The sequence below is a fragment of the Camelina sativa genome, chromosome 11 (genome assembly GCF_030686135.1).
Source record: "Camelina sativa cultivar CO46 ecotype springtype chromosome 11, ASM3068613v1".
Classification (NCBI taxonomy): Eukaryota; Viridiplantae; Streptophyta; class Magnoliopsida; order Brassicales; family Brassicaceae; genus Camelina; species Camelina sativa.
The window spans coordinates 16412790-16468861 of NC_141890.1; the positions used below are offsets into that span (position 1 = coordinate 16412790).

A 56072-nucleotide genomic window follows, 5' to 3' on the forward strand; every position below is an offset into this window, starting at 1 on the left:
ACCATGACCTGCAGACCACATGTGTTAGAACAATCTATACCGATAAAATTCTCCAGCAAACATCTCCAAAACCAGAACCATAATTGGCAATCAAACACAGAAAAAGATCACTTTCCAGACAAAGACTCTTTACATTCAATTAAAATTGGCGTGAGCTTCTCATTAAGGGCATTAAGCTAGTGAAATCGAGGCTTGGTAGATAAAAGGCTGTTTTAATGGTGGAGCTATAGAGTGTTTAGGAGTTACCATTACTTCGAAAGAGATGCAGGATATCGCACAAAATGGTAAGGGAGAGTGGACTCATTGATGTCCACAACCTCTAATCACTCTCCTCTTCTTATCTTCTCAAACTCAGCCTCTCTTTTCTCCTCAGGGTACAACGCATGCTCGGGGGTGTGTAACACTAGCTCTGGTCCCTTTCCATCATCCTTAAACGTTTTTTTTTTTTTTTTTTTTTTTTTTTTTCATTTTTTTTTTGTTTTAGACATATGAAGGATGATGGGGGATCTTCTTCTGATATTGCCCCAGGAGCATGCGGACCGTATCCTAGACTCTCTCTCTGCTCAAAACAACTCGCGGACTCGGATTTATACAATTTCGGAGCAGGTGCTCGCTGGGTTGGAGCACGTGCTCTGTCCGTCCGGCTTTTTCCTCTTTGGTTCTCCAGCAAGAGCGAGTTAGAGATTGTGTCAGTCCTGCTCTCCCCGACCGTTTTGCACATAGCTGCACAGAATGAGAAAACAAAAATACAAGTGCAAGTGGTTTGAAAGGAGGTTAGGCTCGGGGTGGTACTAACTTAAAATGAGCTAGCTATTCAGGATCAGCAAGATTGGCAAAATGAATAAGAAGTCATGAATATGTGACACGTTCCCTATCCTAATGCCCAAAACGAGAAGAATTTAAATCCGGTTAGGTTCCAATAAAGTAGAGTCTAAGTCTTTCCGGTGAAACCTTAATGGGATGAAGCTTTTCTGGCCAGGAGAAGGGTCCGAATGTGAAGAGGTATTAGCTCGTCTCTGTACTCTTAGTTCTGCAACAATGGTCACTAGGAAAAACGGTCAAACTCACAAATGGTTAAAAACATCACAGATTTCGGTCCTAATTCCCACAAGTTTTGGTTCGACTCACATGACAAACTGACTCAATAAAAAGAAAAATAAAGAAAACAAATGTCATAGGTGACCCTCCCCCGGACTTACTTCACACCGTCTCCGGTGTGAAAATAAGCCAAAGAGAGACCTAGACAAGAAGAAGAAGGAGAAGAAGAAACGAGGAGGGTTTTGCGAGTTGGTAGGCTAGTGGGCCTGGTGGGCCTGAGCCAAAGAATTGCATTGAACTTACCTGGCCCAATCGCTCCTCTCGTTTTTTTTTTCTTTTGTTCTCAGTTCGCCGAGCATGTGCATTGGGTTGCTCGCGTCCTGCGAGCATGTGCTCCGCATCTTTTTTCTTTTTTTTCAGTTCGCCGAGCATGTGCTCCGCATCTCCTTCCTTGTTGTGTTCACTGTTTTTTGCAAAATGCTCTTGATCTCCCGGTTAGAGATCTCAACTTGGCCGCTTGTTTGTGGGTGGTAGGGGGTGGCGACCTTGTGCCTCACTCCATTCTTCTTGAGAAGACTCTCAAAGACCTTGTTAATGAAATGCGATCCACCATCGCTAATGACTACCCGTGGGACACCAAACCGTGGGAAAATAACCGACTTGAACATCTTGAGCACGGTCTTTGCATCATTATTGGGGCTGGCCAAAGCTTCTACCCACTTGGACACGTAATCTACAGCCACCAATATGTACTCATTGCCGAATGAGTTCAGGAAAGGTCCCATGAAGTCAATTCCCCAAACATCAAATACTTCAACCTCCAAGATGAAATTCTGAGGCATCTCATTCCTCCTGCTGATGTTCCCTTGTCTCTGACATGTGTCGCAAGTAGGCACAAACCGCTGCGCATCTCTGAACATGGTAGGCCACCAATAACCCGCTTGAAGAGCTTTGGACACGGTTTTGAAAGTAGCAAAGTGTCCAGCATAGGGTGAGCTATGGCAATGAAACAAGACTCCAGGAACCTCCTCCTCAGTCACACACCTCCTGAAAACACCATCCGAGCAATGCCTATAGAGGTAAGGCTCATCCCAAAAATACCGCCTTATGTCTTTTAGGAACTTCTTCTTCTTGTTCCCCACAAACTCAGTAGGTTCTTTCTCTGCTGCTAGGTAGTTTGCATACTCTCCAAACCAAGGAAAACTCGGCTGTTTGTTGGTATCGATTGCCTTGCACGGGGTTTTCGGAGCATTTGCTCCCAGGCGGAGCATGTGCTCGGCGGGATCAAAGATGCCAATCGAGTAAACATGTTCTTCAGGAAGGCTATCATCCAAGGGTAGCTCTTCTTCTATCCTCATTCTTGACAAGTGATCTGCAACTCCGTTCTCAATACCCTTCTTGTCTTTAATCTCCAAGTCAAACTCTTGAAGCAACAAAATCCAACGGAGTAGCCTTGGTTTTGCATCCTTCTTGGTCAGTAGATACCTCAATGCTGCATGATCAGTGTGAACAACCACTTTGGAACCAACAAGGTATGATCAGAACTTCTCAAAAGCAAACACAACCGCTAAAAGTTCTTTCTCGGTTGTAGCGTACTTGCACTGAGCCTCATCCAAGGTGCGGCTGGCATAGTATATCACGTGCAGCTTCTTGTCTTTTCTCTGTCCCAGGACTGCTCCCACGGCATAATCACTCGCATCAGTCATGACCTCAAAGGGAAGGTCCCAATTTGGCGGTTGTACAATCGGAGCGCTAACCAAAGCTCCTTTGATCGTGTGAAAGGCCTCCAAGCAAGCAGAATCGAAATCAAACTTCACTTCCTTACACAACAGCTGGGTAAGTGGTCTTGCTATCTTGGAGAAATCCTTAATGAACCGTCTGTAGAAACCGGCGTGGCCAAGGAAACTGCGGATCCCTTTTACCGAATTAGGCGGTTGTAAACTCATCATCACCTCAACCTTGGCTTTGTCAACCTCAATCCCCTTTTCAGAAATCTTGTGTCCCAGCACTATCCCATCTCTGACCATGAAGTGGTATTTCTCCCAACTCAGCACCAGATGTTTGTCTTCACACCGCTGCAACGCCCTGCACAAATTAGACAAACAAACGGAAAAGGAGCTCCCATAGACGGAGAAATCGTCCATGAAAACTTCCATTATATCCTCAATCAGGTCAGTGAAAATGGACATCATGCATCGTTGGAAGGTCGCTGGTGCATTGCACAAGCCAAACGGTATTCTGCGGTAAGCAAAGGTGCCGTAAGGACATGTGAATGTGGTCTTCTCTTGATCGTCGGGATGGATTGGGATCTGAAAGAAACCTGAATAGCCATCTAAGAAACAGTAGTAAGGATGGTTAGCCAATCTCTCAAGCATTTGATCAATAAACGGCAAAGGAAAATGATCCTTACGGGTCGCAGCATTAAGTTTTCTATAGTCTATGCACATGCGATGTCCCGTAACTGTCCTAGTAGGAATCAACTCATCCTTATCATTCTTAACCACTGTAATTCCACCTTTCTTAGGGACTACATGAACTGGACTAATCCAGGAACTATCAGAAATAGCATAAATTACACCCGCATCTAGAAGTTTCATTATCTCTTTCTTAACAACATCCTTTAGATTCGGGTTCAACCTCCTCTGATGTTCTACCGAAGTCATTGATTCATCTTCTAGATGTATCCTATGCATGCAAAGATCTGGTGAGATTCCTGGGATGTCATCTAGTGAATACCCTAGAGCATTTCTATACTTCCTAAGTTCACAAAGGAGCAAAGCGGTCTCTACATTGTTTAGTTCAGAGTTCACTATCACGGGGTATGTAGAGTTAGGACCTAGCAACGCGTACCTTAGTCCGGCTGGAAGTGGTTTTAGCTCTACCTTTGGAGCTCTTAACTCGCTCCAAGGACCGTCCACTGACTTTACCGGAGCATGTGCTCCAGAATCCGGTGCAGGTGCTCCCTCGGCGGATTCCTCCCCTGATTGGTTCTCATCGTCTAGGCTGGCGTAAGCTACCAGTTGCTAGAACCGTGTACCTGCATCCAAAATGCGTGTAAAACCACCAGCTTCCTCATTCAAGAATCCATACTTACCCTCTGCCTTTGTCAAGGCAACCTCCAACGGGTCGAGAGTGAGAACTTCATCGGTAACCTCATGTGCAACCTCTGAACCATCATCAACCACAAAAGTCTGACCATCTATCATAGGTTTCTTGAGCAGCTTGTTCATCTCAAACCTTGCAATCATATCTCCCAGCTGGAGATCGATCGCTCCCCCTTGCACATCTATAATCGCACCAGCTGTGCATAAGAATGATCTACCTAAGATTAGGGGGTCACGTGGTTCTTCTTCAAGTTCCAGAACCACAAAGTCTGCTGGTATAAGCATGTCCCCTATCTGGACATGTAAATCCTCCAACACTCCTATGGGGCGTTTGGTGGATCTATCCGCGAATACTAACGAAATCCGTGTAGACTTGAACTTCGTGTATCCCAGCCTTTTAGTCACTGAATATGGCATAAGGTTCACACTGGAACCTAGATCACAGAGGGAGTTTGCAAAAATCGTTTTACCGATTCTCACGGATAAGACAAATCGCCCTGGATCATCTCTCTTCTTGAGCACTTTGTTTTGCAGCACAGCACTGCACTCTCTTGAAACCATCATCACGTTCTCTTCCTCTGACACTCGCCCAGAAACTAACCCTTTCACATATCTCTTCAAAGCAGGTATCATCTGAACAGCATCAGCTAGGGGTAGTTTTACCGTCAATTCTCTCAACATCTCCTTGCACTTTGCATCCTCCAAATCCTTGCGAGATTTCTTAGGAGGAAAAGGGTAAGGAACCCTAGGGGTGTACACGCGTGCATGAGGTACCTCAGTAGGAACTGCCTGATCGGGAGTCGGGAGCACGTGCTCACTGGATGGGAGCACATGCTCGCCGGATGCTTCGGCTTCTTTTTGACTCAACGGTGGAGTCTCAGCAGCATGTTGAGGAAGGTATTCTTCAGCAATACCCTTGCCCTTGTCAATCCTAGCGGATGGTGCTTCTCTAGGGGGTAACTTCTTTCCTCCCCTTAGCTCAATCGCATTGACATACTCGTTCCGCGGGTTTGCTTCCCCTTTTCCGGGCAGAGTCCCAGGAGTTCTTTTCACGACTTCAGCAGTCTGTGCAACCTGAACATCAAGCTTCTTCACATGTGACATTACTGCCTCATACTTTCCATTAAGGTCATTGTACATGGTATCGACCTTAGCGTTGATTTCCACTGAAGCTTTTTGTTGATTTACCAAGAGTTGTTGCATCATGTTTTTCAGCTCATCCTGAGAGCTGCTAGCAGATGAAGGTCCCAACTGTTGGTTGGTGAAAGGCAGTGCTTGTTGAGCGCTTGTATATGCCTGCTGGTTCCCCCCTTGGAAGCGGTTTTGAGTGGGTAAAAACTGTTTGCCTTGGAAGTTGTTTGAGAAGGTTTTCTGATAACCCATCTGATTCTGAGCTCCTTGTTGCGGATACACCTGATCCTGAGGGTTCTCCACGTTGGTGCTTCTATAGGACAAATTCGGATGGCTTCTGTAGTTCGGGTTGAAACCCCTGTTCTGCACAAAACCTTGCCCACTCACATAATTAACCTCCATTGTTTCATCATCTCCATCACAAATCTCCTGAGCTAGCGCATGTCTCCGGTCTCATCGACAAAATGGACAGTTTTCTGGCTCCCCTTCAGAAGAAGGTTCACCTTGGCTGTCAACTCGTCAATCTTTTGCGTATCGACACTGTTGACCTTCACGGACCTGTCATACTCAGGAGCCTTGTTGCTGGAGCTTGCAGCTAGGTTCTCAATCAACTGATATGCTCCTTCCTTAGACTTTGTCATAAAATCCCCATTGCTGGCCGAGTTGAGAATGTTTCTGTAGTCCCAGTTAACTCCATCATAGAAAATGCCCAGAATCTGTTCATCACTGAATCCATGGTGCGGACACTCTCTACGGTACTCTTTGTACCTCTCCCAAGCCTCGCAGAAGGCTTCTCCAGTGTGCTGTTGGAACAATGAAATCTTGTTCCTCAGGGCAGCGATCTTAGCCTTGGTGTAGAAATGGTCCAGAAACGCAGACCTACACTGTTCCCATGATGTCAGAGACCCAGGTGGCAATGACTTCAGCCAACGTGAAGCTCTATCCGCAAGAGAGAAGGGAAAGAGCTTGCACTTCAGAAAGTCTGGCGGTATCCCATTTGAACCAGTGGTGCTACATATCTCCTCAAAATTCTCGATGTGGTCCATCGGAATCTCAGCTGGGAGACCGTAAAATAGGTGCTGCTTCACTAGAGAGATCATATGTGGCTTGATCTCAAAATCTTGGCTCGGGATGGTGGGAGGAACAATCGCCGCTCGGTTGGTGTAGGACACATGCGGGTTGTCCTTGTCCCCAATGGACGGTTGCGGCGGCGCGGCTCTTTCGTGTTGAGCACGGAGCAACTGCCCCAACTGTTGTCGAAGTTGTTGCAACTCGGCAGCCATATCCTCATTGTTTCTGTTGTCACCCATGTTGACGGATTGAAACTTTCTGTTCTTGCGGTTTGTTCTTTCTGCCAAGGAGAGCTCTGCGGCTGACAAAGCGACTAGTTCTTCGGTGTTGTTTCTTCTTGTAGATCTTCTTGACATGCACCTGAAACACATGCAAAGAAGAAGCAGAAAGACAAATCAGTAAGGTCTTAGTCTAGTAATTTCGCCAAAAACCAAAGGTAAAAATTTGGTCCCCGGCAACGGCGCCAAAAACTTGATACACAGAGTTTTAAACCCTATTTTCCTACTGCAAGTGCACAGCAAAGAAGTAGTACTTAGGGGTCGAATCCCACGAAGACCAAGTTTTACTCTATGGTTCTATTGGTTCAATTTCAAGCTAAGACAATTCAAAGTTGGGTTTGTTTGGTAACAGTAACGCGATTAAAACGGTATAAAAAGGCAATAAGCAAAACACTAGATCAGGGGTAATTCTCGGGAATTTCAGAGACAGCAACTAAACAACTATTCAGGGCATAGATTAAGTACCAGTCTAGAACTCAAACATAAATATAAACTGATCCACTGTCGTGGCATCAATAACTCTATCTGATCGATTCTGTGCGGAAACGCGGAGCACGTGCTCAGACATCCGGAGCACATGCTCGGCGGTCCATAAACCCTAAACTGTCGTTTGAGCCCAGAATCGTAGACAAGCATTCAAGAACAGGAATGATAAGTTCACAAATCACCTACACATCAACTTTCGCAGGTCTAGAACAATTTGCCCACTAATGTCTTTTCTAGCAACCTATTACACTTTTGATGAATAGATAAACCTAGAATCATAGATTGAGTGATCAAATCAACCTAAGCATTAAGTCTAACAATAGTGAAGACAATCGATTATATAAAGCCCTATTTGTGTTTTGTTGCTAACCCATGAAACCCCTTTTGAAACCCCTAATCTAGCAAAGAAAACTACTCAGACATAGAGAAATGAATCATAGCAAAAGATGAGAAATTCAATGACATAAAAATAAAAAGGGTTCAGAGAATGCTTCACAAGGTGGCCGTTCTTCTTCCTCTCACAAAAACGTCGCTCAAAAACAAAAGAAAAGGTATATTTTCTCTTTCCTAAAACCCTAGGTTAAATAGCATACAAGTAGAGAAAAATAAGGAAAGAATCCAAATTCAAATCTCCCTATTAAAAAGCGATCTCAGCCCTCTTTCTCTCACAAAGGATCGCCTAAAATAAGGGGAATTAGGCAGGGAATCGGCGCCTAGATGTTTGCCACGTGTCGTCATGAAACCGTAGAGTTGGGAGCATGTGCTCGGAAATCGGGAGCATGTGCTCCTGGGTCTAAAATCAGCTTTTTTGCTCCAATTCAACTCCTTTCTGCTCCGATTGCTCCTGCTGTTCCAATCCTTGCTTTTAGCTTCCTAGCCTCTTATTATAACCTGAAAAGGACTCAAACAACTACAAAACTATCAAATAAACGGGGTCAAAGTGAGTCAAAACCGTAACATATCAGACCACTAGTTGTAGTTTATTATTATATTATATTTATTATTTATTATTTAAAAAAAAAACGGGTCGGGTTGTTTCACTAATGTTCCAAAACGTTTGTGGAGTGATGTTGTTCTTGCGGCATGTTATCTAATCAACCGTATTCCCACAAAGATTTTGCAAGATGTCTCTCCATTCAAGGTACTAAACAAAGAACAACCTACATTTGATCACTTACGAGTGTTTTGGTTGTGTTTGTTTTGTTTTAAGCCCAGGAGAATTACGTGACAAACTTGATGCCAAAAGTACCAAAAGGATGCTTATCGGCTACTCTACTACACAAAAGGGCTACAAATGTTATGATCCTGAAGCTAGGCGGGTTCTAGTTTCTCGTGATGTGAAGTTTGTTGAAACTCAAGGATACTATGGCCAGAGAAACTGGGATGATCTTCGCAACTTGTCTACCTTAACCTCCGATCGGGACAAACAAAATCTAACTGAGCCAAACTCACTAGAAGGGCCTATTCCACCAGTGGACGCCGACTTAAGTCCATCAACGGCAACTGACCATGGCCCCAACCCGATAGACACGACACATGCCGATAGAGAAGACTTACAAACTGATGAAACAGATGTACACTCTGAGGTAGAAACCACACCAAATGCAGTTGAAGATGAAGAAAATGATCATGAGGAAATCACTCCCCTACGACGAATTCAAAGGCTAAAATTCGACCCATCAAACAGGAAGAACACTCGCGTGTACTTCAACAATGTTGTTGTTTCCCATCCGATTCAAGCCGTCTGTACCCTTGCTCATTTTCCCCTGGAACACCAGATTTTCCTTGGTCAAGTTGACAAGCATTGGGTACCCCAAACCTATGATGAAGCAAAGGAACATAAGGTGTGGCGTGATGCCGTTAGTGCCGAGAAAACGGCCATGGAGCAAAACCACACATGGGACGAGGCAGATTTACCAAAAGATAAGAAGGCTGTCACCTCTCACTGGATCTTTACTATTAAATACAAGAGTGATGGGGAGATTGAACGCTACAAAGCAAGACTTGTTGCACGAGGATTCACACAAACGTAAGGGGAGGACTATCAGGATACGTTTGCTTCGGTCGCCAAACTTCACACAGTCCAAGTTGTTCTTTCATTAGCTACTAATTTGGATTGGGAACTTTGGCAAATGGATGTCAAGAATGCATTCTTACAAGGCGAACTTGAAGATGAAGTATACATGCGACCCCCACTGGACCTAGAAGATACTATTGGTCCGGGCAAGGTATTCAAACTCAAAAAGGCTATTTATGGCTTGAAACAGTCACCAAGAGCATGGTACCACAAACTGAGCACTACCTTACTTGGGAGAGGCTTTCGCAAATCTGAGGCTGATCACACCCTCTTCACATTACCAAGCGCCAAAGGTATTGTAGTCATTCTAGCATATGTTGATGATATCATCATATCTGGAAGTGACAAGGTAGGCATTAAGGATACTAAAGATTTTCTTAAATCAGTCTTTGACATTAAAGATCTAGGAGAGCTTAAATATTTTCTTGGGATAGAAGTATATAGATCTAATGAGGGTTTATTTCTATCACAAAGAAAAAATGCTCATGATCTTTTGAGTGAAGCAGGAAAACTCGGATCAAAGGCAGTGACAACACCACTTGAAGAAAACTATAAGACATGAGGAAAGGGGGAGCTTGAAGCTCCATTTGAAAATGTTACAAGATATCGGCGATTAGTAGGTAAGCTCATATACCTTACCATTACTCGACCTGATATTTGTTTTGCTGTGAACCAGGTAAGCCAACACATGAAAAACCCAACCATACATCACTGAAACATGGTGAATCGGATCCTCAAGTACATCAAGGGTTCACCGGGACAAGGCATTTGGATGGGAAGAAATGAAAACACTGAATTGGTGGGATATTGCGATGCTGACTATGCTGGAGATCGTGAGGATCATCAATCTACCACTCGATATTGCACATTCCTAGGAGGCAACCTAGTAACATGTAAAAGCAAGAAACAAAAGGTGGTGTCACTATCTAGTGTTGAAGCTGAATATAGAGCCATGAGGAAACTAACTACCGAATTGATGTGGTTGAAAGCATTACTAAAGGATCTTGGAGTTGAGTCTTCAAAGCCTACCACAATGCACTGTGACAATGAAGCAGCTATTCACATAGCCACAAACTCGGTGTTTCACGAGAGGACAAAACACATCAAAGTCGATTGTCATAAGGTGCGAGAATCAGCTTGGTGTCACTCTTCCATCCCACACCAACAGCAAAGAACAACTAGCTGACATTCTTACCAAGGCAGCCAGTCCACAAGTGTGTGAGTATATTCACTCTAAGCTCGGTCTTAAAGACCTTACTCGGCCATGAGCTTTCCTAACACGACACCTACACTCTTTTTCCCTTATGTATAGTTTTTTCCAAGTGGTTTTCTATACTAAGGTTTTTAATGAGGTGGGTGTTCGTTAGTCCAAGTTTAATCAATAAATTTATATGATTAAGCTTGAGGGGGAGTATGAGAACTCACACACCATGTCTGTACAACCATCACGTCCGTACGTTCGTACAATGTGCGACATGGGTCGTCCGTACCATTTGGAGAATCCACACGTCCAGCCTATGAAGATATGTCTCCAAAGGTAAAGGAACATCTAGATCCTTCCTACAAAGAGCCGTTAGCGAGTTTGAAGCAAGTGGGAGAGTTCAAGTCAACCAAAGATCACATGTCTAGCTTAAGGAAGGATGTCACTATCATTATGTGTAATTGTGCATAGTATCTTCTAGGAATATTCCCTTTGTAAATTGTCTATATTTAGTTTGTATCTAGGATCTAAATCAAATAAGAAGAGAGAATTCTCTTTCTCCAATTTTACACTTTTCCGATTCACTCTTTCACTCATACACTTTCACACTCGCTTACACTTCGTTACACTCGCTCATACTTCGTCACTGTGTTCTTTCTAAACTTACACTCCTTGGGTTCCTTATCTTTTTTAGATCTCTCCTGTAAACCTAGAGAATTTCTTGCATTTTGCTCGTCTCTTCCTAAATATCTTAGATTTTCGCTACCCAAATAATTTTTTCGATATAGATTCGCCTCTCCTCCAAGGTCCGTGAAATGTTTTCGCTAGAGATGAACATTGAGTGAAAGATGAACAGATTTTGACACGGCGACCTTAGTTCTCGAGATCGATTAGCTTCTCACTTCCCCTCAAGATTACATGACACATTTTCATGAAAAGGTCATCATGATCCGAATCGATTCCACCAGAGATAGAAAACTAATACAGTAAAACATCTATAAATTAATAATGTTGGGACCAAGACATTTTATTAATTTATAGTGATATTAATTTATCTATAAATTAATAATTATTAATTTATAGATATATTTTTAATAGTTTAACTTTTAAAAATTAAGAATTGAAACAATTTTAACAATAATTTCAGATATTCAAAATATTATGGTATTGGAATTGAATTTGTAATATTTAGAAAACATTATTAACAATAAATTACAAATACAATAACAAATTCACTTATACACATGTTATACATAAAACTAAATTTATGAATAATAATATAAATTGTTGTATTTTAATAGTCAATCAAACTATCAAAATGTAAATTATGGATATCGAGAAATTAAAAACTTAAAAAAAATGTAGCTATCTTTATGACATATTATAAAATATTTTATATCATTTTATTTTGAAAATACTACATAAGAATTGTTTTATAGATATGAGCTTCATGAGAAACATACATTCTTATATCAGCACATATAAATATATATATATATATATATATGTAAATTTACATGATTATTAATTTATGATATTATTAGGACCATATTTTACATGGGGATTTCAGAAAAGTTATTATCGTATTATCTTATCGAATTTTGTTATTTTTTACACTGGTCCGACTTGGGACTGTCAAAATTTATTAATTTATAGTGTTTATTAATTTATAGTGTTTATTAATTTATAGAGTATTAATTTATAGAGGTTTTACTGTATATATATATTCTTGCGTCATTGTCGTTGTTTTCAATGAATAACTTTAAGCCCACTTATTTTAAAACTAATCCCAACAAAATAAGATCAAGTTTAAGAGAAAAAATGACATGGAAAAAAGAGACTTATTATAGGTTGAGACATGTTGAGTTGTATTATTTGAAATGTTTTTATTGGCTAACAATTTTAATGAGATTTCAAGCTGAGAAGAGTCTGAAATGCTAAGTTGTTAGATAAGGAGAGCAACACATTCTAGTTTTATTGTATTGATTACCAATTGACAATAAAAGAAAAATAATTAAAGAACCTTAATTCTCTAAGATGAGTTTTCTCTGTTTTTATATGGCTTTTCGTCTTCTTCAATTCCATAGGATCATTCTCTCTTTTTCGTGTATGTTTGCTGTAGTTGATTGGGTTTTAGGGTTTACTAGAAGAGGATTGTGATGTTTTAATTGGTGTGGAAGGTGGGTATGTTTTCTTGGTGACACTTCTTGCTGCCAACAAAAAAAAAAAGAAAAAAAGTTAAAGAATGAGACAAAAGTTTTATCTAGAAGACTTCGATGCCCCTCTGTATTGATTCACAATATAATATATACACGATTACAAAATGTTTTCCCAGCAATATATTGACAAGTATGGTAAGTGAATATCTTAGTTTATCACTCCCCCATAGTCCTAGCGGCATTTCGGATGATGCTAAGGCTGGATCGAAAATTGGTGAAGAGAGGAGTGGGGAGACCTTTGTTGAAGATATAATGCGTATTAATGAGAGGATGGGATGGGTAGGACGCGAACTTGGCCGAGAGCTATACGTTCTCTTACGAAGTGAATGTCTATCTCAATATGTTTAGTTCGTTGGTGCTGGACTGGATTGTTGGACAAATCCATGAACTTGTGATTATGTTTCTAGGGTCCTCAGAAAGCGAGTGTGTAGCTCTAAATCATAATTTTTTTTTTATTGATTAATAAGTGTGAAAAGAAGAAGATTCATGAACATAATTTGCTATAAAGAAAACGAAACTTAGATTGACCCTATTTGGGAAAAATCAATGAACATGAAAGAGAGAAGTAAACAGATATAAATTTGGTCTAACGTCTTACAAGCTTTGTTTCGTCCGCAAATGCTCTGTATTTATCTGAAAACAGAGAAAAAAGGAAGAGAAAGACTTACAGAGTTAGACAAGATACTTCTAACTCTGTAGAGATTTGTATAAGGAAATGGGAACGATGGGACCATCCAATGGATGGCTACCTACTTTGAAGGACGGCGTGTTGCGTCTCCGAGAAGTAAATATAAACAGTGTCACAGATCCAAAACGCATTTTGCTGCCTCCTCTTGTAACTCTGCCTTATTGCCAAACCCAATATATCACCAACGTGGCCATGTCTTCGTCTTTCCCTGAAGAAGAGGACTGTGTTGTGGCTGTCAAGTTCTTGGGTCCTCAGCTCAGCTTTTGCAGACCGGCTCAAAGCAACTCCGAGTGGGTCAACGTCCGAATGACAGACCCCTGCTTCTTCTCCTCCCTTGTCATGTATTCTAAGAAAGATGACATGTTTCGCATAGCCGGCTCTGGAGGCCACCTCATCGGATCATGGGATCTCCACAACCCTAGCAACAACCCAAAGTTGCAGAGCTTGCGGTTTCAAAACCTTCCCAAGATGTCCGAGACAAAACGAGAGCTTTTGGATTCGTGTAACACAAGGGAACATTTGGTGGAGTCGGTAACCACCAGTGAAACTTTGATGGTTAAGTTGTACAGGAAGTCCGCAGAGATCGTCGAAGGTGTTCCGAGAAGGAAAACAGAAGCAATAATGGTGTTCAGGCTAGACGAAGAAGGAAACGCTGTTTACACTCAAAACATCGGAGATCAAAACATTTTCCTCACAAATTCTGAAGCTTTCTGTGTCCCTTCGAGCAACACTTTCTGCATGCGTCAATCTAACACAGCCGAATTCTTCAATGTCGACGAACATGTCAGATTTTTCAGGCTGGCTAAGCAAAAGTGGGATTGCTAGAGTCACAACTCCATCTCAAAATAAAAAAATAGTTTGGAATTAAGTTCAGAGTCTACAGTCTCTTCTCTTTTAAACCTTTCAAACATCAAAATCTATTTTTTATATAATCTCCATGAGACTGATATATAATCTTGCAGAAACGTACTTTGCTATATAATCTCTCATCAGTCGCCCAACTAATCTTATGTTTAAACAATATCAAAACTATCTTCTTTGAAACAGGAGTAATGCAAAGATCGTACTTCAAACTGATTGATATACAGAAGAAGTTGTACATTTGTATTCATATGAAACATATACAGTAGTATGATTTAAGTAAATGTGTATGAGTATAAAACAGAAAACCTTGATTATACCGTTTTTATTGCCGTCACAGACATATCGCAAATCGTATAGCCAAGAGTTGATCACAGTACGGACACATGGTATCTTCACCAACCCACTCCATAAACTACGCAACATTGAAGCAGAGTTTCTCTGCTTTATGCTACTTGGTAATATATACATATATATATGCATAATCAAATCGGGGTTGTTTTGATTAACTCACTTGCGGTTAAATGTTTGGTTCACCAGTTCCATTGCATTCTACACCAGTTCAAAATAATCGTATTTTTTTGAAATGACATCAGTTTCTTGTTACATATGCAGGTCCGTGCTATATATTTGAAGGTCTAAAACAATGTGGATAAAGTATGGCATTTCGATATATATTTTCCATACATTTTAAACTTTATACATTTTGATACAATATATTTATTATATATATATAATACTATAGAGTAAATGAAAAGGGTTCAAACTTAGTGAAACCAAGACACCAAGAACTCTTCGCTAAACTCATAATAATTTTTATAAGTTATAACTAGCGGTTTAACAAACTTTACTCCTCTAGTGTCAATAGACATATTATGTATGACTTGAGCATCAACTTTTTTCCCGAAAATACTACATTAATATTTTTTTTTTTTTTTTTTTTTTTTTTTAAAAAAAACCTTTTCATTCATCTTATGGAAGAGATGCAGATTACATCAGTGCTCCAATATTTGATAACCTACGACAAGAACAACAAGGAAAGAGATACAATTATTGGAACACTCGAACATTAGTATCTTACAACTGACCGTATTTTTTGTGATGTTATGATTCCAACGATCTCCAAAAACAACCTCAAGATGACAACACTAATAATTCAACACGAACAAATATGATTTTAAATTCATAGAAAATACTACAAACTAATACTTACTATATAAAGATTTAAGAAAGGTTTGATAAATAAAAATGCTTAATTTGGAAAAATGAGCCTACATACTAATCCTTCAAACACGGGAGATAGATAAAAAAATTACGGGAGTTAGATAAAAGATTTCCATTACCATCGAATTAATGTACGTAGAATCATCACTATCGCTAAAATGTTACATATATAGTGCTCACTTATTGTTTTTTTTCTTGTTGTTGTTTGAATGAGAAAGAGAGATCAATTTTGGATTTGGGATCCAGGAGAATATGATCGCGATACTATCGTTTACGGAAAGAAATTATGGTCTCCATTCATTCCTCTGCACATAGGCGTAATTGTTCGTGCGATGAAGACGTGGTTCATCGTGAAGATCTTCAATGGCGTCTTTGGTGTGAGATGTATAATTGGATGGAATTACACTAGTAGCAAGCCAAATTTTATGATGAAAACAAGGACAACGATACGGACTAATTGGTATTGGATTGTCAAGATTTCAAAACTTTTTCCAAAAGCAGTGGGTTTTTTCTATGTGATGTGGAGTTACAACCAAAAAATGCCAGTACGGCATACATATCACATTCGAGTAGGATGGTTTATGAAGAAGGAACATAAGAGTAAGACTTATCTGAAGGAAGCATCGTCAATTTCACTCTTTTCATGCTTGTTATCTTCACTATATGGCACATATTTCTGCTTATGTAATAAATTGTTTTTGAAGTTTTGTATTGGTTTGGTACATGTTGTAATACCCAATTGATTAATAAAAGTTCTTGGAAGGAAAAAAAAAAAAGCATTTTTATTTATCATTGACTTTGATATTATGCAGAAATTGTAAATAAATTTTTATTTATCATTATGATTTTATTGTGTACGTAAATAACTTTGATATTATGCATCCATATATAAAGATGGGATGGAACTATATATAATTAACGTAGCATGTAAGTATAAATGTCATATAGTTAATTTCTGCATAATATCAAAGTCAAATATATAGTCGTAGATTATTTACAATTTCACACATATCAACATTATCTACGTGTTATAAGTTATGATACAGGTTAAGGGTCATTATGATTTTATTGTGTACGTAATTTTTTCTTCCAACATGTCCTCCTGATTCGTTCAAAATATAAAAGACTGACCATAAAAAAAAAATTGCTTCTCTGACTAGTTTTTTTTAGTAATGTTTGACTTTTTTGCATTTGTTTTTCGTTTATGGGTTTGTTCTCTTTCCAGATTTGAATTTTTCTGCTTTGTTGTTTATTTTCTTGGTTTCATTTTGATTTTCGGAGATTTCTAATCGTTGGCCGATCTTGTCAACCTCTTATCCCCTAGATAAATACTTTTGAAAAAATGCTGATGTGTCGTCACTAGAGAGTTTAAAACACATTTTAGCAAATAAACTTTATTAATTAATCCTAATTACATCTATGCCATTATAGACTTAAATAAAAATACATTAAATAAATTAAACTATTTGTAGTCATTTAATCTGAAACTATATTATATTTCTTTAAAAAACAACAAATTAATTTATTTTTTAAAAAATTAAATAATTATTCATGTTTTATTAAAATAAATTTCATACAAATATTTTCACCGCGTTAAAATTATTATTTACTTTCAAATATTTCACGGGTGAAACATATTTTTATATAAAATAAACGTAAATTTGAATAAAACAAAAAAATATATTTACACAAACAAATATCAAATTCCAAATAATAAATTTATTTGAATTGATTTATCCGCACTATGTGCGGGTTGTTACCTAGTAAACTTTAGACTCCGTTTTTTTTGTTTTCTACCGGCTTATATTATATTTTACAATATATACTATTTAATTATATCAGTATTAACTGTATTATCAATTGACAAAAAAATAAAAATAAAATTTAGTGAAATTTGGTGTCTTAAAATTAGATATCCCGTGAATAGCCATGTGTCTCTAGAGAAGAACTAAAATACTTCTTTTTCTTATATACTTTTGTTGATAGCGCGGCTAAACTAAAACATAATGGTAGATTTTGTTATTATACATAATGGCTTTGCAAAGCCGCATAATTTTGGATTTTGTTCTTCAGAGTTTAGGTTCTTCTAATCATTTGCTGCTCTGTCATATTGACTGTCACGTAGCGCCATTGTCATCGCAGGATTCAAGAACAGCAAATCGATTTTTGGTTGTCATTGCCATACTGTCTGCAGATGATTCTTTCCGCTTTTCTTTGTCGTGTATTGCAGGTAACCGTTGAGCAGCTATGGGCTTTGGAAGTGTATTGGGTCGTGGTCCTAATAGGCCTTTTTGCAAACCACATCGTTTTGGACTCTGTTCTTCACATTAATGACTGTTAATTTCAGATAATGTACAATACGTGCATGTTTATTTGTTTTCTTTAAAACACAACTTTATTTCATACTCAATATTTTATATAATATAATGGTTTACAAACATTTGGATCAATATCATATAAAGATTTCATATTTATAATTGTCCCACGATTCCAAGGACAGTCTTAATTTCTACGTGTTTTGAAAATGAAATTCAGTGACAAAAATGATTGGTACATTTGATTAGAAAAAAAAAAAGAGAAAAAACGAAAAGATATTTTACACTACGTAGCTCTTCTTAGTGTCAATTAGCATATTCGTTAGGTTATATTTTCGATCACAATAGAAAAAAAGGATAAAACTCCTAACTGAGTGATGGGGATGTGTTTTGAGGAAATAGGATTAGTCAACGATGTGATCGATACGTAGCACCAAATAATCACCATTCACCAATGCATATATGAAGTGAACACACATTCATTTGCCAGATCTTGTTGAGACACAAAAAAGGTTAGGTGTAAAAATAATGAAGTTGTATGTTGGGTCGAGTAATAGGGACCATGTAGACTAACTGGGCTAAGAGTTAAAACGGCAGCCGCTGTGTTTTATATGGCTTTACGTCTTCTTCATTTCCATTGGATCTTTCTCTCTTTTCGTGTATGTTTGTTGTAGTTGATTGATTTTTAGGGTTTACTACAAGAGGATTGTCATGTTTTAATGGGTGTGGAAGGTGGGTATGTTTTCTTGGTGACACTTCTTGCTGCCAACAAAAAGAAAAGAAAAGAAAAGAAACAAAAGTTTAAGAATGAGACAAAAGTAGAATGAAGAAGAGATGATGACAAATCCATGAACTTGTTATTATGTTTCTAGGGTCCCCAGAAAGCGAGTGTGTAGCTCTAAATCATAACTTTTTTTTTGATAAGAGAAGAAGAAGATTCATGAACATAATTTGCTAAAAAAAACGAAACTTTGATTGACCCTATTTGGGAAAAATCAATGAACATGAAAGAGAGAAAGTAAACAGATATAAAATTTGTCTAACGTCTTACAAGCTTTGTTTGTCCGCAAATGCTCTGTTTTTATCTGAAAACAGAGAAAAAGGAAGAGAAAGACTTACGGACTGAGTGAGTGAGACAAGATACGATCCATGACCTTTTGAGAAGTTTCTAAACAAGCGATTTGACGAGAATGGGTTTCCGTTGAGGCCAACATTGGATTTGCCAAAATGGTTAGTTTCTACTTTCGATTAGCAGCAGTCTCAGTTTCCTAATAAAAAGCCACAAGGTTTATTTCTTAACTTTTAAAGAAGCGATGATTACTGGTTCGTTCCTGCCAATGATGAGCCTCGAGGGATCTTCCCCATCCGTTTATTTCTCCTAGACGAAAAATTCGATTGTTTGTTATTATTACTAGCAGCCACGAGTTGGTCAGACTGGTTTTCATATGATTTTTTTCCCATTAGTCAAGTAGTATCCAAAAGAGGGAATTTTGGGTGAAGAGAAAAATATAAAAAAGATGGGAAACTTGGTGAGCAAGTCATATTCTTCTGTATTAATGGAGACTTGGTGACCAAGTCATATCCTTCTGTCTTAATGGATAGGGTTTTAGGAGGAGAAGATCACCAATTGTTTTTTTTTGTCTTTTCTTAATTCTCTTCCTTTCCGTTAAGAACATAATTCATGTCTTTGCTTCTCAATCAGCCCTCGAAGTTCTGCTTTCGAAGACCTGTGTTGGTGAGATCCTCTCCTCATCTCTCTAATGCCCTCCCATCGTTGATGTTGCAAAGTCACTGTCATGCTCTTGTCTTGATCTGCGCTGATCCATGTAAAGTTCCCGGAAAAATCATCATTAGGAGGTCAGGTCTACGTTTTCACAAAGGCATTTCTTTTGAAGAGTTGGTTAGAAAGTTGGATGAGGAAGATGAGAAGGATAACAAGTTACGTAGAGATTTGTATAAGGAAATGGGAACGATGGGACCATCCAATGGATGGCTACCTACTTTGAAGGACGGCGTGTTGAGTCTGCGAGAAGTAAATATAAACAGTGTCACAGATCCAAAAAGCATTTTGCTGCCTCCTCTTGTAACTCTGCCTTATTGCCAAACCCAATATATCACCAACGTCGCCATGTCTTCGTCTTTCCCTGAAGAAGAGGACTGTGTTGTGGCTGTCAAGTTCTTGGGTCCTCAGCTCAGACCGGCTCAAAGCAACTCCGAGTGGGTCAACGTCCGAATGACAGACCCCTGCTTCTTCTCCTCCCCTGTCATGTATTCTAAGAAAGATTACATGTTTCGCATAGCCGGCTCTGGAGGCCACCTCATCGGATCATGGGATCTCCACAACCCTAGCAACAACCCAAAGTTGCAGAGCTTGCGGTTTCAAAACCTTCTCAAGTTGTCCGAGACAAAACGAGACCTTTTGGATTCGTGCTCCACAAGCGAACACTTGGTGGAGTCAGTAACCACCAGTGAAACTTTCATGGTTAAGTTGTACAGGAAGACCGCAGAGATCGTCGAAGGTATTCCGAGAAGGAAAACAGAAGCAATAATGGTGTTCAGGCTAGAGGAAGAAGGAAACGCTGTTTACACTCAAGACATCGGAGATCAAAGCATTTTCCTCACGAATTCTGAAGCTTTCTGTGTCCCTTCTTCGAGCTCCAATTCCTGCATTTGTCGATCTAACACGGTCGAATTCTTCTATGTCGACGAACATGTCAGACTATTCAGGCTGGCTAAGCAAAAGTCAATACTCCATCTCAAACTGATATATATAATCTTGCAGAAACGAACTTTTGCTATATAATCTCTCATCATTAAACATATAGTATGATTTAAGTAAATGTGTCTGTGTATAAACCATAAAACCTTGATTACACCGTTTATAATTGCCGTATCGCAAATCGTATAGGCAAGAGTTGATTCAATCACAGGACGGACACATGGTATCTTCACCAACCCACTCCTCCATAAACTACACAACATTAAAGGAGAGCTTCTCTGCTTAAGGCTACTTGGTAATATAATATATACATTTGCGGCTAAATATTTGGTCCACCAGTTCCATCGCATTCTACACAACAAACAAAGTCCACATCAGGATTTACTTTTTTTATTTCACTTTGGTCTCTAATGATTGATTGCTTCTTCTCCAGGGACTTGTGTCACTGACGCAAATATCATTTTACGTCAACAAAAACATCATTTTAAGGACAAATGCTAAAGCCAAGAAGGTGTATAAATATATAAAAAAACTGTCAGTTAACAATTAAGCCTGTGCGGTCTATTCGGTTATAAGAATTAGAGTGCAAAAACTACTCAGGAAAGCTTGTTACAGAGCTACTATAAGTATCCCTTAGATAAGTGTTTTGTAGAAAAGAAACGAGCCATGAACAAGAACAAGTAAGAAGACAAGTTCTCCAAAAATCGCAGTGGTTTCAGTTTTTTTACCTCTTCCTTCACTGTATCTGTCTCTGTGTCTGAAATACCTCTGCTGTCGTTACAAAAAAAAAAAAAGAAACGTAAACATTCTCCAAACACTTTCAAGTCAAAATCAATCACAAATCGTCGCTAAACTATTCCAAATCATCAGCCTTATCTCTCAATTCAGGCTAATTCGAGTGATGGATAGAACCTAGTTTAACAGATTTACTCGCCTTCGTTCTAAAAAACACATCACATATTGATTGGGCCAGGTAATATGGCCCATGTAGTTTAATTGGGCTACAAACAAAACAAAAAAAAAACCTAAAAATAACTTGCAGCCGCCGGGGGAAACCTTAATTCTCAGATGAGTTTGTGTGTTTATAATGATGGTTTCGTCGTCTGCAAAATCGTAGCATCTTTCTCTCTCTCTTTGTATGAAATCTGAATTTGTGTTTAGGGTTTTGTAATGTTTTTGAATGGGTGTTGAAGGAAGGGGGTGATGAATGATGATGATATGGTGATGACAAAAGTGTATTTTATGGACTAGAGTTTCAGATATGGGATTCTTCTCCCAGTAGTTGAAGATTAACCCCTTGGCTGTCTGAATATTATTATTAGCCCCTCTTCCTTTCATATCAAATCTTGTCTTTTTTTTTTTTTTTTTAAATCCATTATTGAATAAAGTTTTGTTTTTGAAGGCTTTTTGTTTGGATTGGATGTGTTTATTCATGTTTTTGTTTGGGGTATGAAAAAGCTTATGATGATAAAAAAAAACAATTATCTTAGCGGATTTCAGTGAGGTTCTCTTTGAATCTATGATCTGAATTTGTTACACACACTGAGGCTTTTTCTTTTATTGCCCTATTTTGGTTTGGTTGAATTGGTATTATGTTTTGGTTTGATGCTGATGCAATGATGAGAGAAAAGCACGAAGAGTGTGAGAAGAGCAGTGGGTTATACCGTGAGCTCTCCTTAATTAAACGACTTCTCCTTCCACTGAGCATTTTCCTTTATTTTGTTTTTTTTCCTAATTGATGAAAGTTTTTTTGTTTGTTGCCTTTTTGTTTTAAGGCGTCCATTACCAATTCTGAGGGATAAATACAATTCCTTCAGGTATATTTGTTGTGGTATATCCTGATCATCTTGCTTTTTTCTATGCCTTTTGATCCTGGAAATGCCTCGTATATTTATCTTGGAAATTGGAAGGTGTTACATTTAATAATTCACATGACATGTGTAACTTGGTTGAGGGCTGATGGTGGTGTAAGTTTTTCCTCTGTAAAACTTTTGAACTAATTTCAATTGACAGTTAATTGTTATATGTAAGTGCAACCATTGTGCTTGTACACGACTTCAAAAGTGGTGAACCTGTGTAACCTGTTGTTGGTTGGAGTCGAGGACTATAACAATGCATAGTGACCAACGAGGCTGCAATATGCTTTCAATTGGTCGAAGGTGTTGGCAATGTAAAATAATTAATCACATTTTTACTCCGCCGAAGGGTCGGAAATTTTTTCCAAACACTACATTCAAAACTCAAACACCTAATACATCGAAGGAATAAAGCACGTAATGGAAATGATTTTCATAATGGAAATGATTTTCATAATGAAAATGAAGTTGTGAAAGAAATCTAAACAAAGATCTTGCGCTTGAACGATTTATCTTTACTCCAATCGAGAGACATCTTGATCCAGACCTAATTCATTTAAAATTGCAAGTACGGTAGCAACCATGCAATGAAAAGAGCAATGATGTGTTGTATCTGGTGTTCCAAGCCTCTTCAAGATGAGAGGGTACATGCAACGCGACTTACAATTTATGCAAAATGGCCGTGACATACTATTTGGTATGCCAGAAACCGCTATTGTGCTTCTTGGCATGAGCCCTGACAAGTCTCCTATCACACACTTTATATGCAAACTAGCTTGCTGATCTTTACAAGTGTAAAACCATATATTTGGATCGGTTTCTTTTTCACAAATGTCACACCAACATTTCCCACTTGCCTTGTCGCGATAGCAGAGTGAGAGATGATGACTGTCAACTCTATGCTTTACAACTTGTGGTAAAGTGGCGCAGTCAAAGCCCAATGAAAATCCACAACCCTTTTCAATGCAAGAGAGCGCAGGGTATGTCAACTTGTTGCAAGCATTGCATTGTATCCTTTCTTTTGCTCCAGTGTGATATAGAGGATGATTAGGATGACTTGGATGGAAAAATGGCTCAGAAATTGAACCGCAATGAGCATCTAACATCTTCTCCCCATACTGATATTTGAAACCATTAGATGGTTTATTACAAGCACGACACCCAAAGAAATTGGTCGTGCTTGTGATTAAAGTAAGTCGTTCATTGCGTAGCACATGCCATTTCCTTCTAGGAAGTTCAGCGCACTTCCGGTGGAGAAAGAAACAACAATCGATACAACCATAATAAAAGGATTGAAGACAAATGGGATGGGTGCAACTTGCAATCATGAGAGTGACAATATAACTAATGTGGAAAAGACAAAAATTACCAAAATTCACTAGTTGACTAACATAGACAAAGATATCTTTGGTTTTAGAGTTCCAAAATACTTTTAAATCTTGAACTTTAAAATTTCTCAAAACGTTGATTGTATAACTATCAAATATAATAATAGTACAATACCCATGAGCAACATCTATAGTAAAGGATTTGTACACAAAATTTGAAACCTAAAAGTAATAGAGATCAAACGTAGAGAAGCCTCCATGGTGCTAGAGAGACACAGAGCAGAAAAGTTATCCACCACAAGGATGATCCTCTTAGATTCAATCCTGCTGCTGCAATTAAAACAAGGTTCAACTTCTTTAATACTTAAGAGATCTTAATCAAAAAAGATTGACCCAAGCGTTTTCAAGAGTTACAAACCTTGATTCTTGCTGCTATCAGGCAAAGCAGGTGGAGAAGACGATGATGAGTTTGACAAAGGGATATCAAGATTCAAACAGTCCATTCCAAGTGCACCTTTCCAAACACAAAAACCCAATTAAGTTCTTTGTTTTTTTCTTCAATCAATAAAAATAATACTATAGAACTGTTCTTCTTACAATTCTTGAAGCAAGGAAATGTTGTGATGTTCATGAGATTTTGGTAACCATCACGGCAATCGCAGCTGTATGCAAACGCAGTTGTCTTGTTGCACGACCCTCCTCCACAATCCACCCAATGACAAGCTATACACATCGAGGAAGCAAATGAGTTTAGAGACCCAACGTTTGTTCCCTACTAGTTTTTTCTTAGGAGGACCTTCTAAAGGACGTGTGCCTCAAGGTCTCAGGTTCGAGTCTCTATAATGGGGAAGGAGTAATATCCACCTAATCTAATCCTTGGCCCGAAGGGTTTTACAGGCCTAAAAAAAGAATGAGACTAGAGAAGTAGATATTCATTGTTACCGTCGAAAAATGAAGTGTTGTTGTCTTTGGGAGGCGTTTTGGGCTGTGCTGGAGAAGCAGCTTCACCGCATGTTAGATCAAAGGTACCTAAATTGATGAATATGTATACTTTGTTATGTTCTCGATATGATCAAAACCAAACTAAACCAGTGATCAAGACAGAGAGGGTTTTACAGTTGGGGGCGATGCAAGGGAGAAACTTGAGGTTATGATCAAACTGCTTCCAACCATCTTCACATTCACATTCATACATAAAAGTTGTGTTCGAAGATGCTTTGCATTTCCCTTTCCCACATTCCACTTCATTGCATATATTATCTGTTCTTTTTTTTTGTTCACAATAATTACATCAACCAACTTTAAAATAAGTCACAATGTATTAAATTCGAAATTTGAGAATGACCCTTCAAAGAAGATCACTTTTTAGTTACTACTCATAACCCAACTTATAAAGATACTTTACTTCTGTCACACAAAAAAAATGTCTGTCTAATTCAAATCCCGGCGGGAGTTAAACCCTAATCTGAACAGAATCACACTTACATGCCTAAACTAAAATTAGAGGAACTTAACTAAAAAAAAAATTAATAAAATTACGTAATCTAGATTTGGATTAAATGATTCCACCAATATCCAAATTTGAGCCAAAAAAGGAAAAAAAACCCAGGAAAAAAGAAAAGTGAGGAAGAGGGAAAGAGAAACAAACCGAACATAGGAGCGAGAAGAGGAGATAGGAAATCGCAAGTGGCTGTCTTCTGGTAGATGAGAAGTAAAGCTGCAACAAGACAGAGTTTGTTCCTAAGACAAGCCATGAATGAATCCTGTGTCTGTCTTCTTCTCCGTTTAATTTTGAAAAACACCAAATAAAGAAAACGAAAGATCGTTCTATTGGACTCTGTTTAATTTGGTTGAGGATTTGGTAAAATTGTGTAAGGTGGTGATGTAAAGTAAATAGTGATGTGGACCGACCGACTTGGCCTTCATATTTTTCTTGAGTTAGTTATTAGTTGATCGCTGAGATCCAATTAATGCGTATAATATTCTTTTCTATTTCTATTTTTTTTTTTTTGGTAAACAATTTTCTATTTCTTTCTTTTCCAAGGGTCAACATGATTAATCAATTAATCTTGAAAATAATAATCACTCTTATTGGAGCAAAAAGTAAGAAGAAAAAAAAAATCGTATCATATTTTTCATTCTAGATATTGAGTTTTTTTGCTTTTCATATAAGTGTAACATAGCTATTGTGTTTACTTATTGAAGTTCTTCTTCTCCCAAGCATGTGTAAAACTGCCTAAAGTATCATACCAAAAGGAGCAAAATTTCCCATACATGAAAGGAACCTCTTTGTCAAACATCTAAACTAAGGAGCTACTTCCTCATTAAAAGTACCAAAACTATTGGGGAAAAAAAATCCAAAAAGTTATTATTTATTTATTATAGCCATGTGATACTTAAAAATTAGAAATAAAGTGTTTAAGGAACATGCTAATATAAATAAAATGTATATGTTCAACCTAATCGTAATATTTGTATTATTTTTTTGTTTTGAATCCCATGTTTCATAACAACAAAATAATACAAAATATTATTTTCTAGATATATATTACCTCAAAACTTGCACGTCTAGGTAGTTATCCCGTGAAACAGCATGTCAAACATGCTCAACTAGTTTATAAATACACCGTCCATTTTTCCAGGTTGAAAGGCAAAAAAAGTCAAGTCATCGGTCGATCGAACACGCTAATGTATTAAATATCACAACTTCAAGCAGTCGCCAATCGCCATTCTAAAGCAAAATAGTGTTTATATTTTTTTGAATAGTTATTACTTACTAGTAAATTTTGTAATGTAACAAACAACCTATCAATTTATCATTTTCCCCACATGAAGGATTTTTGCTATTCTTATTTATTTTTATTTTTTTTAATATTTATTCTCCCCACAAACGTTCTCTGCTACTTTATAATTCAATTTTAAACTTGCATGATTATATGTGGAGATGTTCATGTTATACTATCGTAGATTCATTCTATTCCATTTTAAAAGTGGATTTTTAACAAGATCCTTCATAATGAAAGCAGGATTAGCCCATCATTATATAAATCTACACTACTATACAAATTAGTTGATAAGTTATTGGGCTTTCCAAAAGTTAAGTTCATATTGTGTCACAAAGATAAGGTATTGTCCGTTTTTTTCTACCATGTGAACTGGTGAAGTGATCTTATCCATAACCTCAAGAACAATTAAGCAAGAAGCGATTGTGAAGGGTCCTCCCTTCATGCTTTTTCTCTTGGTCATTCATGTCTTCTTTTTGTGTGGAGCTTGTTGTGGAGATGAGAGTCACGGTGGAACAATCAAGCCACATTTCTTGGTGAACTGATCAAATCTTGGTGATACTGGAAACAGTGGCGGGTTATAAAAATATTTCTCCATAACGAAAAATTGATTGATTTAGCTGACTATAGTAATGGGCCAAATAGCTATTAGGACCTTGGGCTGCATACGTCAATGCTTCCTCCGCCATTTATAAATTTAACATACACACTTTACCTAACACCTCTAAAGATCCAAATGTAGCATAAATAAACAATACGAAAATGATGTTTACGTCAATCAAATAAAGTTGAAACAGTGAGATAGCTGCTAGCTAGGTTTTAGTATGTTCTTGAAAAAGTTGGATTGTCGAAAGAACCGGAAATAGAAGTAGAAGTAGAAGTAATAAGAAGAAGCTATAATACAAGCCTACAATTGTACGCAGAAAAAAATCGACATGATCCGAGAGTTTCGATATGCACACATTTCATCTAAAATTTATAAACCAAATAGTAGTAACTCTAAAAAATTGACAGCTCATCCAGTTTAGTAAACATTTAATACGTAGGAATTAAGTGGTTATGTGGTCCATGCATGTGTCTCGATACTAACACGTAAATGGAATTTGGTTTCATTCATACCTATGTTTCTGTATCCTCATATAAGTATCTCCTGCAAATGCAATAAAGAAAAAAATAAAATCTACTGATTTCGACCAACTAAACGGTACGAAGTATCATTATTTGATTAGTCCATTGTCGTATTCTTTAGCAACTCCACCTCTAGTTTACTCCCTCGAGAAAGTGTCATATCATACGTTAAGTCCATATCGGCGAATTCTTGACCAAGAGAATATGAGTGACCAAAACCAATATATACCAAATAGAATAAAATCTTGAAAGTTAAAGTGTTCGATTAGACTCTTGTTACAAGAATTAGAAAGTCAGAACGATAAATGAATCGGCAAACGGCGCCGTGTTTGTTGCCGGCCGCCGGAAATTAATAAGAAAAAGAAATTGCCAACAAACATCGAAGTAATGGTTTGGATAGATCGATGAAACCATAATGGAGGAAGCTAGTCAACGTATTGTAACATGCCATGTGATTGACAGCTTCATACACAGACACCGACACCGACACGTATTATCATGCTACTGTACATATATCGATATTAATATATTGCTCATTGAAGAATTTGTATAGTTAACTATTAATAGTATAATACACGTTAAGGCCATCAGTCAAAACACTTTCCCTGTTCTAAACCCAATTATATAATAAAAAAATAGAACAGTGGGTTTAGATCAAAAATATTGGTCTTGGTTCAGAACTGATCCACAGCCCGTTCTAACATTTTTCCTCTCTTCTGATTGGTCAGAAAAAAAATGAGAAGGAAATATTTTCATTTCTCTCATTCCATCGAAATCGTGTCTAGGGTTTGTTTTTCTTTCGAAAACGGCCACAGCTTCGTTCTCGCCATAGTCGCCGCCGAAGCTTTGTTTTCCGGCAATTGAAACACCAAAATCGAAAGGAGAAAAGCTAGTTCCATCCTATTCTGTCCTTGTCTCCGTCGTTGTCTCCGTCGTTTCCTTTGTCGGGCTTTTGGCATATCGAAACCAAAATCTCAATCGAAACCAAAATCAAAATCGAAACGCCTTTGTCTCCTCCTCTCCTTTGTCGGGCAAATCTCCGGTCATACAGAGAAGGTTTGTCACAGTCGTTTCCTCTTTCAATCTTTGAGTTAGGTTTTATCGATTTAGGGTTAATCTCAAATCTGTGAATTAGGTTTCGGTTTAGTATAGGATTTGGGATTAATCATTATACGATTATAGTGAGCTTATCTATGATTGAATTCCGAGAGTTGTATTTTGATTTTTTTATCAACAATAAAACTCATGAATTAAACTTGAAATTTCTTTGTTTCGGAGGTTTGTAGGTGAGGTCAACTAGTGGAAGTTAAATCGGATTCTTCAAGAAACCTGTGTTTGCTCGAAAGTTAAAGGTTAGTCGCAAGGTTGGTTTCCTGATTTGAGTTGTGATATTAGTGTTTATTCAATGATTATATTTGATTGAAGTGGCTTGTTAATTGTGGTTTGATTGTGTAATGAGGGAAGTTGTATGTCTCACCATCTAACCTTTTATCATTTGGTTTGTTTGTATGTCTCTTAGATTTGGCTAGTCTTTGTGATTGTAGTTTTGTTTTGTAGGTTTGAGTTGTGTAAAAACTTGTGAAACTGTCTGCTATTTTTAAACTTTTGAAACTGTCAAAAATTTTTAAACTTTTGAAACTGTCAAAAATTTTCAAACTTGTGAAACTGTCAAAAATTTTCAAACTTGTGAAACTTTTGAAAGGTTTGAAAGGTTTGAAACTTATGAATGCTTTAACAAATATAGTTGAGTAGTTACCAAATCTATGAATGATTTACTTTGAAAAAATAGTAAATGACTTTTAGTTACTTCTGATTTGACTGAAGTAGGTTGTTGTTATTTACAATTAAAACTCCCTAACAACACCTAACTTTTGATTTAATGATGGCTTCTTAAGTTCTCTACATTACGTCCAACCGCTTTGCTTCTTAAGTCCATCTTGTTTCCTTCTTAAGTGATCTATATTACATCTGAATCTTCTATCAATCTCTCACGCTGCTTTACTTCTCTTCTATCATCCTTCTTGTTGGCTTCTTTCTTCCAATCTATCATAACTTTTACTTCTCTTCTATCATCCACCTTCGAACAATATCTTTTCTTTGTTTAATTCTGATTGCTATGGAATCAAACAATACTCCTAACAATCAGTTTCAACCCTACTTTAGCCTTCTTAACTTCCCATATGACAGCTTTGCTCCCAATGTAAACATTGGTTCCTCTCAAATTCCTTCTTTTAGTTCACAACCAAGTTCACAGCCGAGTTCACAGCCGAGTCAACCTCCTAGTCAAACAGAAGAGACAGCAGAACAGCGAAGGGAGAGAAGGCTATGGTCCACCCAAGATGACTTAATCCTAATAAGCGGCTGGTTAAACACATCGAATGATGCAGTAGTTGGGAATGGGCAAAAGGCAGGGTCCTTTTGGATCCGTATAGGAGACTACTACGAAACAAGTAGTCATGTCCGTGATGGTGCTCAGCCTAGGCGCCCTGACCATTGTAGACAAAGGTGGCAAAAAATCAGTAAGGAAGTGAGCAGGTTCTGTGGAGCTTTTGCAGAGGCAGAGAGTGAGAGAGCTAGTGGGATGAACGATCTAGATGTTTTACAAAATGCTCACCAAATCTACACTAACCTGTACAAGAAGAAGTTCGGTATGGAGTATGCTTGGAATGTTCTACGCTATGAACAGAAATGGACAAGTCTCGAGGCTATGAACCCCACTCCGAGGACAACCAGTTCTAACAAGAGAAAAGCTGATGAAGCTGCACCATCTACGGGTTCTGTCGTTGGTGAGCACGAGAGCAGACCCGCGGGCATCAAGGCAACGAAAAGAGTAAGGAACAAAGGCAAAGAGAAGGCTGCACCATCTGCGGAGTTTAGTCACATGTGGGAGATAAAACAGAAGGATTTAGAGCGCATGAAACAACTCCAAAAGATGTCCACTCTTGACACTCTCATTGCCAAGAATGAAACCCTAGACGAAGATGAAAAAGCATTGAAGAAGAAGCTAATGGCGGAACTGTTTTAACTATGTTTTTTTTAACTACGTATGCGGATGTTTGTCCATCTTGTTTGTTGTCTAAGCGAATCTCGGATGTTTGAATCCATGTTTAACTATGTATGGTCTCTATGTTTTTAATGAATCCCATTTTGTTTGTTTAAGCGATGTTTATAATGAATCTATGCTATATGTTTTTCATGAATGTGGATGTTTTATATTTGATTCAATGTTTAGAATGAATCAATGTTTATGTTTGTTGTTCATTGTTTTAATATGCTATATATGAACCCGTGAATCCATATCAATGTTAATATGCTATATGTGAATCCATGTTTTATATATGTTTTTCATGAACTTATATATGTGTTTTGGTTTCAGGTTGAAGAAGTCATGGACCGTGAATATGACTATGGTATAAACAGCCCATTAGACTATAGTACTGAGTCAGAAGAGGAGGCTGAGACCTGTTACTATCCTCCGGAACCAGCTCCTGCGATTGGATTCACAAGCCTCCGGAACCAGGTCCGTGAAGCTCAACGACCAAATGATCCAGCTCAAGGTACTTGTGATCCAGCTCAAGGATCAAGTGATCCAGCTCAAGGACCGAGTGATCCAGCTGACTGACCAAGTGAACCAGCTCAAGTAATGATCAACCCGTGATGTGTGGATGTTGTTGTTTGCTTTCGGATGTTGTTTGCTTTCGGATGTTGATGTTTGCTTTAGTATTACCAAACCCGTGATGTGTGGTGGTTGTTATTTGTTTGGATTTTTGTTTGGATTTTTGTTTAGGCTAGTTTGATAGCTTTGTGAACCCGTGATGTTGCTATGTACTCGTGAATGAACCCGTGATGTTTGCTATGTCTTTGCCTTCTTTGGATTTTAGTTTGATCACTTGTATATATGAGATGAGAAATATTTGCTCCTTGCACCAACACAAACATTTGCTTCTCTCTACAACAAAAATATTTCCTTCTATAACCAAAATAAAATATTTCATTCCTTCTCACCCAAAACAAATACTTTTTTCTCTTCTTCTTTGCTATGGCATCTTCTTCAAACAAATTTCACTACCATTATGATCCAAATAATGATAGTATGAACCAATTTTTTCAAGAGCAATTTAATAATCAATTTGAAGCTGCTGAAGAGGAAATTCCGGAGGAACCATCTACACGTATTTATATTGATAGACAACGGGAAGAAGGCCACGAACGTTTATGGAACGATTATTTTAGTGATAATCCGACTTACACGACGAGGCAATTTCGCCGAGGGTTTCGCATGAACAAGTCATTGTTCTTGCGTATTGTGAATCGTCTCAGTGAAGAAGTTCCATATTTTAAACCAAAAAAGGATGCAACCTTCTGGAATGGTTTCTCACCGCTACAACAATGTACTGCAGCAATTCGACTACTAGCATATGGGATTGGGGCGGACTCGGTTGACGAATATTTACGTATCTCTGAATCGACTTTTCGTAAATGTTTGGAACATTTTGTCGTCGGAATAGTTGACTTGTTTGGCACTGAATACCTACTCCGACCCACACAAGCGGATCTTCAAAGGCTACTCTTTTACGGAGAACTGCGGGGTTTTCCCGGGATGGTTGGAAGCATCGACTGTATGCATTGGAAGTGGAAAAATTGCCCAACAGCCTGGAAAGGAATGTATTCACGAGGCACCGGTAAACCAACAATTGTTTTGGAGGCGGTAGCTTCAAAAGATCTCTGGATATGGCATGCATTTTTTGGAGCTCCAGGTACTTATAACGATTTAAATGCTCTTGATCAATCACCAGTATTTAATGATATTATTTACGGTCGAGCTCCTGAAGTTACGTACTATGTCAACGGAAATGAGTATAATTTGGCTTACTATTTTAAACATGTTCTCCCAATAACTAGCTTTTTAACAAAAGATCTTAACTACTGATCTTACATTATTTCACTATATCTTTATTCTAAAAACACCACAATTAGTTCTCCCATTTTTTTTACCTATGATCTTAACAACTGATCTAACATTATTTTCATTATATATTTAATCTAAGAACACAAAAAAAAGTTCTCCCATTAATAATGTATTAAGGAGTGATGAACAAATCCCCGTGTATATAGTTTGGAACAAAGTTCCAACTCATAACTAACCACTAATAATAATCGTCAATGACAGTGCGAGAGGCAGCAATCTTCTCTCATGATTGGCTTTGTGATTCAACAACTTAATTATATCTATGCTTGTTTGGTGCAATTTGATTTTTATTTATATATATATATGTATGTATTAAGTTCGCATTCCAAGAAATTCTAATCATATTAAAACTTTATATGATTCACAGGCTCAATAAAGTTAATAATACTCTTGCATGTAAAATACCTATGACTCGAAGACTAAGCCGTCGCTTGCAGTACCAAATTTCCAACCATTTTTTTTGTTTTGTTTGGCTTACGATATCATTTAGACGTGTTTTGAATGGCACAATTATATTGTACTGATAGAATCAACAACACAAACAACTAATTCAATATGTATGGACAATTCCTGATTGCTATAACGTGATTTCAACTAAATCATATTTATTTTGGTATCTACATTTCCCGTGTATAAATTATAAGCACAATTAAAAATATTTGTCGATTTCGACAACTGTCTTAAACCCAAATTGTCTATAACTAGAAGTACCCATCATTGTCTTCAAAAGCAAAACAATTGAATTTTGACCTATCACATATATATGCATCGTATCCAATTATCACTTATGGATTTATGGGGGAAACAAACAAAAAAATATAGGGTAATTAGTATCAAAACGTGTCCTACATTTTTATTAGGGGGTCCTCCGACCATGAAAATAACATTTTGGAATTATTCTTTAATGCGATGAAGACATAAAAGATAAGTATACCAATTTTATTATTTTGCGTCACTTACTGAAAATAGAATATCTTTTCAAATTTTCAAATATGATTACAATTCCAACAAGATTTCTATTTATGCATAGAAGAAATGAAAACATGAAGAGGTTATATATATCCATCGAAGTTATATTCCACAATTGACTAATTTCTAATTCACATGACAATGGTAACCCAAAACTAGCTCAATTTTAGGTCAACCCTAATTTCATTTACCATGTTTTTGGATTATATCTTCTTGATGGAAACAATAGGAAGCATATAAATTGAATAGTCTCATTTGACTAACCACAAAGTAAACTACAGTAGAACCTCTATAAATTAATACTCGATAAATTAATAATACCTATAAATTAATAAATTTCTCTGGTCCCAAGTTGGGACTAGTGTAATTTTACAAACTATTCGATAATATAATAAGATAATAATTTTTTGAAAATCTTTTGTAAATATATGGTCCCATCAATAATATAAATTAATAATTACATCAAATTATCTAAATATATGTATATATATACACATTAATTTTTACTAGAGTTTATTTTAAAGATTTTTATATCTTTAAAACATGATAATTGTTATTTTCTTTATAATTGAATTTATAAAAATATTAATTGTAACGATTGAATCTTATTTTTAATATTTTTTAAATCAAATTAGGAAAGTTTCTCTATAAATTAATAATTATTAATTTATCGAGAAATTAAAACCTCTATAAATTAATAAATTTTCATGGTCTTAACATTATTAATTTATAGAGGTTTTACTGTACTAACATCATTTTCTCATACATTTCAGTGTGGGGGCCAATAAAGCCAACCGTGTTTTTATTATTCCAAATGTTGATATAATCATATTATAGGGTAATGGTAATATATGTCTCATTCTCATGCTAAAATCCATGAACACAGTTACGTCCCTTATACGATAATGATAAATTATTTCACACGGATTCTGCATGTTTTTTACCCTTTTTTCACATGGCTCACTCACCCATCTTAAATCTCGCTATCTAATCCAGTGACTTATTTACCCCTTTGTTAGTCCAAGAGTTAAGGTGTCTGTCTCTTTTGGGATGAGCAGTAAGGCATCAGTATCTCATTATGTTACGTAGCTATCTAGCTAGGTTCATGATCACACACGCCGTCCTACATAATCAAGTATTGAAGAGAAAGCGCAATTCATACTTCAACGAAACGTTACTATCTTACACAGACACACACAAAAGTTGGCTAAACATTTATACAACTAGCTACTCCATCTGAATGCAAATTCAAAATCTAAAACATTGATGACACTATCAAACGATTGATATATGGATAACGCCACTTGATTTTGTAATATAGCCATACATCATTGTACGAGAAAAATATACTAGTATTGTTTAGTCTTTCGAAGGATGAGTTGGGTAAAAGGGTATTCTAGTACTTTGTGATATCAAGGAATCTAATCTGATCTAATCTGATCTAATCTGATTTGTTGGCCTTCGAGTGGATAAATCGTGGCCGTGGAGCTTCCTCTCTTCTTCTTTCTTCCAAATTCTTTGGTCATCCTCCTAAACACTTTTACTACTTCACTTGCAATATATCTTCATAATTAACCGACGAACTCTACATTGCGTTATAGTATTATGCTCATGTGTTTTGATATTTACATATAGAGACCAGAAATAAAAATAAAGACAAATTAACTAGCGTTTAAACATTCCAACATAATTCAAGTAAAATTCAACCTAAAAGGTGGTACAAAAAAAGGAAAAAAAAAAAGAAAGAAATTAAATGTTATTGAGTGATGGGTGGTTAAGTCACTTATGGTGTTAGGCTGTCCGAAAAAAGAAGCAGTTAAAGAGTTTGTGAGTACAACGTCTTAAACAAGAAAATGTCTGTCCCATTATAACTTCTCGAAACCACACACATTACAACCTCTTCTTCTCTGACATTAAAATGGTGGTTTTGAACAAAAACTTTTGAGAAGGATAATAATGGGCAAAACAAGCAAATGGATTCGAAGTCTCTTAACCGGAAAGAAAGAGAGAAGAAAGGAAAACATTATACAAAGCGAATGTGGATTCACTTCGTCAACTCCAGGCACTCCTAAGGAGAAACGCCGATGGAGTTTTCGTCGTTCTTCAGCCACTGGACCACCACCAGCTTGTGCTATTAACCTCAAAGGTTCATCTCCACCGCCTCAACAGCCACCCCCACCTCCCCCACCACCTCCACCGCTACCAGAACCATTTGTGGTCGCAATCTTGGACAATAAAGAAGAACAAATCAAGGACGTGTCAGTCGCAGAGATTGAAGAATTTTCAGCAGTGAAGATTCAAGCGTGTTACCGTTCTCATTTGGTAATAAATTTTACAAAAATTCCGACGAATCAACTTCTCTACTTTGGCTTCAATTAGCGTTGAAAGAATCTAATGTTTACAATTTTTTTTGTGGCAGGCGAGGAAAGCATTAAGAGCGTTAAAAGGGTTAGTGAAATTACAAGCATTGGTAAGAGGTCATTTAGTGAGGAAACAAGCAACAGCTACACTTAGATGTATGCAAGCATTAATAACACTTCAAGCCAAAGCTCGAGAACAGAGGATACGTTTGATCGGAGATTCAACAAATCCAAGAACATCGATTCATAAAACTCGGATCAGTAACCTTTACCACGTAATGGATCTACCAAAACCCAGATCTCAAAATCCAAACTTGACAACACCCAGATCCTCAGTTTGATATCTAACTTTTTTACTATCCTCTGTTTTTTGATTTTGCAGGAGAATGAAGAAAACATCAAGATTGTGGAAATAGACATTCAATCAAAACTTTACTCTCCTGCTCCTTCTGCTTTAACTGAGATGAGTCCTCGAGCGTATAGTAGCCATTTCGAGGATTGTAACTCGTTCAACACAGCACAAAGTAGTCCTCAGTGTTTCAACAGATTCAAAGAGTATTACAATGGAGATACTTTGTCTTCTTACGATTACCCTCTCTTCCCAAATTACATGGCTAATACTCAGTCTTCTAAAGCCAAGGCTAGGTCTCAGAGTGCGCCGAAGCAGAGACCTGCTGAGATCTATGAGAAGCCGCAGACGACCGGGAGGAGAAGATCTTCCATGGAAGCACCGAGGAACAACGGTGTCCCTAGAGCTGTACGGATGCAGAGATCTTCATCTCAGTTGGGATCAAATACAACAGCCAAGGACAGTCAACAACAACAACATCAACATCATCATCATCAGTCCTATCCGTGGATGGCGATTAAGCTCGATAAATCCAACATGTCGCTTATGGAGAGCGAATGCGGATCCACCAGTACCATTATGACCAGTACAAACTACGGAAGACATGTTGATGTGAGTCCGGAAAGATTACTTGTTTTGCAAGAAAGCATGCATTGAGATTTGGAACTGATGTTTCTTAAATATGTGTGTTTGTTGCAGGTTCAGGAAAACAACATGTACTGAAAAGTGTGATTTAGATGTATTCAAGTGATTTGAGAAGCCAAGAAACCGAAGAGCTCTATGGTTTATACTTCATAGCATCTGATCCATGAACAAATCCTTTGATGTAAAGCAAGAATTTAGTAGAAGTGACATCTTGTCTTATATCTTGATTCTTCCCTTTTTGTCTTTAATTATCATTCGCATATTAACTTTATGATACATTTAGATAACTTGATAGTTTGTTTGTCGTTGTTCAACTCCTATACTTCGATCGGCGCTAAAAACCAGAGCCAGCACCTATGGGATTTGTATTGTCACTAGGCATCAAACTGAATTGTAATCAAATAAGAATGAACAAAAGTCAACAAAATGTAAATATGCTTTGGAAAATTAATCTTATAAACCAATAACGCTACAGTAGGAGAGTGATTTAGCACCATACAGTTAACCTGATTTAAACCAAATATAGTCCATCAAACTCAAAGAGCTTGGCCCAGTAATCAAACGAAGCCCGATCAATTCAGTTTTGTAACGCCCCGACGTCATTTTTAGTGGGCTTATGTCCACTTACAAACACATTTTCTTTGATGGCCTCCGTCTTTTAATTAGGCCAATGAGTCTGTCCATATCCGATGGTCGGTTTACTACGTCCGGTAGGTTTTAAAGATTTGTTACCGTTTATACAAATCACCACATGATTTTTTCCTGTGTTTTGTCCTCACTCACACAGTTCCGACAGTCACTTCCCGAAAGGTCACCTATTCTGAAACTACTCCAGCTCAAGCACGTTTAACTCTGGAATTCTCTGAGGACCATTGACCGAAAAGATAAGTGCACTTTGGTGACATAAGTGGTAAAATCAATTCTTTTAAACCTTTCCGAATGTACCTGAAATCGGGATGTCACAAGTTTTTATAGGAAAACACTAAGCGACCTGCTGATAGGTAAAAGAAAGATAAAATCGAATATACACAAATACGAATATGTTTGAGAAAATGAAATATTCTCCTCCTCCGAAGAAGGGCAAATGACTTATCCGAGATCGACTGTCTCGAAATAAATAGCGAACTTGACGACCGAACAAGACAACACAAAAAAGATCCCAAGAACCCTAGGTTCGATATTTGCAAAACCTTAACTTGTTTTTGATGCTAGTTAGAATCCCGTTGTAATTTCATTGAGTTTGTTTGAGATCAATAAAGAAAATTGTTTTCTTGAAGTTTTTTTTTCTTATTAAGCTGGTTTAGTTCCGTGTAAATCTCGCACAACAATCAAACCAAATTGCGATTTTTAGTTTCATAAGGAATTATAATTTTTACAAAAAAACCACGATAATCCAAATCATCATTGTGCAATAGTTGAAAGCTATAAAGTAAACAACTACGATCCAAAATTTTATAATCAATGGTTGGCTACTGTAGTTACTTTACATTACAGGAAGTACTCAAATTTTTACATATCTAATATCCCCAAAACTAGTCCAAATTTATAAAATCTGGTTTGCAATATGAACACTCCATTAAACAAAATTTACAACGAAGTTAACTGGGTATGGACCAGTAAGGTGATCAGCCCATATAAATTGTCTATATCTGAAAGCCCACGTAAATCTTCTTCTTTTGCTAAGTAATCAATCTATTTTGTCCAAATTAATAATAATAATAATAATAATAATAATAATAATAATAATAATCAATCTATAAAATAAAAATGGGTGTGAAGACTTGAAGAGTTCTTCAGTTCTCAATATTATAAATTTGGGGACTTCTCGCCTTGACTTGTAAAATAGAGATAATTGAAATACATCTTACACAGTTGATTTCCCTAAGAAAATTATGTATTTTATCACCTTCGTAATAGCCGTATCGTTCTATTTCACCTAATGACATGGGACACACATTTTATTTATGCATGGGTTGATAAAACTGTCGTAGAAATTGTACATATATTGATATAGAGAATTGAAGACGGAGTTGGTCATGTTATGGTTCGGTGTTGTTAAAAAATTCACCGGGATGTGAAGGACAATAATGCCACCCTCTTAACAACGACATTTCTCCATACCTAACATTGACAATTCACTCACCATATGGCAAATATGAATAAGATAAGGACCCTACTCTTTATCTTACATAAACGTCCAAATTGGCTTATATTTGTCCATGAAATAATGTAATTACCATAATCACACAATGGTTTTATACTTAAATAGCTAGATTGAAATCAAATTTACAAAAAAAAAAAAAAAAAAAAATCTTTATCTTTTTGGCTTTTGGTGAGGACCTTACATAATAATTGAGTTGCGAATGTTAGCTTCGCGTAGTGACAAAAAAGACAGGTTACTACAAACTTGTTCTCGCATATATCTCTTTTTGTGACATCCCACCATTTTTTTTATGTCTTTTCTAGTCACAAATTTTTTTTGGGGGTGATCTTGATGACCCCTCTTCTTGATTATCCTCTTTATAGATCTTGGACGTACACTTAGTGATGTTTGTTGGTGGAAGTGTATGTTTGTTGGTGGAAGTGTGGCTTGCGTGCAAAACAAAAAGGAAAAAAATATATAAGCATCTAGCGGTTTTTGGGATTCTAAGATTGTAATTTTGACCACTTTATCAAAACTAATACATGAAATGAAAGTAATCAAATGTACCAATGAATTAGTATGTATAAGATATAATTTGTTTTATTGTGTTTGTATGCATTTGTTTTACTTTTAGTTTTACTAATTATACATTACAAATATTGGTATATTTTATGACGAGTGAAGATAGTCCTCTAGGAACCTATAATTTTCTATTTTTATATAATCTCTTAGACTCTCACTAAACATCATACTATATCGAAGATGATCATCTTTTCCGGGTCCAAAACTATATATATATATATCTATCTCACCGATCCTCCCGTGGCCGTGAGTTAATAACAGTTCATTTGTCAACGGCTATAATTGTTTTTTTAATCATTATTCAATAAGAATGAGATGGTCTCTTTGCAACAATTTTTTTTGTTAATTAAGAATTAAAAAAAAAACTCATTGGCTAATATACATATGATTAATTAGGGAACATAAAAAGCTAATATACATGAGTACACGGCAATAATGTTCTTCAACATGTCTCTTTCTATAAAGTGATAATTGAAAATATTTATTTTTGTGGCAAAAGTAGTTATAGGTGATAAGTTTGCATAATAGAACAACAACTGAATACATGCATGCCTAACAATTCTTAAAATATATAATGCCCAACTTATTGCTAACTTCAGACTATTAAATGAGAAGGTGTGACACACGGTATACTGTATACTAGAATATTACGTGTGTGCTACAGCACGAGTTAAAATTTCTTTTGTTTATTTTATAAATTTTATTCAGAACATTATATATGTAATTATTTTATTTTATTTTTATTTTTTTATAAAATATTATGCTATAAAATCATATGCTGAATATGAATTATAAAAATAACATATATTTTTTAAGATCTATTTTAATAGATATAGATTTTGACTCGTGGTATACTGCAGGTTAAGTTGTGTGATAAAAAAAAAATTTGTTTGTTAATTTTATTTGATTTGTTTAGTGTTTAAAATTATATATTGTATTTTGATTGTTAATTCTATGACTTAACCCATAATATACCACATATATTAATTTTAGAACTAAATATGTAACATATGTTTGTCAAAATCATCTTGATCGAGAAAGTCTACCAAACAACATTATTCCAAACTTTAATTTAATCAGAGAAATCATATTTCTTGAAATTTCAACCCGTGCTTTTAACACCCGTGAACCAAAAAGGGATTTTGGGTGTGGATGTCGAGCGACACCAGAGGGGTGTCGTGTTTAATAAAAAAAGATTTTGTTAAAGATTTATTTTTCTTGTTTCATTTGTCTATATATTTTATTTATTTAAGTTGTATTATTCATTGAAATATCCTATTTAAGTATAAAAGTAATTATTTTAACCCCTAAATCTCGGTATGACTAACTAAGCCAATCCATATAATCTATTTTGTAACCAACTAATGTATATTATAATAACTATAACTTAATAACTTATAACTACTATATAGTCTACCAAAAAGAAGTTGTGAGTCTACCAAAAAGAAGTTGTGTATTTCCGAAATATTAAATAGGGGATTCCGAAATATTAAATAGTTTAATTTAATTTTAAATATTTAAAAGTAGTTTAATTTGATATTTATATACTATAATAAACTTATTTTGTTTGCATAATCGGAAATTACGCTTAAGCGTGATTAATTTTCGAGATTTTGTTGCCTATATATGGTTATGTAAATATACTCTTTGAAGATTTTATTTTATTCTTTGAAATAATCTTTTTAAGAATATCATAATCTAGGTATAACTAAGGAAGTCAACTCATATAACATATTTTGTAACCAACTAATGAATCAAATAATAACTATAAATTTATAACCTATAACAATTATATAGTCTACCAAAAAGAAGTTGTGTACTTCCGTAATATTATATAGGGGATATGAGAGAAGCTTAAATTAAGGATACCCTTACATTAACAACATGTTTAATGCTAGAATACATCATTTTCTATTACATAGTTTTCATCGAAAATAAAAACAGAGCTGCATTTTATAAAATTAATCCGCGGTATACCGCGAGACAAGTTTTTTGATTAAAATTTTTAAATTTAAAGTTATATTTATTTGTTAATTTTGTTTACTTTGTTTAATGTTTAAGATTGTATGATTGTATTTTAATTATGATTTAACAAGTAACATAACGCAAGACAATTTGATTTTTTACAAAATATTTATCCAATCAAGTTAATTAAATATGTCTAATACTCTAATATTGATAATGTTAACAAAATAATAAAATGATGTTTTATCTTTATAGCATCGAGTTAATGATATTTTAACTTTTTAAAAGTTTATTTTCTTTAAAATAAAGAATCAGAATAAACCAAATAAAATTTAGAAATTTGAATGTCTGATAAATGAATCTTCATGCTCATTCGTATTCAGAATTATTGCGATTTTTTTATAGTTTGACTCTAAACCAGTACCCTATTTTTCCAGGCAGTGTGGAACATTCTATACACATCTTTTTATTCATCAATTGTGTAATACATATCCGTTTAAAAAAACTTGAATCACATAATATCAAAAAATCAAAAAATTTAATTATTAAATAATTTTATTATATAATAATTTAAAATATTTAAATATAAGATCAAATAAAAGGTAAAAGAAGAATCATATATTTATGTTTGAATTAGGTAAAAAGATTTATAGAAGTTAGATAAAATTTGGAAATACTTTTTGTAACGACTTTTCATGTAAATAATTATAATTAAAAGGGTAGATTGCCAAATGTATTTCAAAAATTTTAATATAGATTTCGACGAAATCGTGTGCCATTCAGAATCATAAACCTTATTATTATTTCATTAACTAACGAGGTGTGATTTATAGTAAATAACAACTGACAATACTGGAAAACCAAAATTGAACCCAAATTGACGTACTAACTAATGGATATTAAATTTAAAAACCAAAAAGTACATTAATCGAATCATACTGATCCGAGAATTGAATGGATGTCTGAAATACAATTTCAGTTATACTGTATATCTAAAATATTAGTTATTTTTATACCAAAAATAAATACATAACTGAAAATTATCCGAGTCACCGAATCAAAAATTTTGAAATATTCAAAATACATTTAATTACCCAAATAAGCAACCAAAAATATCCAAACCCTTAAAATCCAAAATTATCTGAAAAAAATAAAGAGATCGAGCCAAGAAAGGTTACCCAAAGGAAATCGAACCAAAATTCTTAAAAAAACGAATAGATAATTAATCTAAAATCCAAAAACCAAAATTACCAAACCAATAACAAAAATAAATATTCGAATACCCATGACTAGACAATACCATCAATTCACCATAGATTAAAAATCAAATAAGATATTCGGAAGTAAATCATTGTCAAAATTAGATTAAACAAAACATATATACAGTGTATATATTTTGCAAAGAAATAGCCACTTGTTTCTCTAGAAGAGATGGGAAACATATAATGTACTTCCTTAAAGATTGATGTTGTGTAATTTTTTTTTGTCTGACAAAAATTGATATTTTACCACTTTTAGTTAATTAATATTAAACCTTTGTAAAATTCAAGAAGTGATCATTAAGAAAATTTGAAATCCTGAATAGTCATTGGTTTATAAATATATAATATTTTTTAATAAGAAAACAATATTGTATTTAAAATTAATAATCATTATATCTTAATTTGTGTGAAATCCCTCAAACATCAATCTTTGAGGGACAAAGCGAGTATATATATATACAGAGTCGTGCCTCAGACTATCTCCAATGGTTTTCCCTATTTTTTTCTCTAAAATAGAGAAACTCTATAATAGAGGCATTTTTGCTCCAATCCACCTCTATTCTTTTTTCCTCTATATCTAGAGGAACTCTATTTTTTTCCTCTATAAATAGAGGAAAATATAGCAATCTCTATTTTGGAGATGAGAATAGAGGTGGGTTGGAGCAAATTTGCCTCTAAAATAGATTGCTATATTTTTCTCTATTTATAGAGGAAAAAAATAGAGATGCATTGGAGATGCTCTCACTGCATCAAAAAGAAATTGCTGAGATTCATTAGAGCATAGGAGCTTAGATCTTTTAATGGAAAGACTTGGATGAGGTTTTCTGAAATTAGTAATTAATCTATAAATAAAGTAAAAACTGAAATGTCATTAGAAATATTAAATGGCTTGGTTTAATACTAAATATTAAATGAATTAGTAAAAACTTAAACTTGATTCTTGTTTCTTAAAATGTTGGTTAAAAGTGTTGATTTTGAAAAACTAAGTAATTTTGGTAGAAAAAAGGAAAAAAAAAAATCTATCAGAATTAATATTTTACAAATTTTTGCCATGTAAATTTTTTGTTGTTGTGCCTCCGGCCTCCATAACCCTTGGCACCGCTCTGTATATATATATATATGACATTTATATTCCTGTTGTAAAAAAAAAGAAAAAAAAACAATTATATTCACGATTATAATGAGTTAATGACTGTATTTAAAGTGGACACATTTGTCGTATGTTGAACAGTTTGGTCTGTGAGAGAGATGTTAATGTCACATTGCCTCTATCTGCATACTAAAGTCTTTCATATTTAAATCCTATCAGATTGCCGACACATAAGAATCCTTTTTTTTCTTTCTTTCACTAAACCATACATTATAAAGATACAAAAATTTCCATAAATTTCGTTAAAACACCAGATTATGAAGAAAACAAAAACGTTAATTTTCTATGAATTAATTACAAAATGACAGCGAGATAAAGAAGAGTCCAATAGTGTTGTCGACAAAAAGGCCAAAAAAAATCATTAAAAAAATCGGATATTTTACTGTCTTGAGAGGAGCCAATCATACTAATCATTCTCTTGTCACGCAGACGCATAGCAGAGAAGAGAGAATGAATGTTGTGTTGTGTCTCTGTATGTGTGTGTTTCTCCATTGATGGCTGCAACTGAAGAGACAAGAGACTGAATTACAATATTTTGACAGCTTTGGGTTTATTTATTTTTTAACCCTATGTATATATTTCTCGTTCGGTAAGTTTTTTTTCTGATCCCTTACAAATTTCTCTAAGAACAATCGTTTTCGCTTGATGTTTCAGTTTCTAATCTTTGCGTCGCTGTTGCTTGCACTCATCATCTCCCAGTTTTTTCTCCTGAATTTTGATAAAGTTCCTTCCTTTGGAAAATTTGGTTGGTACCCATTTCATGTTTCTGGCAAATTTCATATGAAAAGCTTCACTCTTGTTTGGTGTGTATGTAAGTTTGATTAGTTTTGTTCCCAAAGCTTGACATTTTGTTATTTGCTGTATCTATTATTGGTGGGTAATGATGAACTTATCTGTCTTTGTGATACATATTTTTAATATTTTTAAGTCTGCAGTTTCCAGTTTCTATCAACTCAATTCTATTGAGCTATGATGCTTCTGATCCTTATTTTCTTATGATACAAACAAAACAAAAAGACTGGTTTTTTCCCCCTTTTCTCCCAAGTCTTGATTGTGTTTTGTTATTAACTCTGCATTGAAGTAACTCATGTTTGTATCTTTGTCTATATTCTTGAATTTGTCTCTGACAATGGTTAGTTTTTTTTTTCTTCTTCTTCAGGAAGATCCACTGTTTATATTCTTATATAAGGATACCAAAGTGATTATTCAGCATTTGGTGCAAAACCACAGTGCAAAGGTTTGTTTTGCAATAAGAAAACGATTTGAAGCTTCTGTAACTTTACTTTGATTGTTTTGACAGACTTGCTTTGTTTCAGTTTTGTAGAGTTGTTAGTTTCTATAGAATATTAGTTGGTGGATCAAAGGGATCAAGCATTCTTGACTTTTGATCTTGCTGGAATAAGGATCCAACCCCGTTCTTTGAGCTTCTTGCACCCGCGCTGCTATGGCCAATTTGTCGCAGTCAGAATCCAGGCGGTTGTACTCGTGGTGGTGGGATAGTCACATTCCCAAAAACTCCAAATGGATTCAGGATAATCTTGCAGGTCTCCTTTGCAAATGTGTGTTCAATAGATTTTGTGTCTTTTTGGAAGTTTATTTAACATGAAATATGTGTTTGTGCTGAACCAGATATGGATTCCAAAGTCAAGACAATGATAAAGCTCATAGAAGCGGATGCAGATTCGTTTGCAAGAAGGGCAGACATGTATTTCAAGAAACGTCCAGAGCTTATGAAACTGGTGGAAGAGCTGTACAGAGCTTATCGTGCTTTAGCTGAGAGGTATGATCATACAACAGTGGAGCTTCGGCGTGCGCATAAAGTCATGGTTGAGGCGTTTCCTAACCAGATTCCTTTCGGCATGATTGAGGATTCTGCATCATCTTCTTCTGAGCCTTATACAGAAGACTTCCAAAAGGGTGGTGCTACAAGTGAAAGGAGTTTAAGTCAGGTGAATAATTTATGTGGAACTTCTGATTCTCACGAAGCAGATTCTGAAGTTGAAAGCTTAAAGGAAACATTGCTTGAGCTTCAAACTGAAAAGGAGGCTTTGAATCTCCAATATCAGCTAACCTTGACAAAACTATCAAGATTCGAAAAAGAACTCAACGATGCTCAAAAGGATGTTAGAGGATTTGATGAACGTGCTTGCAAAGCTGAGATTGAGATTAAAATACTCAAAGAATCTCTTGCAAAGCTAGAGGTCGAGAGGGATACATGGCTTCTTCAGTATAATCAATCCATGGATAAAATAGCAGATTTGGAAGCATCGGTTTCTCATGAGCAAGAATATGCAAAGGGGCTTACTGACAAAGCATCTGAAGCAGAAAGGGAAGCTATGAGTCTCAAGCAAGAGCTTTCTAGATTGCAATCTGAGAAGGAGGCTGACTTAATCCGATACAATAAATGCCTTGAATTGATATCTGTTTTAGAGAAGAAAATTAGAGATGCTGAGGAGAGTATTGAAATCTTCAGGGACCAATCGGAACAAGCAGAAAATGAAATCAAAGCTTTGAAACAAGAACTTCTGAAGTTGAATGAAGTGAATGAAGACTTGAGTGTTCGGTATCAGCAGTGTTTGGAGACAATATCAAATTTAGAGAGAGAAGTATCTCATGCTCAAGATAATGCCAAAAGAATGAGCAGTGAAGTTCTTGCTGGTGCTGCAAAGATAAAGACTGTGGAGGAACAGTGTGCTCTTTTGGAGAGCTTCAATCAAACTCTAAAGGTAGAAGCAGACAATCTACTGGACAAAATGTCAGTTAAAGATCAAGAACTTGTCCAGAAGGAAAACGAGATTGAAAAGCTTCAAGCTCTAATGCAAGAAGAACAATTGCGGTTTTCAGAACTTGGAGCTAGCCTTCGAAATTTGGAGAGTTTGCATTCTCAATCCCAAGAGGAACAGAAGGTTCTCACCTTGGAACTTCAAAGCCGGATTCAAATGTTGAGCGAACTGGAGATGCGCAATCACAAGTTGGAAGGTGACATCAGCTCAGTTGAAGAAGAAAACCGAAACTTAAGTGAAGTAAATAACACATCTATGATCTCCTTCGAGATTCAGAAAAATGAGATCTCTTGCTTGAAGAAGATGAAAGAAAAGCTCGAGGAAGAAGTTGCGAAACAGATGAACCAGAGCAGTGCTCTTCAAGTAGAGATCCATTATGTGAAGAGTAATATTGACAACATGAAGAAGAGATTCCAAAACTTAATTGATCAAGTGAGGCTCACAGGTTTTGATCCTCAATCTCTTTCCTACTCCGTGAAGAAACTACAAGACGAGAACTCGAAGCTGATCGAGTTATGCACCAATCAGAGAGATGAAAAAAATGCTGTTGCAGGAAAGCTAAGTGAAATGGACAGCATTCTAAAGAGGAATGCTGATTTGGAGAAATTTCTTTTGGAATCAAACACAAAACTAGACGGTTCCAGGGAGAAAGCAAAGGATCTGCAAGAAAGATGTGAGTCTTTACAAGGAGAGAAATCTGAGCTTTCTGCCGAGAGAGCTAACTTTTTCTCCCAGTTGCAAATCATGACTGCAAATATGCAGAAGCTCTTGGAAAAGAACTCTTTATTGGAGAGTTCCCTTTCTGTTGCAAACATTGAGCTTATAAGTCTAAGAGATAAGTCAAAGTACTTTGAAGATTTTGTCCTAATGCTCAAAAATGATAAGTATGAACTTATGAAGGAAAGAGAATCTCTTGTCTCTCAATTGTATAAGGTTGAGGAGAAGCTAGGAATCTTGGAGAAGAAGTATACAGAATTGGAAGTAAAATATGCCGATTCACTGAGCGATAATAAGCTCAAAAACCATCAAGTAGAAGAGTTACAGGTCTCACTTGCCGCTGAGAAGCAGGAGAGTGCTAATTACAAGCGATCGACCGAAAGCAGATTAGCAGATCTTCAGAAGAATGTGAGCTATCTTCGAGAAGAGTGTCGCTCCAGGAAAAGAGAGTATGAAGAAGAGCTTGACAGAGTTGTAAACAAACAAGTCGAGATCTTCATCTTGCAAAAGCTTATAGAAGATCTGGAGCAGAAGAACTTTTCTCTCCTGATTGAGTGTCAGAAGCATGTAGAAGCTTCGGAATTCTCAGAGAAACTTATCTCTGAACTGGAAAATGAGAATCTCGAGCAGCAGATGGAAGCAGAAATTTTTTTGGACGAGATTGATAGCTTGAGGGGTGTAATTTATCAAGTGATAAAGGCACTCCAAGTTGAAGCACACTGTAAGAATTCAGAACAAAAGATTGCGAAAGACCAACCTTCAGTTTCACTTGTTTTGGGAGAGATTGATGGTCTAAAATGTTCACTTTCCAGCGCTGAATATGAGATGCAGCGGCTAGTAGTTGAGAACTCAGTGCTCTTATCTCTACTTGGACAGTTCCAGTCCGACGGTTTGTTGCTCGAATCGGAGAAGAACACCGTCGAAAAAGATCTAAAGACTGTAGTACATCAGTGTGGAATGCTGGAAAAGGACAAGCAAGAGCTATTGGAGACGAACCGGTTGTTAAAATCAAAACTGATTAAAAGAGAGCAACAAGAGCAAGAGCTGAGAGCTGAACTGCAAACGGAGCATCTAAAGTTTGAGAGTTTGCATAAGTCATACATGGTTTTGCAACAAGATTATTCGTCTACACTCAATGATAACAAAAGTTTGCTTCTGAAATTCTCAGAACTTAAAGATGGAATGTGTGTAGTTGAGGAAGATAATGATGCAATTCTTCAGGAAGCTGTTGCTTTGAGTAACATGTGTGAGGTTTACAAATCTTTTGGGTCTGGAATGGCTGTTGAGGTTGAAAGTTTTGTTGAAGCTATGAGAAGATTACAAGAAATTAGTACAGGCCTGAGGCACAAGGTTGAGACACTGGAGGAAAGGTTAAAAGGTAAAGAGGAAGAAAGTCAAGGTCTAAAAGAGATGCTAGAGATGTTACATGAAGGCATTGAAGAAGACAACTTTTTAAATGGACTCTTGGATCATCAGGTTTGTAGTGTAGACAAAATCTTGGAACGTAGGGAAATGGAAATTCTAGAAGCAGAGCATGTGCTTAAGGCTACACACACTGCGAATGAAGAACTGCACAGAGAGGTTGAGGAGCTGAGGAAAGACTGTGAAAAATCAAGACAAATGAGAGGAAACTTAGAGAGGCAGATTTCCGAACTGTCAGATGTTACTGGAAAACAGGAGGAAGAGATTACAAAACTGAACACTATGAATGAGAATTTGGAGTCAGAGGTAGATTTCTTACACGAAGAAATCCAACGACAACAAGTTCGAGAGGAGTACCTGAGTTTTGAGCTGCAAGAGAAAAGCAATGAGATTGAACTTTGGGATGCTGAAGCAACATCATTCTACTTTGATTTTCATATCTCAGCTGTCCGTGAACTCATTCTTGAGAACAAAGTTAATGAACTCACAGGAGTTTGTAAAAATCTCAATGATGAAGTTGTTACAAAAACGACGAAGATAAACCAGATGAAAGAAACAATTGGCTTTTTGGAGTCTCAAGTGACTGAGCTGAAGAGTAAACTGTCAGCTTATGATCCTGTGATAACATCTTTGGCAGGAGATGTAAAATCATCCCTTGATAAAAGTACTCAGGCTTTAACGAAATTTCCTGCAACAGCCTATCAACAGAGAGAGGTAAACTTTCCCACTCATTCATGGATTTCAAATGTTAAAACTCATCTTTCTAGCTGCCGCGGACTTATGAATTCTAAACCCTTCCATTTTCTTCAGGGAGACAATCTGGAAGAAGCTGTCTGTCAAGAGAATGAAGAAAGTGGCAGTACCACCAGTGCATGCAATGGAATTGTGATTCTGAAGGAAACTAAACCTAGGAACAAAGAAAAAGGCAGGCTTTCAAGGAAAATAACACGAAGTGCCTCCCACAAAAGCAGAGGCCGCATGAAGATTGAAAATATACAACTTGATGACAAGTTCTCTGGTGAATCCAAACAGACAAGATCTAGGTCTCGGATGACCGAGGTGAAGAATGGATTATCGATGAAAGAAAATCCTCATGATCTAGTCACAGACTCCCAGATCTGTGGCAGAAGCCAGGGAACTAGTCGTCGTTCCAATGAGATGTTTGAGTTTTGGGACGAATCTGATGAATCAGAGACCAGCATAAACTTTCTCATCAACTGTAACGAACCACAGAGGCCATTGAACTCCCGTCTCCGTCGCTTAAGCCGGAATCCCTCTATAGAATCTGATAAGGCAGTTGGTGTTGTTGACAAGGCAGAGTTGTCTAGAAACAATGATGACAAGGCAAAGATTATGGAGAGACTCTTGTCTGATTCAAGGAGACTGTCAAGTCTCCGGATTAGCCTAACAGATCTGAAAAGCAAGCTGGAGATGAATGAGAAACAAGGAAGATTCAGCAACGCTGATTTGGTTATAGTGAAGAGACAGTTGAAAGAAATGGAAGAATCTGTCTTGCAGCTTGAAAACACAAACGAGATTCTGTCCAAGGAAATTGAGGAGACCGGAGATGCCAGAGATATATACAGAAAGGTGGTCGTGGAGAAATCAAAAAACGGGTCTGAGAAGATAGAGCAGCTGCAAAATAAATTGCAGAACATAGAGCAAGCAGTGCTGAAGCTTGAAGATGGCACCAAAAGCAAAGGAAGCAAAATGCTTTCAGAGACTAGGACAGTGATTCTTTTGAGAGACATTATTCACAAGAGCGGGAAAAGAACTGCAAGAAAGAAGAAAAACCGGTTCTGCGGGTGTATAAGATCTTCAACTAATGAAGAGTAGGGTGTTTCATAAGGTAATAATGAACTCTAGTAGTATTAGTATGGTGTCTGAAATATCTTAGCAATTAGCGTAAGATGTATTTTAAAATAAAGCTAGAGCTGGGGTTGAATGAGTAAATGGCAGCACTTGGATTTTCAGAATATGTTTCACTACCTCTTCTATACTTCAGTGGACAAGAATTTCAAAAGAGGAAACCTATATATTACAAGAAATGTTTGGTTTGTGTTGTGAAGAACATGATGGATTGACATCTTTATTACACAACCACTAAACTATAGACATAAAGTGTGCTAAGTGCTAACTTACTACCAACTAGAAGTTAACTTTTATCATCTTGAAAAAGATTCAAAGAATTTTCATAGGTACATCAACCAAATGGCTTCAGTGTTGGGGAGTGAGCGAAGGAAACGATGGAATTGACTGCAGTATCAGTTTCCTCCCGCCACTTCTTCTCCCTGAGATTGAACCTGAGCTAGATGATTCCATATGAGGAGGAGAGACCCTCTTACCGTTGGGAGAGACACTCTTGATGTTAGGTATAGGGGAGTGGATGAGAATATCAGGCATTTCTTCCGCTCTATCCTCTGCAACTGTCTCGAATGACTTCTCCATCCGGGATTGAGTTAAATAAATATCTGGTTTTCTTATATATTGACTGTTAAATATCCCTGAAGAAGATCCACCTCCAAGAAGAGATTGTGGAGGAGGCATTCTGTTCTTAGATGATGAGAAAGGTAGTAATTCAACCAATTCTTGTCTGCAAAAAAATAACAAATACAGCTATTCAGGTGATATAAACTCACATCAAGAATCCTTTTAAACTTGAGATTTTACCTGTAAATTGGCGTTGGTGTCGTAGGTAGAGCTGAACTCGCCTCCTTTCTCATTAAAAACTCAGTGTTCTGTTGGCTTTTGGCTGTTCTGTTTTTCTCAGATGTTTCATTTTCCTCCTCTTGTTCAGCTTCCATGTCAACAATGGAAGACCCTGAGATATACATTAAGTAAAATCAGAACCAGAAAGAGAGCTTAAAGGTTATTAGTATTGAAAACTCAGAAGCAGAGAAGCTAACCATCTTTGCGGCCGAATTTGTTCTTACATCCTTCACATCTACAGTTTATGGAACAGCCCACACCACCCTTTAAAGAAACATCAGACCAAAATATAGGTGTCAGACCAGAGGAAGTTAACCACAGATCTACTGGAAGTACAATGATGGCAGAAAATAAAAACCTGATAGCATTCACAATATTTTTTCAAACAGTTTGATTTCTTGCAGTTGCAGCCACGTTTATGGCGAGCAGAAGCTGGAGTTTTGCTTGCATCATCCTGTGTGTCAGTTTAATATTATGATCACTTCAAGCAAGATGATAGATGTATTGATGTAAAGCACTAAAAAGATGGGGAAAAAGATCATACCCCGGTTTCAAGAACCGAGTCAGAGTTCCTAATGACTTTAGGAGCAAATGCAAGTGGATTCCGAGATTCAATCTGTTTTCGAGTAGCCAAGACAGTATCTTCATGAATAGGCTTATTGAAGCAGTCTATACATGAACATGGCTCTATGCAATAGACTCCAGCAGCAAAACATTCACAATAACTGCACACAAACATCAAGAGAGACTCAAAACACCAAACCTTTTTTAGCCAAAGATCAACAAGAAGTGGAACTTGGAGCTTACAGTTTCAAACACTTGGACTTTTTGCAGTTGCATCTCTTACACGAGTCGCCTTCTCCAGAATCCAACTTAACTCTGTGTGTTTATTTATCATGCCAACAGTTAGTAAGACAGAAAATAAAAGTAATCTACAGAGATTAGTTATTCTCAGAGCAACAAACTTACCTCTTCTTCTTAGGGCTGCTCAAATTCAACTCTTGCAAGGCTGGTTCAACGGGAACATCTTGATCTGCATCTTCCCGGGTTTCATTTTCTGTTTGGTCCAAAGTTTCTTGCAATGTACTAGAGATGGAGCTTTGTAAACCCACTTGTATATTCCCAGAACATGAGTAGTCCTGAGTTACATTGGTTTTACAATCCTTTGAGGACATTGCAATTGCATTTAAATGAAGACCAATACTCGGTACAATACATCTCGATGAAGATTCACAAGCCGCGGTGTTGTTCTCACTCAATGTTTGCTTATTCCCTGGCATCTCAAAGTCCAGGCAGCGTCTTCTTATACCACGGTGCAAGAATGAAACAGCCTATCACACACAAAAACAAACACAAAGAAGACAAATCTTTCAGAGATAGTAATCATTATAAGACACTAAATATAACTAAATGAGATATCATTCCTTAGTTTACCTCATAAGGAATCGCATCTGAGGATTCAAGTTTCTTGTTTACATCGGGCTGCATTGTTTGCATTCCCACACCAGTGTTAAAACGTGCTTCGGAGGTTGAAGCTCTCTGCATCATAAAGCATCTAAAAGCCTCTGAAGCATCAGGTGAGTCGAAGATTAAAAGCTCAGAAGCATCTGAAATCAAACTTTCCCAATCCGGAGTTTCGGTTTTCCCTTGAACATTATCAAACATCTTCGGCTGCAGCTCCATTCCTGCACCCTCACAAGAACCATTCCCTCCTTGAGTAGGAGCGTACGGGACAAGCGAAAGTTCGGTAGTACTATCTCTACCATAGGGTGAAGCAACTGGACTACCAGGATTCGTTTGTGGCAAAACTTTTTCAACTGAAGTTTCCTCTGGCTTGGAAGCATCATCAACGTTGACATCTTTTGTATCTTCTGCTGCTTCTTCTGAGACTGATTCATTAGAAGTAGACTCGTCTTCTCGGGATTCAGTGGGGTTGGTAGGGTGAGAAGAAGAAGAAGAAGAGTTGTGAGTCTTGAAGAATCTGGACTCTTTGTGAGAAGAAGTAAGGTGTGGTGAGGTGAAAACAGAAGGAGGGGAAGTGAAATTCAAAGAGCTAAACTGGTGAGGGTTTTGAATGGATTTGACTGGTCTTATTGGTGACAAACTGTTTATGTAGTTGAACACTGGTGAATCCTGCATTTTCAGACAATGTAATTAAGGTCACAGATTCCAAATTTAAGAATATCAAGAAACAGAACAGATTCCAAATTGTAATGAATTGGGGATATGATTGATCAGATTCTTAACACTTCACTATGAAAATTAAACAACTGAAGCCGTAAAAGTAAAGCAAATCTAAAAAATTACCTAAATTATGAAATTTTTTTTTGGTATATTAAGAGTAAAAGCAAATATCACAGATTCAAATTAAGAAACTCAAAAACAGAACAGAAACAAAAAAAAAGTACAGATTTTGTAGTGAGTTGGAGATAACTGATGATCATAATTAACAACACTTCAGTCAGTGTTAAAAGTGACCAAACTGAAACCGTCAAAGTCAAACAAATCTAAAACCAGTTACAGTTGTGTTCTGTCTTTGAACTAACTGCATTGACTTCTCAAACGCAAAACCATTTAAAAAAAAAAAAACAAATGAATTGAAAAAAATTGGTACATTAAACCTATGAAATCTGGATTTGCTTAACAATAACAAAAGTAAAAAAAAAAAAATCAAAGATGGGCACCAAATTTTTTGAGAATTGGCACTAAACACAAAAAAAAACCGCAAAAACATTTATTAAAAAAAAAACAAAACACAGAACTTTGACCAAAACGATCTATAATTAAGTTTTTAAAGAGAGAAAGAAAAAAAACCTCAAATCTGGATTTGGAATTTGGAGTTCCGATCTGGGTGATACTCTTCTGAGGCGTATCCATTTTCCAACAAACAAACAAAAACACAATCACATCCACTCACACAACACACAAAACACTCTCTCTCTCTTTCTTATCTCTGATGAATATTTAACTTTCTCTCTCTCTCTCTCTTACTACGACTTATTATTAGTGGAAGAAGATGAAGGAGGAGGAGGAGGAGGAGAGGTATTCAAACAAGAGCAAAGGCGGGAAATGGGGGACTATTTGTCAGAAACAAGACCCACCACCACTTCTCCCAACTTTTCCCCTAACACCTGTCTCTCTTTCTCTGTATTTTATACAACAAGTGTCTCCCCATATATGTATAAATAATTATGTATTTGTATAAGTAAGTGAATAATGAATCTTTGATACTTTGCTTTGTCTGCAATCTAGTAGCCCCAACCCAACTAATAAGTACAGTAATATACTCCCTCGATTCCTAAAACCCTTTAAATAAAGTAACGGACACCAGTTTTTTCTTTTTCTTTTCTCTCTCTTATTTTTATTATTTATTATTGGAAAGAAAAATATTAATAAAATAAGGAATTATGGGAATTAGTAGTTTACACAGTTCTATTATTCACTCTGCTCTGCTTCTCTTTTGTTTGCATGCAATAAAAAAATCTGATTTCCTCTCTTTTTTTAATTGGTTTATCTACAATGCAATTTTCCAGTAATAAAGAATAAGTCTTTGTTTTTATAATGTTGAAAAAAGCAAGTCTTAGTTAATTTGCCAATAATAAAGAATAGTTCTTTGTGTTTTATAATGTTGAAAGAAGAAAATAAACAAGTCTTCATTTATAATTAAAGACTATAAATTTCATGCAAATAAATAAATCTATTAGTATAGTAGTAGTATTAGTAGGTTCTTTTCTTTTATAACAAAGATAAAGGTTTTATCCGAAATAAGTCATGCACGTTTGTTAGGGGAGACTTGGTGAGAAGAAGATTAATAAAATTATAAAAAAGACTGTGACTGACAGAGAGGATAGTTAAAAGGAGCACATTTATAAGGCTAAAACTGGGAGAATTATCTCCTGTTAAAGAAAGATCCACTGAAATAATCTGCTAATCACGAGACATCCTTTATGGTCAAATTATTCAGAATAATAATAATTAATGACTAATAACGCTCAATAAAATCAAGTCCATTATTGCATAAAATTGTCTGTTCTTGTCATAAACATTAAAAATTCGTGTACCAATCTGTTTGACTAAAATAATATTTTCTATTTATGATTACTTTGTAATTACCCGAACACGCCTCTAACAAAATTAAGATGAAGAAATCAATAAGAACATGATTGCATGCATTTTTTTGTTTTTAGAATAATTTTTCTATACCAAAACTGTTATCCATGTGAGTCATGTGACGATCATTAGCTCATCAAATTACCTTGTACAAAATAAGTTATGTTATCAATTATCATTAATATTCACAATTACACAAGATCATAGGTTATAAAAATGTACATAGAGCCGGGCTATGATGGAGCATATTGTTTTAATGGTTTTCCACCACAACAAGGGATATTAGTAATAAATAGCCAAAAACATGCCTTCCCCGTGACGCCTTTAAAGTTTAAAAGACGTATGATAATATAAAATCGCCGGTGGGGTTACGTTGTTGTTGTTACTACGTGATTTTTTTCGAGGAAGTTACATTTATATCCATGTCCTT

The 56072-nt window shown here is 36.3% G+C and overlaps 9 protein-coding genes and 5 non-coding genes across 18 annotated transcripts; 11 read left to right on the top strand and 3 right to left on the bottom strand.

The window, feature by feature from the left end:
* Positions 1–6002: 6002 nt before the first annotated feature.
* On the top strand, positions 6003–6109 carry LOC147934084 (small nucleolar RNA R71). The gene has a single exon (XR_015573429.1). It is a non-coding gene; the product is annotated as a small nucleolar RNA R71 (small nucleolar RNA).
* Positions 6110–8364: 2255 nt separating this feature from the next.
* LOC147934085 (uncharacterized) lies at positions 8365–9141 on the top strand. The gene has a single exon (XM_087472460.1). The coding sequence runs from the start codon at positions 8365–8367 to the stop codon at positions 9139–9141; it is 777 nt and encodes a 258-aa protein (XP_087328586.1).
* Positions 9142–12737: 3596 nt separating this feature from the next.
* On the top strand, positions 12738–14161 carry LOC147934086 (uncharacterized). The gene is made up of 2 exons (XM_087472461.1): positions 12738–12884; positions 13300–14161. Exons 1-2 carry the CDS (start codon positions 12738–12740, stop codon positions 14116–14118), a joined length of 966 nt encoding a protein of 321 aa, XP_087328587.1. The 3' UTR covers positions 14119–14161.
* A 5180-nt stretch (positions 14162–19341) lies between these two features.
* Positions 19342–20496, top strand: LOC104723704 (uncharacterized). Its single transcript, XM_010442099.3, has one exon. The coding sequence runs from the start codon at positions 19375–19377 to the stop codon at positions 20494–20496; it is 1122 nt and encodes a 373-aa protein (XP_010440401.2). The 5' UTR covers positions 19342–19374.
* Positions 20497–21624: 1128 nt separating this feature from the next.
* LOC147934087 (small nucleolar RNA Z157/R69/R10) lies at positions 21625–21729 on the top strand. The gene has a single exon (XR_015573488.1). It is a non-coding gene; the product is annotated as a small nucleolar RNA Z157/R69/R10 (small nucleolar RNA).
* A 138-nt stretch (positions 21730–21867) lies between these two features.
* LOC147934088 (small nucleolar RNA R11/Z151) lies at positions 21868–21963 on the top strand. Its single transcript, XR_015573518.1, has one exon. It is a non-coding gene; the product is annotated as a small nucleolar RNA R11/Z151 (small nucleolar RNA).
* Positions 21964–22022: 59 nt separating this feature from the next.
* Positions 22023–22121, top strand: LOC147934089 (small nucleolar RNA Z152/R70/R12). The gene has a single exon (XR_015573496.1). It is a non-coding gene; the product is annotated as a small nucleolar RNA Z152/R70/R12 (small nucleolar RNA).
* A 75-nt stretch (positions 22122–22196) lies between these two features.
* On the top strand, positions 22197–22305 carry LOC147934090 (small nucleolar RNA snoR80). The gene has a single exon (XR_015573478.1). It is a non-coding gene; the product is annotated as a small nucleolar RNA snoR80 (small nucleolar RNA).
* Positions 22306–22783: 478 nt separating this feature from the next.
* LOC147934091 (uncharacterized) lies at positions 22784–23374 on the bottom strand. Its single transcript, XM_087472462.1, has one exon. It carries the CDS (start codon positions 23372–23374, stop codon positions 22784–22786), a length of 591 nt encoding a protein of 196 aa, XP_087328588.1.
* A 346-nt stretch (positions 23375–23720) lies between these two features.
* LOC104723703 (uncharacterized) lies at positions 23721–25536 on the bottom strand. Of its 2 annotated transcripts, none has more exons than XM_087476432.1 (6): positions 25245–25536; positions 24713–24856; positions 24539–24625; positions 24194–24319; positions 24015–24110; positions 23721–23926 (listed from the first exon to the last, which is right to left on the bottom strand). In XM_087476432.1, exons 1-6 carry the CDS (start codon positions 25348–25350, stop codon positions 23835–23837), a joined length of 651 nt encoding a protein of 216 aa, XP_087332558.1. In that variant the 5' UTR covers positions 25351–25536; the 3' UTR covers positions 23721–23834. The 2 variants fall into 2 exon arrangements, with proteins under 2 accessions (XP_087332558.1, XP_087332559.1); XM_087476433.1 differs by having other exon boundaries at positions 23721–23923; positions 25245–25491.
* Positions 25537–29623: 4087 nt separating this feature from the next.
* Positions 29624–30532, top strand: LOC104728086 (uncharacterized). The gene has a single exon (XM_010447119.2). The coding sequence runs from the start codon at positions 29624–29626 to the stop codon at positions 30530–30532; it is 909 nt and encodes a 302-aa protein (XP_010445421.2).
* Positions 30533–35232: 4700 nt separating this feature from the next.
* LOC104723702 (protein IQ-DOMAIN 19-like) lies at positions 35233–37113 on the top strand. Its single transcript, XM_010442098.3, has 4 exons — positions 35233–35767; positions 35865–36080; positions 36188–36766; positions 36854–37113. Exons 1-4 carry the CDS (start codon positions 35402–35404, stop codon positions 36875–36877), a joined length of 1185 nt encoding a protein of 394 aa, XP_010440400.2. The 5' UTR covers positions 35233–35401; the 3' UTR covers positions 36878–37113.
* Positions 37114–44055: 6942 nt separating this feature from the next.
* Positions 44056–50871, top strand: LOC104723700 (protein NETWORKED 1B). Of its 4 annotated transcripts, none has more exons than XM_010442094.3 (5): positions 44056–44490; positions 45061–45138; positions 45218–45445; positions 45531–49537; positions 49634–50871. In XM_010442094.3, the coding sequence occupies exons 3-5, from the start codon at positions 45346–45348 to the stop codon at positions 50657–50659; spliced, it is 5133 nt and encodes a 1710-aa protein (XP_010440396.2). In that variant the 5' UTR covers positions 44056–44490; positions 45061–45138; positions 45218–45345; the 3' UTR covers positions 50660–50871. The 4 variants fall into 4 exon arrangements, with proteins under 4 accessions (XP_010440396.2, XP_010440397.2, XP_010440394.2 ...); XM_010442095.3 differs by having other exon boundaries at positions 44295–44646; XM_010442092.3 differs by lacking the exon at positions 44056–44490 and adding an exon at positions 44506–44712.
* Positions 50839–54817, bottom strand: LOC104723699 (protein tesmin/TSO1-like CXC 2). The gene is made up of 9 exons (XM_010442091.3): positions 54347–54817; positions 52967–53665; positions 52502–52863; positions 52340–52411; positions 52077–52257; positions 51891–51986; positions 51730–51796; positions 51494–51644; positions 50839–51416 (listed from the first exon to the last, which is right to left on the bottom strand). Exons 1-9 carry the CDS (start codon positions 54407–54409, stop codon positions 51041–51043), a joined length of 2067 nt encoding a protein of 688 aa, XP_010440393.2. The 5' UTR covers positions 54410–54817; the 3' UTR covers positions 50839–51040.
* Positions 54818–56072: the final 1255 nt, after the last annotated feature.

Bases quoted from the DNA above. Each gene is read 5' to 3' on its own strand.
- LOC104723700 (XM_010442094.3), top strand. From the start codon at position 45,346: ATGGCCAATTTGTCGCAGTCAGAATCCAGGCGGTTGTACTCGTGGTGG. The intron at 45,446-45,530 runs GTCTCCTTTGCA...GTGCTGAACCAG, and splicing joins GATTCAGGATAATCTTGCAG to ATATGGATTCCAAAGTCAAG. The intron at 49,538-49,633 runs GTAAACTTTCCC...CATTTTCTTCAG, and splicing joins CAGCCTATCAACAGAGAGAG to GGAGACAATCTGGAAGAAGC.
- LOC104723703 (XM_087476432.1), bottom strand. From the start codon at position 25,350: ATGGCTTGTCTTAGGAACAAACTCTGTCTTGTTGCAGCTTTACTTCTC. The intron at 24,857-25,244 runs GTTTGTTTCTCT...AAAAAAGAACAG, and splicing joins TCTTCTCGCTCCTATGTTCG to ATAATATATGCAATGAAGTG. The intron at 24,111-24,193 runs GTAAGAAGAACA...GTGTTTGGAAAG, and splicing joins ATTTCCTTGCTTCAAGAATT to GTGCACTTGGAATGGACTGT.
- LOC147934085 (XM_087472460.1), top strand. From the start codon at position 8,365: ATGCTTATCGGCTACTCTACTACACAAAAGGGCTACAAATGTTATGAT.
- LOC104723699 (XM_010442091.3), bottom strand. From the start codon at position 54,409: ATGGATACGCCTCAGAAGAGTATCACCCAGATCGGAACTCCAAATTCC. The intron at 52,864-52,966 runs GTAAACTAAGGA...TGTGTGTGATAG, and splicing joins CAGATGCGATTCCTTATGAG to GCTGTTTCATTCTTGCACCG. The intron at 52,412-52,501 runs GTAAGTTTGTTG...ATAAACACACAG, and splicing joins AGCAGCCCTAAGAAGAAGAG to AGTTAAGTTGGATTCTGGAG.
- LOC147934091 (XM_087472462.1), bottom strand. From the start codon at position 23,374: ATGTTAGATGCTCATTGCGGTTCAATTTCTGAGCCATTTTTCCATCCA.
- LOC104723704 (XM_010442099.3), top strand. From the start codon at position 19,375: ATGTCTTTGCTTCTCAATCAGCCCTCGAAGTTCTGCTTTCGAAGACCT.
- LOC147934086 (XM_087472461.1), top strand. From the start codon at position 12,738: ATGGTAAGTGAATATCTTAGTTTATCACTCCCCCATAGTCCTAGCGGC. The intron at 12,885-13,299 runs GTAGGACGCGAA...TACTTCTAACTC, and splicing joins TTAATGAGAGGATGGGATGG to TGTAGAGATTTGTATAAGGA.
- LOC104723702 (XM_010442098.3), top strand. From the start codon at position 35,402: ATGGGCAAAACAAGCAAATGGATTCGAAGTCTCTTAACCGGAAAGAAA. The intron at 35,768-35,864 runs GTAATAAATTTT...TTTTTGTGGCAG, and splicing joins CGTGTTACCGTTCTCATTTG to GCGAGGAAAGCATTAAGAGC. The intron at 36,081-36,187 runs GTAATGGATCTA...TTGATTTTGCAG, and splicing joins GGATCAGTAACCTTTACCAC to GAGAATGAAGAAAACATCAA.
- LOC104728086 (XM_010447119.2), top strand. From the start codon at position 29,624: ATGGAATCAAACAATACTCCTAACAATCAGTTTCAACCCTACTTTAGC.